The 72,089-nt window shown below is 38.7% G+C and overlaps 5 non-coding genes across 5 annotated transcripts; 4 read left to right on the top strand and 1 right to left on the bottom strand.

Annotated features, from left to right (window-relative positions):
• Positions 1-2,354: 2,354 nt before the first annotated feature.
• Positions 2,355-2,427, top strand: trnaa-cgc (transfer RNA alanine (anticodon CGC)). The gene has a single exon. It is a non-coding gene; the product is annotated as a tRNA-Ala (tRNA).
• A 644-nt stretch (positions 2,428-3,071) lies between these two features.
• Positions 3,072-3,144, bottom strand: trnaa-agc (transfer RNA alanine (anticodon AGC)). The gene has a single exon. It is a non-coding gene; the product is annotated as a tRNA-Ala (tRNA).
• Positions 3,145-3,972: 828 nt separating this feature from the next.
• On the top strand, positions 3,973-4,045 carry trnaa-cgc (transfer RNA alanine (anticodon CGC)). The gene has a single exon. It is a non-coding gene; the product is annotated as a tRNA-Ala (tRNA).
• Positions 4,046-14,998: 10,953 nt separating this feature from the next.
• On the top strand, positions 14,999-15,071 carry trnaa-agc (transfer RNA alanine (anticodon AGC)). Its single transcript has one exon. It is a non-coding gene; the product is annotated as a tRNA-Ala (tRNA).
• A 15,575-nt stretch (positions 15,072-30,646) lies between these two features.
• Positions 30,647-30,719, top strand: trnaa-agc (transfer RNA alanine (anticodon AGC)). Its single transcript has one exon. It is a non-coding gene; the product is annotated as a tRNA-Ala (tRNA).
• Positions 30,720-72,089: the final 41,370 nt, after the last annotated feature.

The following is a 72,089-nucleotide window of genomic DNA, read 5'->3' on the forward strand; positions in this document are numbered from 1 at the left end:
ATTAAGGAGGCGAACGAAGTAAGGAAGCGGCCCAAGGAAACTATCAATCGGGATGAGGGAGCATTCATGCCCTCGCATACCTGGGACTCCCTCCTCCATTAATGGGACTCCCTCCTCCATTAACCAGCAAGCGTTGGGGGGGTATATAGTCTGAAATAGTTTTAATTTCTCAAAGTCTCTAATAAAAACCCAAACCCTAACTTTGCATGCGGGAGGTAGTGGGATCGATACCCGCATTCCCGAAGTGTTGTGTTTTTGACCATGTTCTTCTTGAAAAAAATCATAGTCTGCTTTGGATTTAGTAAATCCTAACCTCAACTTGAAACTCAAATACAAATTAGCTTTTTATACTACATTGTTTAATTTGCATGTGAGAGGTAGCGCATCAATGCTTTCATTCTCTGTTGGTATGGTTCCTCACACTGTTCTTCTTGGAGAAAATACAAGTCTGAAATGGTTTTAATAAACCAAAGCCTTAAATTGAAACCCCAACCCGAGCTTGATCGTAACCCATCCATCCATTTTCTACCTGATTGTAACCCATGTGTGTAGAACACATTGACTATGGGTGAGATTGATGTCACAGAAAGCGTAACGGTGTACTACCTGAACAGGGGAATTAGCTCAAATGGTAGAGCGCTTGCTTAGCATGCGAGAGGTAGCGGGATCGATGCCCGCATTCTCCAAGTGTTATGTTCTTGACCATGTTCTTCTTGAAATAAATCATAGTCTGCATTGGATTTAGTAAATCCTAACATCAACTTGAAACTCAAATACAAATTTGCTTTAATACTACATTGTTTAATTTGTATATGAGAGGTAGCGCATTAATGCTTACCTTCTCTGTTGGTATGGTTCCTAACATGTGACCGCTAGGTAAAATAACAGGGGAATTAGCTCAAATGGTAGAGCGCTTGCTTCGCATGTGAGAGGTAGCGGGATCGATACCCGCATTCTCCAAATGTTATGTTGACCATGTTCTTCTTCAAAAAAATCATAGTCTGCATTGGATTTAGTAAATCCTAACCTAAACTTGAAACTCAAATACAAATTTGCTTTAGTACCACCTTGTTTGATTTGCATGTTTTAGGTAATGCATTAATGCTAACATTCTCTGTTGGTATGGTTCCTCACACTGTTCTTCTTGGAGAAAATACGTCTGAAATGGTTTTAATAAACCTAAGGCTCAAATTGAAACCCCAACCTGAGCTTGATCGTAACACATCCATCCATTTTCTACCTGATTGTAACCCATGTGTGTAGAACACATTGACTATGGGTGGGATTGATGTCACAGAAAGCATAACAGTGCATTACCTGGACAAGGGAATTAGCTCAAATGGTAGAGCGCTCGCTTAGCATTTGAGAGGCAGCGGGTCTATACCCGCATTCTCCGAATATTATGTTCTTAAACCCTGTTCCGCTTGAGAATAACCCAAGGATGAATTAGATTCAGTAAATCCTAACCTAAATCAAAAGCCCAACCCTAACTTTGCATGCGGGAGATAGTGGGATTGATACCTGCATTCTCCAAGTGTTATGTTCTTGACCGTGTTCTTCTTGAAATAAATCATAGTCTGGTCAAATGGTAGAGTGCTCGCTTAGCATGCGAGAAGTAGCGGGATAGATGCCCGCATTCTCCAAAACTTATGTTCTTAACCTGTTCCTCCAAAAAAAAAGCATAGTCTGAAAGTTTTGGAAAACCCCAACCTCATATCCACACCCTTATAAAATAAACCCTATCCTTAGCTTGAGTCAACGCATCTGTGTCGAACACGATGGGTTGGAAGTCCATCAATCTTTAATGAGAGGGTAAGAGGATGGACTTGTAATCCATTGTGTTCTACACACGTGGGTTGAAACAAGCTAAGGATAGGGTTTCTTATTAGTGTTCAATATAAGGTTGGGGTTTACTAAAACTATTTCAGAACACGATTTTTTTCAAGAAGTATATGATTAAGGACATACTTTGGAGAATGCTGGTATCCATCCCTCTACCTCCTACATGCAAAGCAAGGGCTCTGCCACTTGAGCTAACTCCCCTGTTGAAACAAATGACTGTCATGTTCTCAGATGTCGACCTCACCTATAAGACGTATCATTTTCAGCCAACTACATGTTGAAACATCATCAAATAGAATTAGGTAGCCAAGAGGGTCGGATGATGGACTTCATTGTGTTCTACACACATGGGCTTATTTAAAATAAAGTTAGGGTTTCTTATTGGCATATCAGTATGAAGTTGGGGTTTACTAAAAGTATTTTAAACAATGATTATTTCAAGAGGTACAGGTTCAAGAATAAGTTTTGAATATTGAATCTCACAGAAAAGGTAACGGCCTACTAATTAAACAGGGGAATTAGCTCAAATGGTAGAGCGCTTGCTTCGCATGCGAGAGGTAGCGGGATCGATACCCGCATTCTCCAAATGTTACTTTCTTAACACTGTTCTTATTGGGGAAAAAAAATCTTCGTCTGAATTAAATTCAATAAATCCTAACCCTTACTTGAAACTCAAATACAAATTGGGTCAAATGCTAGATTGTTTGTTAAGTGTTAAGAAAGTAACATTTGGAGAATGCGGGCATCGATCCCGCTACCTCTCACATGCTAAGCAAGCGCTCTACCATTTGAGCTAATTCCCCCGTAAAAAGAAATGACCACCGCATGCTTGAAGATATCGACCTCACCTACAGGAGGCGTTGTCTATGGATGTTGTCATTCACCCTGGTCATTGTATTCTCAGGGCATTCAACTGATCGCAACTGGACTGCTCGGTTTGTTCCATGTTCGCCTTAGATTGGTCAGATCTAGTTAGATTAGATCTGACCAATCTAAGGCGCAATACAAAAAAACCCCAGCGGAGTGTCCGGAGAATAGGGGTAATGTGTTCATATTTGCGGACCATCATCAGGATCCTGGCAGCACTGTTTTGACTGAGTTGGTGCTTTCGAAAGCCGCTACCTCTCACAGCCAATTTCTATTTGGGTTTCAAGTTAGGGTTAGGATTTACTAAATCCAATTCAGACTATGATTTTTTTCAAGAACAACACAATCAATGACATAACATTTGGAGAATGCGGGTATCGATCCCGCTACCTCTCACATGCTAAGCGAGCGCTCTACCATTTGAGCTAATTCCCCTATTGACCAACAAGTCCACTGCATGTTCTCGGATGCATTGATGTTGCTAACTCTCACATGCAAAACAAGCAATCTAGCATTTGACCCAATTTGTATTTGAGTAAGGGTTAGGATTTACTGAATTGAATTTGGATGAAGATTTTTTTCCCCCTATAAAAACAGTCTTAAGTAAGTAACATTTGGAGAATGCGGGCATCGATCCCGCTACCTCTCGCATGCGAAGCAAGCGCTCTACCATTTGAGCTAATTCCCCTGTCAAATTACGAGGCCGTTACCTTTTCTGTGACATCAACAACACCCAAGTCAACGTGTTCTACACACATGGGTTACGATCAAGTTAGGGTTGAGACTTTGGTTTATTAAAACTAATTCAGACTATTATTTTCTTCTAAAATAATAGCGTCATGAATAAGAACAAATGGTAGAGCGCTCGCTTAGCATGTGAGAGGTAGCGGGATCGATGCCCGCATTCTCCAAAAGTTACTTTCTTAACACTGTTCTTATTGAAATAAAAAATCTGAATTAAGTTCAATAAATCCTAACCCTTACTTGAAATTGTTCTTTTTCAAAATAAGCATTGTCTGGAATAGTTTTAGTAAACCCCAACCTCATATTGAACCCTAATCAGAAACCTTTATCGACATAAATGCTCATATTCTCTGTTGGTATTGTTCATGACGCTATTATTTTAGAAGAAAATAATAGTCTCAATTAGTTTTAATAAACCAAAGTCTCAACCCTAACCTGATCGTAACCCATGTGTGTAGAACACATTGACTATGGGTGTTGTTGATGTCACAGAAAAGGTAACGGCCTCTTAATTAAACAGGGGAATTAGCTCAAATGGTAGAGCGCTTGCTTCGCATGCGAGAGGTAGCGGGATCGATACCCGCATTCTCCAAATGTTACTTTCTTAACACTGTTCTTATTGGGGAAAAAAAATCTTCCTCTGAATTAAATTCAATAAATCCTAACCCTTACTTGAAACTCAAATACAAATTGGGTCAAATGCTAGATTGTTTGTTTTGCATGTGAGAGTTAGCGACATCAATGCATCCGAGAATATGTGGTGGACTTATAAGTCAACAGGGGAATTAGCTCAAATGATATTCTTCTTTAAAAAAGCATTGTTTCAAATAGTTTTAGTAAACCCCAACCTCATATTGAACCCTAATCAGAAACCCTAATCGACATCAATGCTTAGATTGGTCAGATCTAGTTAGATTAGATCTGACCAATCTAAGGCGCAATACAAAAAAACCCCAGTGGAGTGTCCGGAGAATAGGGGTAATGTGTTCATATTTGCGGACCATCATCAGGATCCTGGCAGCACTGTTTTGGCTGTGTTGGTGCTTTCGAAAGCCGCTACCTCTCACAGCCAATTTCTATTTGGGTTTCAAGTTAGGGTTAGGATTTACTAAATCCAATTCAGACTATGATTTTTTTCAAGAACAACACAATCAATGACATAACATTTGGAGAATGCTCATATTCTCTGTTGGTATTGTTCATGACGCTATTATTTTAGAAGAAAATAATGGTCTGAATTAGTTTTAATAAACCAAAGTCTCAACCCTAACTTCATCGTAACCCATGTGTGTAGAGCACGTTGACTATGGGTGTTGTTGATGTCACAGAAAAGGTAACGGCCTCGTAATTTAACAGGGGAATTAGCTCAAATGGTAGAGCGCTTGCTTCGCATGTGAGAGGTAGCGGGATCGATGCCCGCATTCTCCAAATGTTACTTTCTTAACACTGTTCTTATTGGGGAAAAAAATCTTCATCTGAATTAAATTCAATAAATCCAAACCCTTACTTGAAACTCAAATACAAATTGGGTCAAATGCTAGATTGCTTGTTTTGCATGTGAGAGTTAGCGACATCAATGCATCCGAGAATATGCGGTGGACTTGTTGGTCAACAGGGGAATTAGCTCAAATGGTAGAGCGCTCGCTTAGCATGTGAGAGGTAGCGGGATCGATGCCCGCATTCTCCAAATGTCATGTTTTTAACCCTGTTCCTCTTGAAAACAATCATAATCTGATATGAATACAGAAAATCCTAACCCAAATTTAAAATACAAATGGACTCAAATGCTAGATCATTTTCTCTGCATGTGAGAGGTAGCGGCTTTCGAAAGTTGTGATTGATTGAATACCCTGAGAATACAATGACCAGGATGAATGAGAACATTCGTAGGCAATACTTCCCGTAGGTGAGGTTGATATTGGGAAAACTCGGCCAAACAATTCAACAGGGAAATTAGCTTGAATGGTACAGTGTTTGCTTAGCAAGAAGGATCAATTCCTGTCTTCTCCAAAGCTTACTTTCTTGACCTTGTTCCTCTTGAAAAAATTATTTTTTTAAATAGTTTTAGTAAACCCTAACCTCATACTGATACCCTTAGAATAAACTTTAACCATTGATTCAACCCACATGTGGAGAACACTATGGATTAGAAGTCCATCATTTTACCCTCTCAGAAACCTCATATTTTTGTTGATGTTTCAACATAATCTAGTTGGCTGAAAATAATACTTCCCGTAAGTGGATTCGACACCGGAGAGCACGCCGCGGCCTGTTGTCTCAGTGGAGGAGTTAGCTGAAAAAGTAGAGTGCTCACTTAGCATACAAAAGGTATTTGGAATTGATACCTGCATTCTCCAAATGTTTTGTTCCCGAGACTGTTCCTCTTGAAAAAAAAAATGATTTGAAATAGTTTTAGTAAACACTAACCTTATATTGACATCCTAATAAGAAACCCTAACCTTAGCTTGATTCAACCCACGTGTGTAGAACACAATGGATTAGAATCTTACTCTCTCATTAATTTCATCTTTTTGATGATGTTTCAACATAATCTAGTGGACTCAAAACAATACTTACTGTAGTCTCAGGGCATTCCAACGATCGCTTATATGGTAGAGCGTTCGCTTGGCATTCCCAATTTGAACGTTCTTGACCATATTCGTCTTGAAAAAAAGCATTGTCTGAAATATTTTTAGTAAACCCCAACCTCATATTGAACCCTAATCAGAAACCTTTATCGCCATCAATGCTCATATTCTCTGTTGGTATTGTTCATGACGCTATTATTTTAGAAAAAAAATAATAGTCTCAATTAGTTTTACGTAATAAACCAAAGTCTCAACCCTAACTTGATCGTAACCCATGTGTGTAGAACACGTTGACTATGGGTGTTGTTGATGTCACAGAAAAGGTTACGGCCTCCTAATTAAACAGGGGAATTAGCTCAAATGGTAGAGCGCTTGCTTCGCATGCGAGAGGTAGCGGGATCGATGCCCGCATTCTCCAAATGTTGCTTTCTTAACACTGTTCTCATTGGGGAAAAAAGTCTTCGTCTGAATTAAATTCAATAAATCCTAACCCTTACTTGAAACTCAAATACAAAATTGGGTCAAATGCTAGATTGTTTGTTTTGCATGTGAGAGTTAGCGACATCAATGCATCCGAGAATATGTGGTGGACTTGGTGGTTAACAGGGGAATTAGCTCAAATGGTAGAGCGTTCGCTTAGCATGTGAGAGGTAGCGGGATTGATGCCCGTATCCTCCAAAAGTTACTTTCTTAACTTTTGGTGTCCACTGCATGTTCTCGGATGCATTGATGTCGCTAACTCTCACATGCAAAACAAGCGATCTAGCATTTGACCCAATTTGTATTTGAGTATCAAGTAAGGGTTTGGATTTATTGAATTTAATTCAGACGAAGATTTTTTTCCCCCAATAAGAACAGTGTTAAGAAAGTAACATTTGGAGAATGCGGGCATCGATCCCGCTACTTCTCGCATGCGAAGCAAGCGCTCTACCATTTGAGCTAATTCCCCTGTAAAATTACGAGGCGGTTACCTTTTCTGTGACATCAACAACACCCACGTCAACGTGTTCTACACACATGGGTTATGATGAAGTTAGGGTTGAGACTTTGGTTTATTAAAACTAATTCAGACCATTATTTTTTTCTAAAATAATAGCGTCATGAACAATACCAACAGAGAATATGAGCATTGATGTCGATAAAGGTTTCTGATTAGGGTTCAATATGAGGTTGGGGTTTACTAAAACTATTTCAGACAATGCTTTTTTTTAAGAATAATTTCAAGTAAGGGTTAGGATTTATTGAACTTAATTCAGATTTTTTATTTCAATAAGAACAGTGTTAAGAAAGTAACTTTTGGAGAATGCGGGCATCGATCCCGCTACCTCTCACATGCTAAGCGAGCGCTCTACCATTTGAGCTAATTCCCCCGTAAAAAGAAATGGCCACCGCATGCTTGAAGATATCGACCTCACCTACAGGAGGCGTTGTCTATGGATGATGTCATTCACCCTGGTCATCGTATTCTCAGGGCATTCAACTGATCACAACTGGACTGCTCGGTTTGTTCCATGTCCGCCTTAGATTGGTCAGATCTAGTTAGATTAGATCTGACCAATCTAAGGCTCAATACAAAAAACCCCCAGTGGAGTGTCCGGAGAATAGGGGTAATGTGTTCATATTTGCGGACCATCATCAGGATCCTGGCAGCACTGTTTTGGCTGTGTTGGTGCTTTCGAAAGCCGCTACCTCTCACAGCCAATTTCTATTTGGGTTTCAAGTTAGGGTTAGGATTTACTAAATCCAATTCAGACTATGATTTTTTTCAAGAACAACACAATCAATGACATAACATTTGGAGAATGCGGGTATCGATCCCGCTACCTCTCACATGCTAAGCGAGCACTCTACCATTTGAGCTAATTCCCCTATTGACCAACAAGTCCACCGCATGTTCTCGGATGCATTGATGTCGCTAACTCTCACATGCAAAACAAACAATCTAGCATTTGACCCAATTTGTATTTGAGTTTCAAGTAAGGGTTTGGATTTACTGAATTGAATTTGGATGAAGATTTTTTTCCCCCTATAAAAACAGTCTTAAGTAAGTAACATTTGGAGAATGCGGGCATCGATCCCGCTACCTCTCGCATGCGAAGCAAGCGCTCTACCATTTGAGCTAATTCCCCCGTTAAATTACGAGGCCGTTACCTTTTCTGTGACATCAACAACACCCAAGTCAACGTGTTCTACACACATGGGTTACGATCAAGTTAGGGTTGAGACTTTGGTTTATTAAAACTAATTCAGACTATTATTTTCTTCTAAAATAATAGCGTCATGAATAAGAACAAATGGTAGAGCGCTCGCTTAGCATGTGAGAGGTAGCGGGATCGATGCCCGCATTCTCCAAAAGTTACTTTCTTAACACTGTTCTTATTGAAATAAAAAATCTGAATTAAGTTCAATAAATCCTAACCCTTACTTGAAATTCTTCTTTTTCAAAATAAGCATTGTCTGGAATATTTTTAGTAAACCCCAACCTCATATTGAACCCTAATCAGAAACCAATGCTCATATTCTCTGTTGGTATTGTTCATGGCGCTATTATTTTAGAAAAAAATAATAGTCTGAATTAGTTTGAGTAAACCAAATTTTCAGCCCTAACTTGATCGTAACCCATGTGTGTAGAACACATTGACTTGGGTGTTGTTGATGTCACAGAAAGAGTAACGGCCTACTAATTAAACAGGGGAATTAGCTCAAATGGTAGAGCGCCCGCTTAGCATGTGAGAGATAGCGGGATCGATGCCCGCATTCTCCAAATATTATGTCGTTGGTTGTGTTCTTCTTGAAAAAAATCATAGTCTGAATTGGATTTAGTAAATCCTAACCCTAACTTGAAACCCAAATAGAAATTGGCTGTGAGAGGTAGCGGCTTTCGAAAGCACCAACACATCCAAAACAGTGCTGCCAGGATCCTGATGATGGTCCGCAAATATAAACACATTACCCCTATTCTCCGGACACTCCACTGGGGTTTTTTTGTATTGAGCCTTAGATTGGTCAGATCTAATCTAACTAGATCTGACCAATCTAAGGCGAACATGGAACAAACTGAGCAGTCCAGTTGCGATCAGTTGAATGCCCTGAGAATACGATGACCAGGGTGAATGAGAACATTGACGGATGCATATATCCACGTTTATCCATAATTAAAAGTTACTTCTTTCTATATTTCTATAGTCATATTTTAAATAGCTAATGTTCCATCTTGTACTCTTTTCATTGTTTTGATCGTCTCATGACAAAGTGCTTGCACTGTGGACGGCCTTGAAGTAGGAGGCAGAGAAGAGGAGTCCTCCCTGCTTCCCTTCCCGGGCCGACTTGAGATAACGGACACAATGGGCATCTGTGCGGCCGTGAGGGCGGGGGGGGGATATTGAAGAGGAGAGTGCATTCCGGGATGTTGTCAGATCAACTTGGGCTACGCATTCGTATGTGTTGTTCGAGGCTGGTCTCTATTCTCAAATATTTGACAATAAATTACAAAATACCTATCCTGTGCTTGGTGGTACATTTGAGTTCAGTTTATATGTCATCTAAGGAACTTGGGACTGACCAGCGTTTTACATCCCACTTGGAGGAACATCTGGTCAAACGCAACAACATCCATAGACAACGCCTCCTGTAGGTGAGGTTGATATCTTCAAGCATGCGGTGGCCAGTTCTTTTTACGGGGGAATTAGCTCAAATGGTAGAGCGCTTGCTTCGCATGTGAGAGGTAGCGGGATCGATGCCCGCATTCTCCAAATGTTATTGCAATAAATTGTAGTCTGGAATAGTTTTAATAAACCAAAGTCTCAAATTGAAAACACAACCCTAGTTTGATCTTAACCCATAAGTGAACAGTCCAGTTTTCATCAATTGAATGTCCTGAGAATACAATGATGTGTATGAATGACAACATCCATAGACAAAACTTCCTGTGGGTGAGGTCAATTCTGGAAAATACGCGGCGGCTTTTAGTTTCAATGGGGGATTTAGCTCAAGTGGTAGAGTGCTTGCTTTACATGCAAGTAGTTGCCGGAATGATGAATAATAGTCTGAAATAGTTTTAATAAACCAATGTTTTGAATGTCCTGAGAATACAATGACGTGTATGAATGTTCTTGACCATATTCTTCTTAAAAAAAGCATTGTTTGAAATAGTTTTAGTAAACCCCAACCTCATATTGAACCCTAATCAGAAACCCTAATCGACATCAATGCTCATATTCTCTGTTGGTATTGTTCATGGCGCTATTATTTTTGAAAAAAATAATAGTCTGAATTAGTTTTAATAAACCAAAGTCTCAACCCTAACTTGATCGTAACCCATGTGTTTAGAACACATTGACTATGGGTGTTGTTGATGTCACAGAAAGAATAACGGTCTACTAATTAAACAGGGGAATTAGCTCAAATGGTAGAGCGCTCGCTTAGCATGTGAGAGGTAGCGGGATCGATGCCCGCATTCTCCAAATATTATGTCGTTGATTGTGTTCTTCTTGAAAAAAATCATAGTCTGAATTGGATTTAGTCAATCCTAACCCTAACTTGAAACCCCAAATAGAGGTAGCGGCTTTCGAAAGCACCAACTCAGCCAAAACAGTACTGCCAGGATCCTAATGATGGATATGAACACATTACCCTTATTCTCCGGACACTCCACTGGGGTTTTTTTGTATTGAGCCTTAGATTGGTCAGATCTAATCTAACTAGATCTGACCAATTTAAGGCGAACATGGAACAAACCGAGCAGTCCAGTTGCGATCAGTTGAATGCCTGAGAATACGATGACCAGGGGTGAATGACAACATCCATAGACAACGCCTCCTGTAGGTGAGGTCGATATCTTCAAGCATGCGGTGGCCATATCTATTTACGGGGGAATTAGCTCAAATGGTAGAGCGCTCGCTTAGCATGTGAGAGGTAGCCGGATCGATGCCCGCATTCTCCAGTTGTTTTTGCAATAAATTATATTCTGAATAGTTTTAATAAACCAAAGTCTTAAATTGAAACCACAACCCTAGTTTGATCTTAACCCATAAGTGAACAGTTTTTGAATATTCTTGACCATATTCTTCTTTAAAAAAAGCATTGTCTGAAATAGTTTTAGTAAACCCCAACCTCATATTGAACCCTAATCAGAAACCTTTATCGACATCAATGCTCATATTCTCTGTTGGTATTGTTCATGACGCTATTATTTTAGAAAAAAATAATAGTCTGAATTAGTTTTAATAAACCAAAGTCTCAACCCTAACTTGATCGTAACCCATGTGTGTAGAGCACGTTGACTTGGGTGTTGTTGATGTCACAGAAAAGGTAACGGCCTCGTAATTTAACAGGGGAATTAGCTCAAATGGTAGAGCGCTTGCTTCGCATGTGAGAGGTAGCGGGATCAATGCCCGCATTCTCCAAATGTTACTTTCTTAACACTGTTCTTATTGGGGGAAAAAAATCTTCATCTGAATTAAATTCAGTAAATCCAAACCCTTACTTGATACTCAAATACAAATTGGGTCAAATGCTAGATTGCTTGTTTTGCATGTGAGAGTTAGCGACATCAATGCATCCGAGAATATGCGGTGGACTTATAGGTCAACAGGGGAATTAGCTCAAATGGTAGAGCGCTCGCTTAGCATGTGAGAGGTAGCGGGATCGATGCCCGCATTCTCCAAATGTCATGTTTTTACCCTGTTCCTCTTGAAAACAATCATAATCTGATATGAATACAGAAAATCCTAACCCAAATTTAAAATACAAATGGACTCAAATGCTAGATCATTTTCTCTGCATGTGAGAGGTAGCGGCTTTCGAAAGCACCAACACATCCAAAACAGTGCTGCCAGGATCCTGATGATGGTCCGCAAATATGAACACGTTACCCCTATTCTTCAGACACTCCACTGTTGTATTGCGCCTTAGATTGGTCGGATCTAATCTAACTAGATCTGACCAATCTAAGGCGAACATGGAACAAACCAAGCAATCCAGTTGCGATCAGTTGAATGCCCTGAGAATACGATGACCAGGGTGAATGACAACATCCATAGACAACGCCTCCTGTAGGTGAGGTCGATATCTTCAAGCATGCGGTGGTCATTTCTTTTTACGGGGGAATTAGCCTTACTCCTACCCTTACTTGAAACTCAAATACAAATTGGGTCAAATGCTAGATCGCTTGTTTTGCATGTGAGAATTAGCGACATCAATGCTTCTAGCATACGAGGTGTAGCCGGATTGATACCCGCATTCTCCAGAGGTTAGGTTCTTGACCCGGTTCCTCTTGAAAAGAAAATAATTTTTTAATAGTTTTAAGAAACATCAACTCCATATTGATACCCTTAGAAGAAACCCAACCTAATTAATCTAGTTGCCTGAAAATAATACTTACTGTAGGTGAGGTTGACGTCAGAGAACAGGCGGCAAAAAACCAAAGCCATGTGTGTAGAACACATTGACGCAGAAAGTGGAAACTTAAAGAGGGGAATTAGCTCAAATGGTAGAGCGCTCGCTTAGCATGTGAGAGGTAGCGGGATCGATATATGGTAGAGCGTTCGCTTGGCATTCCCAATTTGAACGTTCTTGACCATATTCGTCTTGAAAAAAAGCATTGTCTGAAATATTTTTAGTAAACCCCAACCTCTTTTTGAACCCTAATCAGAACCTTTATCGACATCAATGCTTATATTCTCTGTTGGTATTGTTCATGACGCTATTATTTTAGAAAAAAAAAAATAGTCTCAATTAGTTTTAATAAACCAAAGTCTCAACCCTAACTTGATCGTAACCCATGTGTGTAGAACACGTTGACTATGGGTGTTGTTGATGTCACAGAAAAGGTAACGGCCTCCCAATTAAACAGGGGAATTAGCTCAAATGGTAGAGCGCTTGCTTCGCATGTGAGAGGTAGCGGGATCGATGCCCGCATTCTCCAAATGTTACTTTCTTAACACTGTTCTTATTGGGAAAAAAAAATCTTCGTCTGAATTAAATTCAATAAATCCAAACCCTTACTTGAAACTCAAATACAAATTGGGTCAAATGCTAGATTGTTTGTTTTGCATGTGAGAGTTAGCGACATCAATGCATCCGAGAACATGCAGTGGACTTATAAGTCAACAGGGGAATTAGCCCAAATGGTAGAGCGCTCGCTTAGCATGTGAGAGGGTAGCGGGATCGATACCCGCATTCTCCAATTGTTATGTTCTTGATTGTGTTTTTTCTTGAAAAAAATCATAGTCTGAATTGGATTTAGTAAATTCTAACCCTAACTTGAAACCCAAATAGAAATTGGCTGTGAGAAGTAGCGGCTTTTTCGAAAGCACCAACACATCCAAAACAGTGCTGTCATGATCCTGATGATGGTCCACAAATATAAACACATTACCCCTATTCTCCGGACACTCCACTGGGGGTTTTTTGTATTGAGCCTTAGATTGGTCAGATCTAATCTAACTAGATCTGACCAATCTAAGACGAACATGGAACAAACCGAGCAGTCCAGTTGCAATCAGTTGAATGCCCTGAGAATACGATGACCAGGGTGAATGACAACATCCATAGACAACGCCTCCTGTAGGTGAGGTCGATATCTTCAAGAATGCGGTGGCCGTATCTTTTTACGGGGGAATTAGCTCAAATGGTAGAGCGCTTGCTTAGCATGTGAGAGGTAGCGGGATCGATGCCCGCATTCTCAAGTTGTTTTTGCAATAAATTATAGTCTGAAATAGTTTTAATAAACCAAAGTCTCAAATTGAAACCACAACCCTAGTTTGATCTTAACCCATCAGTGAACAGTTTTTGAATGTTCTTGACCATATTCTTCTTTAAAAAAAGCATTGTCTGAAATAGTTTTAGTGAACCCCAACCTCATATTGAACCCTAATCAGAAACCTTTATCGACATCAATGCTCATATTCTCTGTTGGTATTGTTCATGATGCTATTATTTTAGAAAAAAATAATAGTCTGAATTAGTTTTAATAAACCAAAGTCTCAACCCTAACTTGATCGTAACCCATGTGTGTAGAACACGTTGACTTGGGTGTTGTTGATGTCACAGAAAAGGTAACGGCCTCCTAATTAAACGGGGGAATTAGCTCAAATGGTAGAGCGCTTGCTTAGCATGTGAGAGGTAGCGGGATCGATGCCCGCATTCTCCAAATGTTACTTTCTTAACACTGTTCTTATTGGGGAAAAAAAATCTTCGTCTGAATTAAATTCAATAAATCCAAACCCTTACTTGAAACTCGAATACAAATTGGGTCAAATGCTAGATTGTTTGTTTTGCATGTGAGAGTTAGCGACATCAATGCATCCGAGAATATGCGGTGGACTTGTTAGTCAACAGGGGAATTGGCTCAAATGGTAGAGCGCTCGCTTAGCATGTGAGAGGTAGCGGGATCGATGCCCGCATTCTCCAAATGTCATGTTTTTACCCTGTTCTTCTTGAAAACAATCATAATCTGATATGAATACAGAAAATCCTAACCCAAATTCAAAATACAAATGGGCTCAAATGCTAGATCATTTCCTCTGCATGTGTGAGGTAGCGACATCGAGTCTGGAATAGTTTTAATAAACCAAAGTCTCAAATTGAAACCACAACCCTAGTTTGATCATAACCCATAAGTGAACAGTCCAGTTTTCATCAATTGAATGTCCTGAGAATACAATGACGTGTATGAATGACAACATCCATAGACAAAACTTCCTGTGGGTGAGGTCAATTCTGGAAAATACGCGGCGGCTTTTAGTTTCAATGGGGGATTTAGCTCAAGTGGTAGAGTGCTTGCTTTACATGCAAGTAGTTGCCGGAATGATGAATAATAGTCTGAAATAGTTTTAATAAACCAAAGTCTCAAATCAAAACCCCAACCCTAACTTGATCGTAACCCATGTGAGTACAACACATTGACTGTGGGTGTTGTTGATGTCACAGACAGCGTAACGGTCTCTAAATAAGTAGGGGAATTAGCTCAAATGGTAGAGCGCTCGCTTAGCATGTGAGAGGTAGCGGGATCGATACCCGCATTCTCCAATTGTTATGTTCTTGATTGTGTTTTTCTTGAAAAAAATCATAGTCTGAATTGGATTTAGTAAATTCTAACCCTAACTTGAAACCCAAATAGAAATTGGCTGTGAGAGGTAGCGGCTTTTTCGAAAGCACCAACACATCCAAAACAGTGCTGCCAGGATCCTGATGATGGTCCACAAATATAAACACATTACCCCTATTCTCCGGACACTCCACTGGGGGTTTTTTGTATTGAGCCTTAGATTGGTCAGATCTAATCTAACTAGATCTGACCAATCTAAGGCGAACATGGAACAAACTGAGCAGTCCAGTTGCGATCAGTTGAATGCCCTGAGAATACGATGACCAGGGTGAATGAGAACATTGACGGATGCATATATCCACGTTTATCCATAATTAAGAGTTACTTCTTTCTATATTTCTATAGTCATATTTTAAATAGCTAATGTTCCATCTTGTACTATTTTCATTGTTTTGATCGTCTCATGACAAAGTGCTTGCACTGTGGACGGCCTTGAAGTAGGAGGCAGAGAAGAGGAGTCCTCCCTGCTTCCCTTCCCGGGCCGACTTGAGATAACGGACACAATGGGCATCTGTGCGGCCGTGAGGGCGGGGGGGGGGGATATTGAAGAGGAGAGTGCATTCCGGGATGTTGTCAGATCAACTTGGGCTACGCATTCGTATGTGTTGTTCGAGGCTGGTCTCTATTCTCAAATATTTGACAATAAATTACAAAATACCTATCCTGTGCTTGGTGGTACATTTGAGTTCAGTTTATACGTCATCTAAGGAACTTGGGACTGACCAGCGTTTTACATCCCACTTGGAGGAACATCTGGTCAAACGCAACAACATCCATAGACAACGCCTCCTGTAGGTGAGGTTGATATCTTCAAGCATGCGGTGGCCAGTTCTTTTTACGGGGGAATTAGCTCAAATGGTAGAGCGCTTGCTTCGCATGTGAGAGGTAGCGGGATCGATGCCCGCATTCTCCAAATGTTATTGCAATAAATTATAGTCTGAAATAGTTTCAATAAACCAAACTTTTAAATTGAAACCACAACCCTAGTTTGATCTTAACCCATAAGTGAACAGTCCAGTTTTCATCAATTGAATGTCCTGAGAATACAATGACGTGTATGAATGACAACATCCATAGACAAAACTTCCTGTGGGTGAGGTCAATTCTGGAAAATACGCGGCGGCTTTTAGTTTCAATGGGGGATTTAGCTCAAGTGGTAGAGTGCTTGCTTTACATGCAAGTAGTTGCCGGAATGATGAATAATAGTCTGAAATAGTTTTAATAAACCAATGTTTTGAATGTCCTGAGAATACAATGACGTGTATGAATGTTCTTGACCATATTCTTCTTAAAAAAAGCATTGTTTGAAATAGTTTTAGTAAACCCCAACCTCATATTGAACCCTAATCAGAAACCCTAATCGACATCAATGCTCATATTCTCTGTTGGTATTGTTCATGGCGCTATTATTTTTGAAAAAAATAATAGTCTGAATTAGTTTTAATAAACCAAAGTCTCAACCCTAACTTGATCGTAACCCATGTGTTTAGAACACATTGACTATGGGTGTTGTTGATGTCACAGAAAGAATAACGGTCTACTAATTAAACAGGGGAATTAGCTCAAATGGTAGAGCGCTCGCTTAGCATGTGAGAGGTAGCGGGATCGATGCCCGCATTCTCCAAATGTTATGTCGTTGATTGTGTTCTTCTTGAAAAAAATCATAGTCTGAATTGTGTTTAGTAAATCCTAACCCTAACTTGAAACCCAAATAGAGGTAGCGGCTTTCGAAAGCACCAACTCAGCCAAAACAGTACTGCCAGGATCCTAATGATGGATATGAACACATTACCTTTATTCTCCGGACACTCCACTGGGGTTTTTTTGTATTGAGCCTTAGATTGGTCAGATCTAATCTAACTAGATCTGACTAATTTAAGGCGAACATGGAACAAACCGAGCAGTCCAGTTGCGATCAGTTGAATGCCCTGAGAATACGATGACCAGGGTGAATGACAACATCCATAGACAACGCCTCCTGTAGGTGAGGTCGATATCTTCAAGCATGCGGTGGCCATTTCTTTTTACGGGGGAATTAGCTCAAATGGTAGAGCGCTCGCTTCGCATGTGAGAGGTAGCGGGATCGATGCCCGCATTCTCCAAATGTTTGTGCAATAAATTATATTCTGAAATAGTTTTAATAAACCAAAGTCTCAAATTGAAACCACAACCCTAGTTTGATCTTAACCCATAAGTGAACAGTCCAGTTTTCATCAATTGAATGTCCTGAGAATACAATCAATCAGTCAATCAATGTTTATTTATATAGCCCTGAATCATAAAAGTCTCAAAGGGCTGTACAAGCCACAACGACATCCTCGGCACAGAGCCCACACAAGGGACGTCAATGTGAATGACTATGAGAAACCTTGGAGAGGACCGCATATGTGGGTAACCCCCCCTCTAAGTACAGTCCCTAGTGGATCCACATAACAGTGAGAGTCCAGTCCATAGTGGGGCGATGACGTGTATGAATGTTCTTGACCATATTCTTCTTAAAAAAAGCATTGTTTCAAATAGTTTTAGTAAACCCCTACCTCATATTGAACCCTAATCAGAAACCCTAATCGACACCAAAGCTCATATTCTTTGTTGGTATTGTTCATGGCGCTATTATTTTAGAAAAAAATAATAGTCTGAATTAGTTTTAATAAACCAAAGTCTCAACCCTAACTTGATCGTAACCCATGTGTGTAGAACACGTTGACTTGGGTGTTGTTGATGTCACAGAAAAGGTAACAGCCTCCTAATTAAACAGGGGAATTAGCTCAAATGGTAGAGTGCTTGCTTCGCATGCGAGAGGTAGCGGGATCGATGCCCGCATTCTCCAAAAGGTACTTTCTTAACACTGTTCTTATTGAAATAAAAAATTGGAATTAAGTTCAGTAAATCCTAACCCTTACTTGAAATTATTCTTAAAAAAAAGCATTGTCTGAAATAGTTTTAGTAAACCCCAACCTCATATTGAACCCTAATCAGAAACCTTTATCGACATCAATGCTCATATTCTCTGTTGGTATTGTTCATGACGCTATTATTTTAGAAGAAAAAATAGTCTCAATTAGTTTTAATAAACCAAAGTCTCAACCCTAACTTGATCGTTTCGAAAGCACCAACTCAGCCAAAACAGTACTGCCAGGATCCTAATGATGGATATGAACACATTACCCTTATTCTCCGGACACTCCACTGGGGTTTTTTTGTATTGAGCCTTACATTGGTCAGATCTAATCTAACTAGATCTGACCAATCTAAGTCAAACGTGGAACAAACCGAGCAGTCCAGTTGCAATCAAATGAATGCCCTGAGAATACGATGACCAGGGTGAATGACAACATCCATGGATGTTCTGTAGGTGAGGTCCATCATGGAAAACGTGCGGCTGCTCTCAATTGAAAGTCCTAAGAATACAATGACGTGTATGAATGTTCTTGACCATATTCTTCTTTAAAAAAAGCATTGTCTGAAATAGTTTTAGTAAACCCCAACCTCATATTGAACCCTATTCAGAAACCCTAATCGACACCAAAGCTCATATTCTCTGTTGGTATTGTTCATGGCGCTAAAAATAATAGTCTGAATTAGTTTTAATAAACCAAAGTCTCCACCCTAACTTGATCGTAACCCATGTGTGTAGAACACGTTGACTTGGGTGTTGTTGATGTCACAGAAAAGTGACAGGGGAATTAGCTCAAATGGTAGAGTGCTTGCTTAGCATGCGAGAGGTAGCGGGATCGATACCCGTATTCTCCAAATGTTATGTTGACCATGTTCTTCTTAAGAAAAAATCATAGTCTGCATTGTATTTAGTAAAAACTAACCTAAACTTGAAACTCAAATACAAAATTGCTTTAGTACCACCTTGTTTGAGGTAGCGCATTAATGCTAACATTCTCTGTTGGTAAGGTTCCTAACACTGTTCTTCTTGGAGAAAATACGTCTGAAATGGTTTTAATAAACCTAAGGCTCAAATTGAAACCCCAACCTGAGTTTGATCGTAACCCATCCATCCATTTTCTACCTGATTGTAACCCATGTGTGTAGAACACATTGACTATGGGTGAGATTGATGTCACAGAAAGCGTAACTGTGTACTACCTGAACAGGGGAATTAGCTCAAATGGTAGAGCGCTTGCTTAGCATGCGAGAGGTAGCGGGATCGATGCCCGCATTCTCCAAGTGTTATGTTCTTGACCGTGTTCTTCTTGAAATAAATCATAGTCTGCATTGGATTTAGTAAATCCTAACCTCAACTTGAAACTCAAATACAAATTTGCTTTAATACTACTTGTTTAATTTGCATGTGAGAGGTAGCGCATTAATGCTTACATTCTCTATCGGTATGGTTCCTAACATGTGACAGCTAAATAAAACAACAGGGGAATTAGCTCAAATGGTAGAGCGCTTGCTTCGCATGCGAGAGGTAGCGGGATCGATGCCCGTATTCTCCAAATGTTATGTTGACCATGTTCTTCTTCAAAAAAATCATAGTCTGCATTGGATTTAAATCCTAACCTAAAATTGAAACTCAAACACAAATTTACTTTAATACCACATTGTTTAATTTGCATGTTCCTGGCGCTATTATTTTTGAAAAAAATAATAGTCTGAATTAGTTTTAATAAACCAAAGTCTCCACCCTAACTTGATCGTAACCCATGTGTGTAGAACACGTTGACTTGGGTGTTGTTGATGTCACAGAAAAGTGACAGGGGAATTAGATCAAATGGTAGAGCGCTCGCTTAGCATGTGAGAGGTAGCGGGATCGATGCCCGCATTCTCCAAAGGTCATGTTTTTACCCTGTTCCTCTTGAAAACAATCATAATCTGATATGAATACAGAAAATCCTAACCCAAATTCAAAATACAAATGGGCTCAAATGCTAGATCATTTTCTCTGCATGTGTGAGGTAGCGACATCAATGCTTTCATTCTCTGTTGGTATTGTTCCTGACGCAGTAGTTTTTGCAGTTAATTATTGTCTGGAATAGTTTTAATAAACCAAAGTCTCAAATTGAAACCACAACCCTAGTTTGATCTTAACCCATAAGTGAACAGTCCAGTTTTCATCAATTGAATGTCCTGAGAATACAATCAATCAGTCAATCAATGTTTATTTATATAGCCCTAAATCACAAAAGTCTCAAAGGGCTGCACAAGCCACAACGACACAAGGGACGTCGATGTGAATTACTATGAGAAACCTTGGAGAGGACCCCATATGTGGGTAACCCCCCCCCCCTCTAAGTACAGTCCCTAGTGGATCCACATAACAGTGAGAGTCCAGTCCATAGTGGGGCGATGACGTGTATGAATGTTCTTGACCATATTCTTCTTAAAAAAAGCATTGTTTCAAATAGTTTTAGTAAACCCCAACCTCATATTGAACCCTGATCAGAAACCCTAATCGACATCAATGCTCATATTCTCTGTTGGTATTGTTCATGACGCTATTATTTTAGAAAAAAATAATAGTCTGAATTAGTTTGAGTAAACCAAATTCTCAGCCCTAACTTGATCGTAACCCATGTGTGTAGAACACATTGACTTGGGTGTTGTTGATGTCACAGAAAGAGTAACGGCCTACTAATTAAACAGGGGAATTAGCTCAAATGGTAGAGCGCTCGCTTAGCATGTGAGAGGTAGCGGGATCGATGCCCGCATTCTCCAAATGTTATGTCGTTGATTGTGTTCTTCTTGAAAAAAATCATAGTCTGAATTGGATTTAGTAAATCCTAACCCTAACTTGAAACCCAAATAGAAATTGGCTGTGAGAGGTAGCGGCTTTCGAAAGCACCAACACATCCAAAACAGTGCTGCCAGGATCCTGATGATGGTCCGCAAATATGAACACATTACCCCTATTCTCCGGACACTCCACTGGGGGTTTTTATTGAGCCTTAGATTGGTCAGATCTAATCTAACTAGATCTGACCAATCTAAGGCGAACATGGAACAAACCGAGCAGTCCAGTTGCGATCAGTTGAATGCCCTGAGAATACGATGACCAGGGTGAATGACAACATCCATAGACAACGCCTCCTGTAGGTGAGGTCGATATCTTCAAGCATGCGGTGGTCATTTCATTCTACGGGGGAATTAGCTCAAATGGTAGAGCGCTCGCTTAGCATGTGAGAGGTAACGGGATCGATGCCCGCATTCTCCAAATGTTATTTTCTTAACACTGTTCTTATTGAGATTCTCTGTTGGTATTGTTCATGGCGCTATTATTTTAGAAAAAAATAATAGTCTGAATTAGTTTTAATAACCAAAGTCTCAACCCTAACTTGATCGTTACCCATGTGTGTAGAACACGTTGACTATGGGTGTTGTTGATGTCACAGAAAAGGTAACGGCCGCCTAATTAAACAGGGGAATTAGCTCAAATGGTAGAGCGCTTGCTTCGCATGCGAGAGGTAGCGGGATCGATGCCCGCATTCTCCAAATGTTACTTACTTAAAACTGTTTTTATAGGGGGAAAAAAAATCTGCATCCGAATTAAATTCAGTAAATCCAAACCCTTACTTGAAACTCACATCAATCAATCAATCAATGTTTATTTATATAGCCCTAAATCACAAGTGTCTCAAAGGGCTGTACAAGCCACAACGACATCCTCGGTACAGAGCCCACATACGGGCAAGGAAAACTCACCCCAGTGGGACGTCAATGTGAATGACTATGAGAAACCTTGGAAATACAAATTGGGTCAAATGCTAGATTTTTTGTTTTGCATGTGAGAGTTAGCGACATCAATGCATCCCAGAACATGCGGTGGACTTGTTGGTCAACAGGGGAATTAGCTCAAATGGTAGAGCGCTTGCTTAGCATGTGAGAGGTAGTGGAATCGATACTCGCATTCTCCAAAAGTTACTTTCTTGACACTGTTCTTAATAAAAAATCTGAATTACGTTCAATAAATCCAAACCCTTACCTGAAATTATTCTTCTTTAAAAAAGCATTGTCTGGAATAGTTTTAGTAAACCCCAACCTCATATTGAACCCTAATCAGAAACCTTTATCGACATCAATGCTCATATTCTCTGTTGGTATTGTTCATGACGCTATTATTTTAGAAAAAAATAATAGTCTGAATTAGTTTTAGTAAACCAAAGTCTCAACCCTAACTTGATCGTAACCCATGTGTGTAGAACACATTGACTATGGGTGTTGTTGATGTCACAGAAAAGGTAACGGCCTCGTAATTTAACAGGGGAATTAGCTCAAATGGTAGAGAGGTAGCGGGATCGATGCCCGCATTCTCCAAATGTTACTTTCTTAACACTGTTCTTATTGGGGAAAAAAAAATTTCGTCTGTATTAAATTCAATAAATCCAAACCCTTACTTGAAACTCAAATACAAATTGGGTCAAATGCTAGATTGTTTGTTTTGCATGTGAGAGTTAGCGACATCAATGCATCCGAGAATATGCGGTGGACTTGTTAGTGAACAGGGGAATTGGCTCAAATGGTAGAGCGCTCGCTTAGCATGTGAGAGGTAGCGGGATCGATGCCCGCATTCTCCAAATGTCATGTTTTTACCCTGTTCCTCTTGAAAACAATCATAATCTGATATGAATACAGAAAATCCTAACCCAAATTCAAAATACAAATGGGCTCAAATGCTAGATCATTTTCAATCAATCAATCAATCAATGTTTATTTATATAGCCCTAAATCACTAGTGTCTCAAAGGGCTGTACAAGCCACAACGACATCCTCGGTGTCGAGTGGGTCTGATATAATATTGTGAAAGTCCAACACATCAGCGAAAGTCCAGTCCATGGTGGGGCCAGCGGGAACCATCCCGAGTGGAGACGGGTCAGCAGCGTAGAGATGTCCCCATCTGATGGACAGGCTAGCGGTCCACCCCGGAGCAGAGTAGAAAAGAAAAGAAAAGAAACGGCAGATCAACTGGTCTAAAAAGGGAGTCTATTTAAAGGCTAGAGTATACAAATGAGTTTTAAGATGAGACTTAAATGCTTCTACTGAGGTAGCATCTCTAACTTTTACCGGGAGGGCATTCCATAGTATTGGAGCCCGAATAGAAAACGCTCTATAGCCCGCAGACTTTTTTTGGGCTCTGGGAATCACTAATAAGCCGGAGTTCTTTGAACGCAGATTTCTTGCCGGGACATATGGTACAATACAATCGTCAAGATAGGCAGGAGCTTGACCGTGTAGTATTTTATACGTAAGTAGTAAAACCTTAAAGTCGCATCTTAGGTGCACAGGAAGCCAGTGCAAGTGAGCCAGTATAGGCGTAATATGATCAAACTTTCTTGTTTTTGTCAAAAGTCTAGCAGCCGCATTTTGTACCATCTGTAATCTTTTAATGCTAGACATAGGGAGGCCCGAAAATAATACGTTACAGTAATCGAGACGAGATGTAACGAACGCATGGATAATGATCTCAGCATCGCTTGTGGACAAAATGGAACGAATTTTAGCGATATTACGGAGATGAAAGAAGGCCGTTTTAGTAACACTCTTAATGTGTGACTCAAACGAGAGAGTTGGGTCGAAGATAATACCCAGATTCTTTACCGAGTCGCCTTGTTTAATTGTTTGGTTGTCAAATGTTAAGGTGGTATTATTAAATAGATGTTGGTGTTGAGCAGGACCGATAATCAGCATTTCCGTTTTCTTAGCGTTGAGTTGCAAAAAGTTAGCGGACATCCATTGTTTGATTTCATTAAGACACGCCTCCAGCTGACTACAATCCGGCGTGTTGGTCAGCTTTAGGGGCATGTAGAGTTGAGTGTCATCAGCATAACAGTGAAAGCTAACACCGTATTTGCGTATAATGTCACCTAGCGGCAGCATGTAAATACTAAAGAGTGCAGGGCCAAGAACCGAACCCTGGGGAACTCCGCACGTTACCTTAACATAGTCCGAGGTCACATTGTTATGGGAGACACACTGCATCCTGTCAGTAAGATAAGAGTTAAACCAAGACAAGGCTAAGTCTGACATCCCAATACGCGTTTTGATACGCTCTAATAAAATATTATGATCAACAGTATCGAAAGCGGCGCTAAGATCAAGAAGCAGCAACATAGATGAAGCATCAGAATCCATCGTCAGCAATAGATCATTAGTCATTTTTGCGAGGGCTGTCTCCGTAGAGTGATTTGCCCTGAAACCGGATTGAAAAGGTTCACAGAGATTGTTAGTCACTAAGTGTTCATTTAGCTGCTGTGCGCAATGCTTTCATTCTCTGTTGTTATTGTTCCTGACGCAGTAGTTTTTGCAATAAATTGTAGTCTGGAATAGTTTTAATAAACCAAAGTCTCAAATTGAAAACACAACCCTAGTTTGATCTTAACCCATAAGTGAACAGTCCAGTTTTCCTCAATTGAATGTTCTGAGAATACAATGACGTGTATGAATGACAACATCCATAGACAAAACTTCCTGTGGGTGAGGTCAATTCTGGAAAATACGCGGCGGCTTTTAGTTTCAATGGGGGATTTAGCTCAAGTGGTAGAGTGCTTGCTTTACATGCAAGTAGTTGCTGGAATGATGTCTGAATTAGTTTTAATAAACCAAAGTCTCAACCCTAACTTGATTGTAAGCCATGTGTGTAGAACACATTGACAATGGGTGTTGTTGATGTCACAGAAAGCGTAACAGCTTATTATAAAAAGGGGAATTAGCTCGAATGGTAGCGCGCTTGCTTCGCATGTGAGAGGTAGCGGGATCGATGCCCGCATTCTCCAAATGTTTTTGCAATAAATTATAGTCTGAAATAGCTTCAATGAACCAAAGTCTCAAATTGAAACCACTACCCTAGTTTGATCGTAACCCATAAGTGAACTGTCCAGTTTTCATCAATTGAATGTCCTGAGAATACAATGACGTGTATGAATGTTCTTGACCATATTCTTCTTAAAAAAAGCATTGTTTGAAATAGTTTTAGTAAACCCCAACCTCATATTGAACCCTAATCAGAAACCCTAATCGACATCAATGCTCATATTCTCTGTTGGTATTGTTCATGGCGCTATTATTTTTGAAAAAAATAATAGTCTGAGTTAGTTTTAATAAACCAAATTCTCAACCTTAACTTGATCGTAACCCATGTGTGTAGAACACATTGACTATGGGTGTTGTTGATGTCACAGAAAGAGTAACGGCCTGCTAATTAAACACGGGAATTAGCTCAAATGGTAGAGCGCTCGCTTAGCATGTGAGAGGTAGCGGGATCGATGCCCGCATTCTCCAAATGTTATATCGTTGATTGTGTTCTTCTTGAAAAAAATCATAGTCTGAATTGGATTTAGTAAATCCTAACCCTAACTTGAAACCCAAATAGAAATTGGCTGTGAGAGGTAGCGGCTTTCGAAAGCACCAACTCAGCCAAAACAGTGCTGCCAGGATCCTGATGATGGTCCACAAATATGAACACATTACCCCTATTCTCCGGACACTCCACTGGGGTTTTTTATTGAGCGTTATATTGGTCAGATCTAATCTAACTAGATCTGACCAATCTAAGGCGAACATGGAACAAACCGAGCAGTCCAGTTGCGATCAGTTGAATGCCCTGAGAATACGATGACCAGGGTGAATGAGAACATTCATAGACAACGCCTCCTGTAGGTGAGGTCGATATCTTCAAGCATGCGGTGGTCATTTCATTCTAGGGGGGAATTAGCTCAAATGGTAGAGCGCTCGCTTAGCATGTGAGAGGTAGCGGGATCGATGCCCGCATTCTCCAGTTGTTATTTTCTTAACACTGTTCTTATTGAAAAAAAAAATTTCAATTAAATTCAGTAAATCCAAACCCTTACTTGAAACTCAAATACAAATTGGGTCAAATACTAGATTGTTTGTTTTGCATGTGAGAGTGTGTGTAGAACACGTTGACTTGGGTGTTGTTGATGTCACAGAAAAGGTAACGGCCTGCTAATTAAACAGGGGGATTAGCTCAAATGGTAGAGCGCTTGCTTAGCATGTGAGAGGTAGCGGGATCGATGCCCGCATTCTCCAAATGTTACTTTCTTAACACTGTTCTTATCGGGGGAAAAAAATCTTTGTCTGAATTAAATTCAATAAATCCAAACCCTTACTTGAAACTCAAATACAAATTGGGTCAAATGCTAGATTGTTTGTTTTGCATGTGAGAGTTAGCGACATCAATGCATCCGAGAACATGCAGTGGACTTAGTGGTCAACAGGGGAATTAGCTCAAATGGTAGGGCGCTCGCTTAGCATGTGAGAGGTAGCGGGATCGATGCCCGCATTCTCCAAATGTCATGTTTTTACCCTGTTCCTCTTGAAAACAATCATAATCTGATATGAATACAGAAAATCCTAACCCAAATTCAAAATACAAGCATGTGAGAGGTAGCGGGATCAATGCCCGCATTCTCCAAAAGTTACTTTCTTAACACTGTTTTTATTGAAATAAAAAATCTGAATTGAATTCAATAAATCCTAACCCTTACCTGAAATTCTTCTTCTTTAAAAAAGCATTGTCTGAAATAGTTTTAGTAAACCCCAACCTCATATTGAACCCTAATCAGAAACCTTTATCGACATCAATGCTCATATTCTCTGTTGGTATTGTTCATGACGCTATTATTTTAGAAAAAAAAAAAGTCTCAATTAGTTTTAATAAACCAAAGTCTCAACCCTAACTTGATCGTAACCCATGTGTGTAGAACACATTGACTATGGGTGTTGTTGATGTCACAGAAAGAATAACGGTCTACTAATTAAACAGGGGAATTAGCTCAAATGGTAGAGCGCTCGCTTAGCATGTGAGAGGTAGCGGGACCGATGCCCGCATTCTCCAAATATTATGTCGTTGATTGTGTTCTTCTTGAAAAAAATCATAGTCTGAATTGGATTTAGTAAATCCTAACCCTAACTTGAAACCCAAATAGAGGTAGCGGCTTTCGAAAGCACCAACTCAGCCAAAACAGTGCTGCCAGGATCCTAATGATGGTCCACAAATATGAACACATTACCCCTATTCTCCGGACACTCCACTGGGGTTTTTTTGTATTGGGCCTTAGATTGGTCAGATCTAATCTAACTAGATCTGACCAATCTAAGGCGAACATGGAACAAACCGAGCAGTCCAGTTGCGATCAGTTGAATGCCCTGAGAATACGATGACCAGGGTGAATGACAACATCCATAGACAACGCCTCCTGTAGGTGAGGTCGATATCTTCAAGCATGCGGTGGTCATATGTTTTTACGGGGGAATTAGCTCAAATGTTAGAGCGCTTGCTTAGCATGCGAGAGGTAGTGGAATCGATGCCCGCATTCTCCAAATGTTATTGCAATAAATTATAGTCTGAAATAGTTTTAATAAACCAAAGTCTCAAATTGAAACCACAACCCTACTTTGATCTTAACCCATAAGTGAACAGTCCAGTTTTCATCAATTGAATGTCCTGAGAATACAATCAATCAATGTTTATTTATACAGCCCTAAATCACAAAAGTCTCAAAGGGCTGCACAAGCCACAACGACATCCTCGGCACAGAGCCCACACAAGGGACGTCGATGTGAATGACTATGAGAAACCTTGGAGAGGACCCCATATGTGGGTAACCCCCCCTCTAAGTACAGTCCCTAGTGGATCCACATAACAGTGAGAGTCCAGTCCATAGTGGGGCGATGACGTGTATGAATGTTCTTGACCATATTCTTCTTAAAAAAAGCATTGTTTCAAATAGTTTTAGTAAACCCCAACCTCATATTGAACCCTGATCAGAAACCCTAATCGACATCAATGCTCATATTCTCTGTTGGTATTGTTCATGACGCTATTATTTTTGAAAAAAATAATAGTCTGAATTAGTTTTAATAAACCAAATTCTCAACCCTAACTTGATCGTAACCCATGTGTGTAGAACACGTTGACTATGGGTGTTGTTGATGTCACAGAAAGAGTAACGGCCTGCTAATTAAACACGGGAATTAGCTCAAATGGTAGAGCGCTCGCTTAGCATGTGAGAGGTAGCGGGATCGATGTCCGCATTCTCCAAATGTTATATCGTTGATTGTGTTCTTCTTGAAAAAAATCATAGTCTGAATTGGATTTAGTAAATCCTAACCCTAACTTGAAACCCAAATAGAAATTGGCTGTGAGAGGTAGCGGCTTTCGAAAGCACCAACACAGCCAAAACAGTGCTGCCAGGATCCTGATGATGGTCCGCAAATATGAACACATTACCCCTATTCTCCGGACACTCCACTGGGGGTTTTTTGTATTGCGCCTTAGATTGGTCAGATCTAATCTAACTAGATCTGACCAATCTAAGGCGAACATGGAACAGACCGAGCAGTCCAGTTGTGATCAGTTGAATGCCCTGAGAATACAATGACCAGGGTGAATGACATCATCCATAGACAACGCCTCCTGTAGGTGAGGTCGATATCTTCAAGCATGCGGTGGTCATTTCATCCTACGGGGGAATTAGCTCAAATGGTAGAGCGCTTGCTTAGCATGCGAGAGGTAGCGGGATCGATGCCCGCATTCTCCAGTTGTTTTTGCAATAAATTATAGTCTGAAATAGTTTTAATAAACCAAAGTCTCAAATTGAAACCACAACCCTAGTTTGATCTTAACCCATAAGTGAACAGTTTTTGAATGTTCTTGACCATATTCTTCTTTAAAAAAAGCATTGTCTGAAATAGTTTTAGTGAACCCCAACCTCATATTGAACCCTAATCAGAAACCCTAATCGACATCAATGCTCATATTCTCTGTTGGTATTGTTCATGATGCTATTATTTTAGAAAAAAATAATAGTCTGAATTAGTTTTAATAAACCAAAGTCTCAACCCTAACTTGATCATAACCCATGTGTGTAGAACACGTTGACTTGGGTGTTGTTGATGTCACAGAAAAGGTAACGGCCTCCTACTTAAACGGGGGAATTAGCTCAAATGGTAGAGCGCTTGCTTCGCATGCGAGAGGTAGCGGGATCGATGCCCGCATTCTCCAAATGTTACTTTCTTAACACTGTTCTTATTGGGGAAAAAAAATCTTCATCTGAATTAAATTCAATAAATCCAAACCCTTACTTGATACTCAAATACAAATTGGGTCAAATGCTAGATTGTTAGTTTTGCATGTGAGAGTTAGCGACATCAATGCATCCGAGAACATGCAGTGGACTTGTTAGTGAACAGGGGAATTGGCTCAAATGGTAGAGCGCTCGCTTAGCATGTGAGAGGTAGCGGGATCGATGCCCGCATTCTCCAAATGTCATGTTTTTACCCTGTTCCTCTTGAAAACAATCATAATCTGATATGAATACAGAAAATCCTAACCCAAATTCAAAATACAAATGGGCTCAAATGCTAGATCATTTTCTCTGCATGTGAGAGGTAGCGACATCAATGCTTTCATTCTCTGTTGTTATTGTTCCTGACGCAGTAGTTTTTGCAATAAATTATAGTCTGGAATAGTTTTAATAAACCAAAGTCTCAAATTGAAACCACAACCCTAGTTTGATCTTAACCCATAAGTGAACAGTCCAGTTTTCATCAATTGAAAGTCCTAAGAATACAATGACGTGTATAAATGTTCTTGACCATATTCTTCTTTAAAATAAGCATTGTCTGAAATAGTTTTAGTAAACCCCAACCTCATATTGAACCCTAATCAGAAACCCTAATCGACACCAAAGCTCATATTCTCTGTTGGTATTGTTCCTGGCGCTATTATTTTTGAAAAAAATAATAGTCTGAATTAGTTTTAATAAACCAAAGTCTCCACCCTAACTTGATCGTAACCCATGTGTGTAGAACACGTTGACTTGGGTGTTGTTGATGTCACAGAAAAGTGACAGGGGAATTAGCTCAAATGGTAGAGCGCTTGCTTAGCATGTGAGAGGTAGCGGGATCGATGCCCGCATTCTCCAAATGTCATGTTTTTACCCTGTTCCTCTTGAAAACAATCATAATCTGATATGAATACAGAAAATCCTAACCCAAATTCAAAATACAAATGGGCTCAAATGCTAGATCATTTTCTCTGCATGTGTGAGGTAGCGACATCAATGCTTTCATTCTCTGTTGTTATTGTTCCTGACGCAGTAGTTTTTGCAATAAATTGTAGTCTGGAATAGTTTTAATAAACCAAAGTCTCAAATTGAAAACACAACCCTAGTTTGATCTTAACCCATAAGTGAACAGTCCAGTTTTCATCAATTGAATGTTCTGAGAATACAATGACGTGTATGAATGACAACATCCATAGACAAAACTTCCTGTGGGTGAGATCAATTCTGGAAAATACGCGGCGGCTTTTAGTTTCAATGGGGGATTTAGCTCAAGTGGTAGAGTGCTTGCTTTACATGCAAGTAGTTGCCGGAATGATGAATAATAGTCTGAAATAGTTTTAATAAACCAAAGTCTCAAATCAAAACCCCAACCCTAACTTGATCGTAACCCATGTGAGTACAACACATTGACTGTGGGTGTTGTTGATGTCACAGACAGCGTAACGGTCTCTAAATAAGTAGGGGAATTAGCTCAAATGGTAGAGCGCTCGCTTAGCATGTGAGAGGTAGCGGGATCGATACCCGCATTCTCCAATTGTTATGTTCTTGATTGTGCTTTTCTTGAAAAAAATCATAGTCTGAATTGGATTTAGTAAATTCTAACCCTAACTTGAAACCCAAATAGAAATTGGCTGTGAGAGGTAGCGGCTTTTTCGAAAGCACCAACACATCCAAAACAGTGCTGCCAGGATCCTGATGATGGTCCACAAATATAAACACATTACCTTGAAGTAGGAGGCAGAGAAGAGGAGTCCTCCCTGCTTCCCTTCCCGGGCCGACTTGAGATAACGGACACAATGGGCATCTGTGCGGCCGTGAGGGCGGGGGGGGGGATATTGAAGAGGAGAGTGCATTCCGGGATGTTGTCAGATCAACTTGGGCTACGCATTCGTATGTGTTGTTCGAGGCTGGTCTCTATTCTCAAATATTTGACAATAAATTACAAAATACCTATCCTGTGCTTGGTGGTACATTTGAGTTCAGTTTATATGTCATCTAAGGAACTTGGGACTGACCAGCGTTTTACATCCCACTTGGAGGAACATCTGGTCAAACGCAACAACATCCATAGACAACGCCTCCTGTAGGTGAGGTTGATATCTTCAAGCATGCGGTGGCCAGTTCTTTTTACGGGGGAATTAGCTCAAATGGTAGAGCGCTTGCTTCGCATGTGAGAGGTAGCGGGATCGATGCCCGCATTCTCCAAATGTTATTGCAATAAATTGTAGTCTGGAATAGTTTTAATAAACCAAAGTCTAAAATTAAAAACACAACCCTAGTTTGATCTTAACCCATAAGTGAACAGTCCAGTTTTCATCAATTGAATGTCCTGAGAATACAATGACGTGTATGAATGACAACATCCATAGACAAAACTTCCTGTGGGTGAGGTCAATTCTGGAAAATACGCGGCGGCTTTTAGTTTCAATGGGGGATTTAGCTCAAGTGGTAGAGTGCTTGCTTTACATGCAAGTAGTTGCCGGAATGATGAATAATAGTCTGAAATAGTTTTAATAAACCAATGTTTTGAATGTCCTGAGAATACAATGACGTGTATGAATGTTCTTGACCATATTCTTCTTAAAAAAAGCATTGTTTGAAATAGTTTTAGTAAACCCCAACCTCATATTGAACCCTAATCAGAAACCCTAATCGACATCAATGCTCATATTCTCTGTTGGTATTGTTCATGGCGCTATTATTTTTGAAAAAAATAATAGTCTGAATTAGTTTTAATAAACCAAAGTCTCAACCCTAACTTGATCGTAACCCATGTGTTTAGAACACATTGACTATGGGTGTTGTTGATGTCACAGAAAGAATAACGGTCTACTAATTAGAAAGGGGAATTAGCTCAAATGGTAGAGCGCTCGGTTAGCATGTGAGAGGTAGCGGGATCGATGCCCGCATTGTCCAAATGTTATGTTGTTGATTGTGTTCTTCTTGAAAAAAATCATAGTCTGAATTGGATTTAGTAAATCCTAACCCTAACATGAAACCCAAATAGAGGTAGCGGCTTTCGAAAGCACCAACTCAGCCAAAACAGTACTGCCAGGATCCTAATGATGGATATGAACACATTACCCTTATTCTCCGGACACTCCACTGGGGTTTTTTTGTATTGAGCCTTAGATTGGTCAGATCTAATCTAACTAGATCTGACCAATCTAAGGCGAACATGGAACAAACCGAGCAGTCCAGTTGCAATCAGTTGAATGCCCTGAGAATACGATGACCAGGGTGAATGAGAACATCCATAGACAACGCCTCCTGTAGGTGAGGTCGATATCTTCAAGCATGCGGTGGCCATTTCTTTTTACGGGGGAATTAGCTCAAATGGTAGAGCGCTCGCTTCGCATGTGAGAGGTAGCGGGATCGATGCCCGCATTCTCCAAATGTTTTTGCAATAAATTATATTCTGAAATAGTTTTCATAAACCAAAGTCTCAAATTGAAACCACAACCCTAGTTTGATCTTAACCCATAAGTGAACAGTTTTTGAATGTTCTTGACCATATTCTTCTTTAAAAAAAGCATTGTCTGAAATAGTTTTAGTGAACCCCAACCTCATATTGAACCCTAATCAGAAACCCTAATCGACATCAATGCTCATATTCTCTGTTGGTATTGTTCATGATGCTATTATTTTAGAAAAAAATAATTGTCTGAATTAGTTTTAATAAACCAAAGTCTCAACCCTAACTTGATCGTAACCCATGTGTGTAGAACACGTTGACTTGGGTGTTGTTGATGTCACAGAAAAGGTAACGGCCTCCTAATTAAACAGGGGAATTAGCTCAAATGGTAGAGCGCTCGCTTAGCATGTGAGAGGTAGCGGGATCGATGCCCGCATTCTCCAAATATTATGTCGTTGATTGTGTTCTTCTTGAAAAAAATCATAGTCTGAATTGGATTTAGTAAATCCTAACCCTAACTTGAAACCCAAATAGAGGTAGCGGCTTTCGAAAGCACCAACACATCCAAAACAGTGCTGCCAGGATCCTGATGATGGTCCGCAAATATGAACACATTACCCCTATTCTCCGGACACTCCACTGGGGGTTTTTATTGAGCCTTAGATTGGTCAGATCTAATCTAACTAGATCTGACCAGTCTAAGGCGAACATGGAACAAACCGAGCAGTCCAGTTGCGATCAGTTGAATGCCCTGAGAATACGATGACCAGGGTGAATGACAACATCCATAGACAACGCCTCCTGTAGGTGAGGTCGATATCTTCAAGCATGCGGTGGCCGTATCTTTTTACGGGGGAATTAGCTCAAATGGTAGAGCGCTCGCTTAGCATGTGAGAGGTAGCGGGATCGATGCCCGCATTCTCCAAGTGTTATTGCAATAAATTATAGTCTGAAATAGTTTTAATAAACCAAAGTCTCAAATTGAAACCACAACCCTAGTTTGATCTTAACCCATAAGTGAACAGTCCAGTTTTCATCAATTGAATGTCCTGAGAATACAATCAATCAATGTTTATTTATATAGCCCTAAATCACAAAAGTCTCAAAGGGCTGCACAAGCCACAACGACATCCTCGGCACAGAGCCCACACAAGGGACGTCGATGTGAATGACTATGAGAAACCTTGGAGAGGACCCCATATGTGGGTAACCCCCCCTCTAAGTACAGTCCCTAGTGGATCCACATAACAGTGAGAGTCCAGTCCATAGTGGGGCGATGACGTGTATGAATGTTCTTGACCATATTCTTCTTAAAAAAAGCATTGTTTCAAATAGTTTTAGTAAACCCCAACCTCATATTGAACCCTAATCAGAAACCCTAATCGACATCAATGCTCATATTCTCTGTTGGTATTGTTCATGACGCTATTATTTTTGAAAAAAATAATTATTTTTGAAAAAAATAATAGTCTGAATTAGTTTTAATAAACCAAAGTCTCAACCCTAACTTGATCGTTACCCATGTGTGTAGAACACGTTGACTATGGGTGTTGTTGATGTCACAGAAAAGGTAACGGCCGCTTAATTAAACAGGGGAATTAGCTCAAATGGTAGAGCGCTTGCTTCGCATGCGAGAGGTAGCGGGATCGATGCCCGCATTCTCCAAATGTTACTTACTTAAAACTGTTTTTATAGGGGGAAAAAAATCTTCATCCGAATTAAATTCAGTAAATCCAAACCCTTACTTGAAACTCACATCAATCAATCAATCAATGTTTATTTATATAGCCCTAAATCACAAGTGTCTCAAAGGGCTGTACAAGCCACAACGACATCCTCGGTACAGAGCCCACATACGGGCAAGGAAAACTCACCCCAGTGGGACGTCAATGTGAATGACTATGAGAAACCTTGGAAATACAAATTGGGTCAAATGCTAGATTTTCTGTTTTGCATGTGAGAGTTGGCGACATCAATGCATCCCAGAACATGCGGTGGGCTTGTTGGTCAACAGGGGAATTAGCTCAAATGGTAGAGCGCTTGCTTAGCATGCGAGAGGTAGTGGGATCGATGCCCGCATTCTCCAAAAGTTACTTTCTTGACACTGTTCTTAATAAAAAATCTGAATTACGTTCAATAAATCCTAACCCTTACTTGAAATTCTTCTTCTTTAAAAAAGCATTGTCTGGAATAGTTTTAGTAAACCCCAACCTCATATTGAACCCTAATCAGAAACCTTTATCGACATCAATGCTCATATTCTCTGTTGGTATTGTTCATGACGCTATTATTTTAGAAAAAAAATAATAGTCTGAATTAGTTTTAGTAAACCAAAGTCTCAACCCTAACTTGATCGTAACCCATGTGTGTAGAACACATTGACTATGGGTGTTGTTGATGTCACAGAAAAGATAACGGCCTCGTAATTTAACAGGGGAATTAGCTCAAATGGAAGAGAGGTAGCGGGATCGATGCCCGCATTCTCCAAATGTTACTTTCTTAACACTGTTCTTATTGGGGAAAAAAAATCTTCATCTAAATTAAATTCAATAAATCCAAACCCTTACTTGAAACTCAAATACAAATTGGGTCAAATGCTAGATTGTTAGTTTTGCATGTGAGAGTTAGCGACATCAATGCATCCGAGAATATGCGGTGGACTTGTTAGTGAACAGGGGAATTGGCTCAAATGGTAGAGCGCTCGCTTAGCATGTGAGAGGTAGCGGGATCGATGCCCGCATTCTCCAAATGTCATGTTTTTACCCTGTTCCTCTTGAAAACAATCATAATCTGATATGAATACAGAAAATCCTAACCCAAATTCAAAATACAAATGGGCTCAAATGCTAGATCATTTTCTCTGCATGTGTGAGGTAGCGACATCAATGCTTTCATTCTCTGTTGGTATTGTTCCTGACGCAGTAGTTTTTACAATAAATTGTAGTCTGGAATAGTTTTAATAAACCAAAGTCTCAAATTGAAACCACAACCCCAGTTTGATCTTAACCCATAAGTGAACAGTCCAGTTTTCCTCAATTGAAAGTCCTAAGAATACAATGACGTGTATGAATGTTCTTGACCATATTCTTCTTTAAAATAAGCATTGTCTGAAATAGTTTTATTAAACCCCAACCTCATTTTGAACCCTAATCAGAAACCCTAATCGACACCAAAGCTCATATTCTCTGTTGGTATTGTTCATGGCGCTATTATTTTTGAAAAAAATAATAGTCTGAATTAGTTTTAATAAACCAAAGTCTCCACCCTAACTTGATCGTAACCCATGTGTGTAGAACACGTTGACTTGGGTGTTGTTGATGTCACGGAAAAGTGACAGGGGAATTAGCTCAAATGGTAGAGCGCTTGCTTAGCATGTGAGAGGTAGCGGGATCGATGCCCGCATTCTCCAAATGTCATGTTTTTACCCTGTTCCTCTTGAAAACAATCATAATCTGATATGAATACAGAAAATCCTAACCCAAATTCAAAATACAAATGGGCTCAAATGCTAGATCATTTTCTCTGCATGTGTGAGGTAGCGACATCAATGCTTTCATTCTCTGTTGGTATTGTTCCTGACGCAGTAGTTTTTGCAATAAATTATAGTCTGGAATAGTTTTAATAAACCAAAGTCTCAAATTGAAACCACAACCCTAGTTTGATCTTAACCCATAAGTGAACAGTCCAGTTTTCATCAATTGAATGTCCTGAGAATACAATGACGTGTATGAATGACAACATCCATAGACAAAACTTCCTGTGGGTGAGGTCAATTCTGGAAAATATGCGGCGGCTTTTAGTTTCAATGGGGGATTTAGCTCAAGTGGTAGAGTGCTTGCTTTACATGCAAGTAGTTGCCGGAATGATGAATAATAGTCTGAAATAGTTTTAATAAACCAAAGTCTCAAATCAAAACCCCAACCCTAACTTGATCGTAACCCATGTGAGTACAACACATTGATTGTGGGTGTTGTTGATGTCACAGACAGCGTAACGGTCTCTAAATAAGTAGGGGAATTAGCTCAAATGGTAGAGCGCTCGCTTAGCATGTGAGAGGTAGCGGGATCGATACCCGCATTGTCCAATTGTTATGTTCTTGATTGTGTTTTTCTTGAAAAAAATCATAGTCTGAATTGGATTTAGTAAATTCTAACCCTAACTTGAAACCCAAATAGAAATTGGCTGTGAGAGGTAGCGACTTTTTCAAAAGCACCAACACATCCAAAACAGTGCTGCCAGGATCCTGATGATGGTCCACAAATATAAACACATTACCCCTATTCTCCGGACACTCCACTGGGGGTTTTTTGTATTGCGCCTTAGATTGGTCAGATCTAATCTAACTAGATCTGACCAATCTAAGGCGAACATGGAACAAACTGAGTAGTCCAGTTGCGATCAGTTGAATGCCCTGAGAATACGATGACCAGGGTGAATGAGAACATTGACGGATGCATATATCCACGTTTTTCCATAATTAAGAGTTACTTCTTTCTATATTTCTATAGTCATATTTTAAACAGCTAATGTTCCATCTTGTACTCTTTTCATTGTTTTGATCGTCTCATGACAAAGTGCTTGCACTGTGGACGGCCTTGAAGTAGGAGGCAGAGAAGAGGAGTCCTCCCTGCTTCCCTTCCCGGGCCGACTTGAGATAACGGACACAATGGGCATCTGTGCGGCCGTGAGGGCGGGGGGGGGGGGGGATATTGAAGAGGAGAGTGCATTCGGGATGTTGTCAGATCAACTTGGGCTACGCATTCGTATGTGTTGTTCGAGGCTGGTCTCTATTCTCAAATATTTGACAATAAATTACAAAATACCTATCCTGTGCTTGGTGGTACATTTGAGTTCAGTTTATATGTCATCTAAGGAACTTGGGACTGACCAGCGTTTTACATCCCACTTGGAGGAACATCTGGTCAAACGCAACAACATCCATAGACAACGCCTCCTGTAGGTGAGGTTGATATCTTCAAGCATGCGGTGGCCAGTTTTTTTTACGGGGGAATTAGCTCAAATGGTAGAGCGCTTGCTTCGCATGTGAGAGGTAGCGGGATCGATGCCCGCATTCTCCAAATGCTATTGCAATAAATTGTAGTCTGGAATAGTTTTAATAAACCAAAGTCTCAAATTGAAAACACAACCCTAGTTTGATCTTAACCCATAAGTGAACAGTCCAGTTTTCATCAATTGAATGTCCTGAGAATACAATGACGTGTATGAATGACAACATCCATAGACAAAACTTCCTGTGGGTGAGGTCAATTCTGGAAAATACGCGGCGGCTTTTAGTTTCAATGGGGGATTTAGCTCAAGTGGTAGAGTGCTTGCTTTACATGCAAGTAGTTGCCGGAATGATGAATAATAGTCTGAAATAGTTTTAATAAACCAATGTTTTGAATGTCCTGAGAATACAATGACGTGTATGAATGTTCTTGACCATATTCTTCTTAAAAAAAGCATTGTTTGAAATAGTTTTAGTAAACCCCAACCTCATATTGAACCCTAATCAGAAACCCTAATCGACATCAATGCTCATATTCTCTGTTGGTATTGTTCATGGCGCTATTATTTTTGAAAAAAATAATAGTCTGAATTAGTTTTAATAAACCAAAGTCTCAACCCTAACTTGATCGTAACCCATGTGTGTAGAACACATTGACTATGGGTGTTGTTGATGTCACAGAAAGAATAACGGTCTACTATTCAAACAGGGGAATTAGCTCAAATGGTAGAGCGCTCGCTTAGCATGTGAGAGGTAGCGGGATCGATGCCCGCATTCTCCAAATGTTATGTCGTTGATTGTGTTCTTCTTGAAAAAAATCATAGTCTGAATTGGATTTAGTAAATCCTAACCCTAACTTGAAACCCAAATAGAGGTAGCGGCTTTCGAAAGCACCAACTCAGTCAAAACAGTACTGCCAGGATCCTAATGATGGATATGAACACATTACCTTTATTCTCCGGACACTCCACTGGGGTTTTTTTGTATTGAGCCTTAGATTGGTCAGATCTAATCTAACTAGATCTGACCAATTTAAGGCGAACATGGAACAAACCGAGCAGTCCAGTTGCGATCAGTTGAATGCCCTGAGAATACGATGACCAGGGTGAATGACAACATCCATAGACAACGCCTCCCGTAGGTGAGGTCGATATCTTCAAGCATGCGGTGGCCATTTCTTTTTACGGGGGAATTAGCTCAAGTGGTAGAGCGCTCGCTTCGCATGTGAGAGGTAGTGGGATCGATGCCCGCATTCTCCAAATGTTTGTGCAATAAATTATGTTCTGAAATAGTTTTAATAAACCAAAGTCTCAAATTGAAACCACAACCCTAGTTTGATCTTAACCCATAAGTGAACAGTCCAGTTTTCATCAATTGAATGTCCTGAGAATACGATCAATCAGTCAATCAATGTTTATTTATATAGCCCTGAATCATAAAATTCTCAAAGGGCTGCACAAGCCACAACGACATCCTCGGCACAGAGCCCACACAAGGGACGTCGATGTGAATGACTATGAGAAACCTTGGAGAGGACCGCATATGTGGGTAACCCCCCCTCTAAGTACAGTCCCTAGTGGATCCACATAACAGTGAGAGTCCAGTCCATAGTGGGGCGATGACGTGTATGAATGTTCTTGACCATATTCTTCTTAAAAAAAGCATTGTCTGAAATACTTTTAGTAAACCCCAACCTCATATTGAACCCTGATCAGAAACCCTAATCGACATCAATGCTCATATTCTCTGTTGGTATTGTTCATGACGCTATTATTTTGGAAAAAAATTAATAGTCTGAATTAGTTTTAAGAAACCAAAGTCTCAACCCTAACTTGATCGTAACCCATGTGTTTAGAACACATTGACTATGGGTGTTGTTGATGTCACAGAAAGAATAACGGTCTACTAATTAAACAGGGGAATTAGCTCAAATGGTAGAGCGCTCGCTTAGCATGTGAGAGGTAGCGGGATCAATGCCTGCATTCTCCAAAATGTATTTTCTTAACACTGTTCTTATTGAGAAAAAAAAATCTTCATCTGAATTAAATTCAATAAATCCTAACCCTTACTTGAAACTCAAATACAACCCCAGGTTATAAGGCACACTGATAGGATTTTAAGTGTGCCTTATAGTCCAAAAAATACGGTACTAAAATAGTCATTGTGCCATTCGTGCTGGTATACTATCAGATTCAAGGCGCCAATCCTGGTGTCGTACTGGAAGTGAAAAATGCGCATCGGGACACACCTACCTGTTATAGAATGAATCAAATCGTGGGATTAGCTCGATTAGCTGAAACGGTAGAGCGCTCCGCTTAGCCTGTGAGAGGTAGCAGGATCAATACCTGCATTTACCAGAAGTTATGTTCCTCATGGGCTACAATAATTATACCACACCCGAGCTGTAGTTTGAAACGCTAATAGGAAACCTGAGTCAAAAAAAACCAAACAGCCAAAGACAACGAAGTGCTAGCATTCAGGAAGCCTGGAGCAGAATAAAAACATGTCAACCAAGGGAACAAAATACCAAACCTCTGCTGTTTTCTGGGTGTGTCTCGCTCTTTCTGATGCGAGGCCCCATCTGGCTCACGATCGCAAGGAAAAAAATAATCCACCAACGGGCTTGCTGCAGTCAGTTTGGATTTGTTATTTATAACCTGATGAAAACACTGTGGTGGTGACACTTACAGTACACCCCAGGGCAGCAGGTGGCATGTTGAGGGTACTAGACTTTATTAATGAGTACGGTAGAAGTTGGTGCCTTTCTGAAGGACTGTCCACTTACCAGCAACAAGTCCCGGTTCTCCCCAACTATCAGTAGTGGGGACTATAGGCGCCGATCTACATTTCTGCCAGTCGGTGCTCGGACGGGCGGTAAATCTGACGCTATTTTTCTGAGGCTATGTCTACACTAAGCCGGATAACCCCTTAAACGAATAATTATTTTGCCTAAGCCCTGTTTTAGTCACACTAAACCAGGGGTCACCAACGCGGTAGCCCGTAAGGACCAGATGAGTAGCCCGTTGGCCTGTTCTAAAAATAGCTCAAATAGCAGCACTTACCAGTGAGCTGCCTCTATTTTTTTAATTGTATTTATTTACTAGCAAGCTGGTCTCGCTTTGCCCGACATTTTTAATTCTAAGAGAGACAAAACTCAAATAGAATTTGAAAATCCAAGAAAATATTTTAAAGACTTGGTCTTCACTTGTTTAAATAAATTCATAATTTTTTTTACTTTGCTTCTTATAACTTTCAGAAAGGCAATTTTAGAGAGAAAATACAACCTTAAAAATTATTTTAGGATTTTTAAACACATATACCTTTTTACCTTTTTAAATTCCTTCCTCTTCTTTCCTGACAATTTAAATCAATGTTCAAGTAAATGTATTTGTTTTATTGTAAAGAATAATAAATACATTTTAATTTAATTCTTCATTTTAGCTTCTGTTTTTTCGACTAAGAATATTTGTGAAATACTTCTTCAAACTTATTATGATTAAAATTCCAAAAAATTATTCTGGCAAATCTAGAAAATCTGTAGAATCAAATTTAAATCTTATTTCAAAGTCTTTTGAATTTCTTTTAAAAATTTTGTTCTGGAAAATCTAGAAGAAATAATGATTTGTCTTTGTTAGAAATATAGCTTGGTCCAAATTGTTATATATTCTAACAAAGTGTAAATTGGATTTTAACCTATTTAAAACATGTCATCAAAATTCTAAAATTAATCTTAATCAGGAAAAATTACTAATGATGTTCCATAAATTATTTTTTTTATTTTTTCAAAAAGATTCGAATTAGCTAGTTTTTCTCTTCTTTTTTTCGGTTGAATTTTGAATTTTAAAGAGTCGAAATTGAAGATAAACTATGTTTCAAAATTTAATTGTCATTTTTTTTCGTGTTTTCTCCTCTTTTAAACCGTTCAATTAAGTGTAAATATTATTAATTATTAATAATAACATAGAGTTAAAGGTAAATTGAGCAAATTGGCTATTTCTGGCAATTTATTTAAGTGTGTATCAAACTGGTAGCCCTTCGCATTAATCACTACCCAAGAAGTAGCTCTTGATTTCAAAAAGGTTGGTGACCCCTGCTCTAAACTATCGTTCAAGGTCCCCCTCCTCGAAATTTTTTTACACGGGTAAGTGGACCGTGTATTTCTTGAATCTCCGGTTTTTAGCTTTGCATGGACTCATCGATCGTTTACAAACTGAGTTCGGAGAGGAAGTGAAGTCAGAAAGACCACGCCCCACACTGGAAGTGACGTCAGACAGACGGTTTTGAAACTCGGAGCTAACCACTGGAAATATGGCGGCGAGTCATCCAGACATGCCCGTGTTTCTCCTTGCGTCTGCACTTGTGGAAATTACACATGAATACCTTAAAGGCCTACTGAAAGCCACTACTAGCGACCACGCAGTCTGATAGTTTATATATCAATGATGAAATGTTAACATTGAAACACATGCCAATACGGCCGGGTTAACTTATAAAGTGACATTTTAAATTTCCCGCCACACTTCCGGTTAAAAACGTTTTATTATGCTGACGTATGCGTGCGACGTCACGAGGGCAAGGGAAGTATTCGGAGCCCGTAGAAAAAGCTCTGTTTTCATTTCATAATTCCACAGTATTCTGGACATCTTTTGCAATTTGTTTAATGAACAATGGAGGCTGCAAAGAAGAACGTTGTAGGTGGGATCGGTGTATTAGCGGCTGGCTGTAGCAACACAACAAGGACTACTTACCCTGATAGCTGACGCCTAGCCGATGCTAGCCGCCAAACCCACAGATGAAGTCCTTCGTCGCGCCGTAGATCGCTGGAACGCAGGTGAGCACGGGTGTTGAGGAGCAGATGAGGGCTGGCTGGCGTAGGTGGAGCGCTAATGTTTTTATCATAGCTCTGTGAGGTCCGGTTGCTAAGTTAGCTTTAGCGTCGTTAGCAACAGCACTGTTAAGCTTTACCAGGCTGAGAATTATTAACCGTGTAGTTACATGTACATGGTTTAATAGTATTGTTGATCTTCTGTCTATCCTTCCAGTCAGGGATTTATGTATTTTGTTTCTATCTGCATTTGAGAACGATGCTATCACGTTAGCTCAGTAGCTAAGTGTGTCACCGATGTATTGTCGTGGGGATAAAAGTCACTGTGAATGTCCATTTCGCGTGCTCGACTCTCATTTTCAAGAGGATATAGTATCCGAGGTGGTTTAAAATACTATACTATTACAATACTATTAAACCATGGACATGTAACTACACGGTTAATAATTCTCAGCCTGGCAAAGCTTAACAATGCTGTTGCTAATGACGCTACGGCTAACTTAGCAACCGGACCTCACAGAGCTATGATAAAAACATTAGCGCTCCACCTACGCCAGCCAGCCCTCATCTGCTCATCAACACCCGTGCTCACCTGCGTTCCAGCGATCGACGGCGCGACGAAGGACTTCACCCGATCACAGATGCGGTTGGCGGCTAGCATCGGTTGGTGGCTAGCATCGGCTAGCGCGTCTGCCATCCAAGTAAGTCCTCTTGTTGTGTTGCTACAGCCAGCCGCTAATACACCGATCCCACCTACAACGTTCTTCTTTGCAATCTCCATTGTTCATTAAACAAATTGCAAAAGATTCACCAACACAGATGTCCAGAATACTGTGGAATTATGAAATGAAAACAGAGCTTTTTTGTATTGGCCTCAATGGGGGAGCCATACCTCTGTTCTACTGGCTACGTCACGCGCATACGTCATATCCAAAGGAGTTTTTCAACCGGAAGTTTAGCGGGAAATTTAAAATCGCACTTTATAAGTTAACCCGGCCGTATTGGCATGTGTTGCAATGTTAAGATTTCATCATTGATATATAAACTATCAGACTGCGTGGTCGCTAGTAGTGGCTTTCAGTAGGCCTTTAAAGCTGCGGAAATCAATAATACAAAAATGCGGAAATAACAAAAAGAAACTGGCCAGAATGGGTGTGGGATTGCGGAGTGCTGCATGAGGATGGCTCAAAGAAAGGAAGAACAGGAAGAAAGGGCTAAGAGAGCGTAGGGCGAGACTGTGACTAAGTGTGCAGCTCCATGCGTTCTCCTCATGAGCTAAATTGAACTCTGTCTCTGCATGGTTCCTTGCTTCTTGACTGATTAATAGATGTTATCAGTGTTTGAACCTGTCACTGTGTCTCCCGGCTGGCCTGGGAACGCCAGGACGAAGTGGCTGGGGAGAGGGAAGTCTGGGCTTCTCTGTTTAGGCTGCTACCCCCGCGATCCGACCTCGGATAAGCGGAAGAAGATGGACGGATGTCCAATACACCTTGATGAACCCTGTGAGTCACTGAAACTGACTATGTTCTCCACATGTGATTGTTCACGGGTACATTCATCGCCTAAGGAGCTGCCACCTGTAGAGTCGTGCTAATGATGGCGTTAGCACGTAGGTCACCTCTGGAAAGCAAAACTATTGACAAAAAAATAAAAGAGTCCAAGCCGGATAAATGATTATATATTCAATTATGCAAGCTGAGAAAAGAGCGCAGAGCCCGGCAGGTATTTTTAGAGCGCCTTTGCTCTCGACCAGCAGACGTCTCCTCCTCCCGCCTCGTAACTCGCCCGGCAGACAGGCGGTAGCGACAATAAGGATGATAAAGTTGGACGATTACGCAACTCTATTGTCGGCCGCGGGTTGCGCTCGGGCGAGCAGCGGGGAGGAGAGCGCCTGTGTGCAGAGCGAGGGGCATAAAGGCAAACACAGCCACCCACCCGGCGAGGGCGAGGAAGACTTCCGTGCATGCAAATGAGGAAGCACTCAAGACTGCTGACCTTTTCAAAGCAAATGTTACCACAGAAATGCTGCGGATTAACTCTTTATGGAGCACACTTGTATCAAGTACCACATGCTGTCAGCTCCTGAAGCCCATAACTCAAATTATTCTATTCTATTAGCAATGATGAATACATATAGTTACATTTATTATGATGATTTTAGTCAGTTGGACTACCACTTTTACTGTATGTTACCAAATATAGTTCCTTTGCACATTTAAAGGGGAACTTTTCTTTTTATGTTGCCTATCCATCACAATCTTTATATACGACAAGAACACAAATGTTTTTCTTTTTTCTGCATTCTAAATGGTAAATAAACATTAGCAAAAGTCAGCTAACAATGGAGTTGATCATTTTCGCGCTGGTCCGCCTATAAAGCGCTCTAAAACACCTGCATCAAGGTTTTATATACACGCTTTAAGTATATATGTAATGTAGCAACATTCATAATAACATGTAATATATACATGATGTAAGTATATATGTCATGTAGTAACATTCATAATAACATGTAATATATACATGATGTAAGTATATAAGACATTCATAATAACATGTAATATATACATGATGTAAGTATATATGTCATGTAGTAACATTCATAATAACATGTAATATATACATGATGTAAGTATATATGTCAAGTAGTAACATTCATAATAACATGTAATATATACATGATGTAAGTATATATGTCATGTAGTAACATTCATAATAACATGTAATATATACATGATGTAAGTATATATGTCATGTAATAACATTCATAATAACATGTAATATATACATGATGTAAGTATATATGTCATGTAGTAACATTCATAATAACATGTCATATATACATGATGTAAGTATATATGTCATGTAGTAACATTCATAATAATATGTAATATATACATGATGTAAGTTTATATGTCATGTAGTAACATTCATAATAACATGTAATATATACATGATGTAAGTATATATGTAATGTAGTAACATTCATAATAACATGTAATATACACATGATGTAAGTATATATGAAATGTAACATTCATAATAACATGTCATATATACATGATGTAAGTATATATGTCATGTAGTAACATTCATAATAACATGTAATATATACATGATGTAAGTATACATGTAATGTAGTAACATTCATAATAACATGTAATATATACATGATGTAAGTATATATGTAATGTAGTAACATTCATAATAACATGTAATATACACATGATGTAAGTATATATGAAATGTAACATTCATAATAACATGTCATATATACATGATGTAAGTATATATGTCATGTAGTAACATTCATAATAACATGTAATATATACATGATGTAAGTATACATGTAATGTAGTAACATTCATAATAACATGTAATATATACATGATGTAAGTATATATGTCATGTAGTAACATTCATAATAACATGTAATATATACATGATGTAAGTATACATGTAATGTAGTAACATTCATAATAACATGTAATATATACATGATGTAAGTATATATGTCATGTAGTAACATTCATAATAACATGTAATATATACATGATGTAAGTATACATGTAATGTAGTAACATTCATAATAACATGTAATATATACATGATGTAAGTATATATGTCATGTAGTAACATTCATAATAACATGTAACATATACATGATGTAAGTATACATGTAATGTAGTAACATTCATAATAACATGTAATATATACATGATGTAAGTATATATGTCATGTAGTAACATTCATAATAACATGTAATATATACATGATGTAAGTATATATGTCATGTAGTAACATTCATAATAACATATAATATATACATGATGTAAGTATACATGTAATGTAGTAACATTCATTTGTAGTAACAACATTCTTTTGTCAAAAATGCGTTTGTCAAAAATGTGTTTGTCGACAATACTATTATGTCGACAACACGTTTATGTCGACAGCAGTATTATGTCAACAACACTTTCATGTCCACAACACATTTATGTTGACATCGTGTCTATGTCGCACAGTGTCTCTACAATGACAACGTCTATGCTGACAACATGTTTGACAACAATGCGTTTGTCGACAAGACTATCATGTCGACAACACTTTCATGTCAACAACAGGTTTATGTTGACAACTTGTCTATGTCGAACAGTGTATCCTGACAACATCTATGACATTGACGCGTTTGTCAAAAATGCGTTTGTCAAAAATGTGTTTGTTGACAACACGTGTATGCCGACAACACTTTAATGTCAACAACAGGTTTATGTTGACAACTTGTCTATTTCGGACAGTGTCTCCATCCTGACAACATCTATGACATTGACGCGTTTGTCAAAAATGTGTTTGTTGACAATGCTATTATGTCGACAACACGTGTATGTCGACAACACGTGTATGTCGACAACACTTTAATGTCAACAACAGGTTTATGTTGACAACTTGTCTATTTCGTACAGTGTCTCCATCCTGACAACATCTATGACATTGACGCGTTTGTCAAAAATGTGTTTGTTGACAATACTATTATGTCGACAACATGTGTATGTCGACAACACGTGTATGTCGACAACACTTTAATGTCAACAACAGGTTTATGTTGAAAACTTGTCTATTTCGTACAGTGTCTCCATCCTGACAACATCTATGACATTGACGCGTTTGTCAAAAATGTGTTTGTTGACAATGCTATTATGTCGACAACACGTGTATGTCGACAACACGTGTATGTCGACAACACTTTAATGTCAACAACAGGTTTATGTTGACAACTTGTCTATTTCGTACAGTGTCTCCATCCTGACAACATCTATGACATTGACGTGTTTGTCAAAAATGTGTTTGTTGACAATGCTATTATGTCGACAACACGTGTATGTCGACAACACGTGTATGTCAACAACAGGTTTATGTTGACAACTTGTCTATGTCGAACAGTGTATCCTGACAACATCTATGACATTGACGCGTTTGTCAAAAATGTGTTTGTTGACAATACTATTATGTCGACAACATGTGTATGTCGACAACACGTGTATGTCGACAACACTTTAATGTCAACAACAGGTTTATGTTGAAAACTTGTCTATTTCGTACAGTGTCTCCATCCTGACAACATCTATGACATTGACGCGTTTGTCAAAAATGTGTTTGTTGACAATGCTATTATGTCGACAACACGTGTATGTGGACAACACGTGTATGTCGACAACACTTTAATGTCAACAACAGGTTTATGTTGACAACTTGTCTGTTTCGTACAGTGTCTCCATCCTGACAACATCTATGACATTGACGTGTTTGTCAAAAATGTGTTTGTTGACAATGCTATTATGTCGACAACACGTGTATGTCGACAACACGTGTATGTCAACAACAGGTTTATGTTGACAACTTGTCTATGTCGAACAGTGTATCCTGACAACATCTATGACATTGACGCGTTTGTCAAAAATGCGTTTGTCAAAAATGTGTTTGTTGACAATGCTATTATGTCGACAACACGTGTATGTCGACAACACGTGTATGTTGACAACACTTTAATGTCAACAACAGGTTTATGTTGACAACTTGTCTATTTCGTACAGTGTCTCCATCCTGACAACATCTATGACATTGACGAGTTTGTCAAAAATGTGTTTGTTGACAATGCTATTATGTCGACAACACGTGTATGTCGACAACACTTTAATGTCAACAACAGGTTTATGTTGACAACTTGTCTATTTCGTACAGTGTCTCCATCCTGACAACATCTATGACATTGACGCGTTTGTCAAAAATGTGTTTGTTGACAATGCTATTATGTCGACAACACGTGTATGTCGACAACACGTGTATGTCGACAACACTTTAATGTCAACAACAGGTTTATGTTGACAACTTGTCTATTTCGTACAGTGTCTCCATCCTGACAACATCTATGACATTGACGTGTTTGTCAAAAATGTGTTTGTTGACAATGCTTTTAAGTCGACAACACGTGTATGTCGACAACACGTGTATGTCAACAACAGGTTTATGTTGACAACTTGTCTATTTCGTACGGTGTCTCCATCCTGACAACATCTATGACATTGACGCGTTTTTCAAAAATTTGTTTGTTGACAATGCTATTATGTCGACAACACGTGTATGTCGACAACACTTTAATGTCAACAACAGGTTTATGTTGACAACTTGTCTATTTTGTACAGTGTGTCCATCCTGACAACATCTATGACATTGACGCGTTTGTCAAAAATGTGTTTGTTGGCAATGCTATTATGTCGACAACACGTGTATGTCGACAACACGTGTATGTCGACAACACGTGTATGTCAACAACAGGTTTATGTTGACAACTTGTCTATTTCGTACAGTGTGTCCATCCTGACAACATCTATGACATTGACGCGTTTGTCAAAAATGTGTTTGTTGGCAATGCTATTATGTCGACAACACGTGTATGTCGACAACACGTGTATGTCAACAACAGGTTTATGTTGACAACTTGTCTATTTCGTACAGTGTCTCCATCCTGACAACATCTATGACATTGAAGCGTTTGTCAAAAATGTGTTTGTCGGCAATGCTATTATGTCGACAACACGTGTATGTCGACAACACGTGTATGTCAACAACAGGTTTATGTTGACAACTTGTCTATTTCGTACAGTGTCTCCATCCTGACAACATCTATGACATTGACGCGTTTGTCAAAAATGTGTTTGTTGGCAATGCTATTATGTCGACAACACGTGTATGTCGACAACACGTGTATGTCAACAACAGGTTTATGTTGACAACTTGTCTATTTCGTACAGTGTCTCCATCCTGACAACATCTATGACATTGACGCGTTTGTCAAAAATGTGTTTGTTGACAATGCTATTATGTCGACAACACGTTTATGTCGACAACACTTTAATGTCAACAACAGGTTTATGTTGACAACTTGTCTATTTCGTACAGTGTCTCCATCCTGACAACATCTATGACATTGACGCGTTTGTCAAAAATGTGTTTGTTGACAATGCTATTATGTCGACAACACGTGTATGTCGACAACACGTGTATGTTGACAACACTTTAATGTCAACAACAGGTTTATGTTGACAACTTGTCTATTTCGTACAGTGTCTCCATCCTGACAACATCTATGACATTGACGCGTTTGTCAAAAATGTGTTTGTTGACAATGCTATTATGTCGACAACACGTGTATGTCGACAACACTCTAATGTCAACAACAGGTTTATGTTGACAACTTGTCTATTTCGTACAGTGTCTCCATCCTGACAACATCTATGACATTGACGCGTTTGTCAAAAATGTGTTTGTTGACAATGCTATTATGTCGACAACACGTGTATGTTGACAACACGTGTATGTCGACAACACTTTAATGTCAACAACAGGTTTATGTTGACAACTTGTCTATTTCGTACAGTGTCTCCATCCTGACAACATCTATGACATTGACGCGTTTGTCAAAAATGTGTTTGTTGACAATGCTATTATGTCGACAACACGTGTATGTCGACAACACTCTAATGTCAACAACGGGTTTATGTTGACAACTTGTCTATTTCGTACAGTGTCTCCATCCTGACAACATCTATGACATTGACGCGTTTGTCAAAAATGTGTTTGTTGACAATGCTATTATGTCGACAACACGTGTATGTCGACAACACTTTAATGTCAACAACAGGTTTACGTTGACAACTTGTCTATGTCGTACAGTGTCTCCATCCTGACAACATCTATGACATTGACGCGTTTGTCAAAAATGTGTTTGTTGACAATGCTATTATGTCGACAACACGTGTATGTCGACAACACGTGTATTTCAACAACAGGTTTATGTTGACAACTTGTCTATTTCGTACGGTGTCTCCATCCTGACAACATCTATGACATTGACGCGTTTGTCAAAAATGTGTTTGTTGACAATGCTATTATGTCGACAACACGTGTATGTCGACAACACTTTAATGTCAACAACAGCTTTATGTTGACAACTTGTCTATTTTGTACAGTGTGTCCATCCTGACAACATCTATGACATTGACGCGTTTGTCAAAAATGTGTTTGTTGGCAATGCTATTATGTCGACAACACGTGTATGTCGACAACACGTGTATGTCAACAACAGGTTTATGTTGACAACTTGTCTATTTCGTACAGTGTCTCCATCCTGACAACATCTATGACATTGAAGCGTTTGTCAAAAATGTGTTTGTCGGCAATGCTATTATGTCGACAACACGTGTATGTCGACAACACGTGTATGTCAACAACAGGTTTATGTTGACAACTTGTCTATTTCGTACAGTGTCTCCATCCTGACAACATCTATGACATTGACGCGTTTGTCAAAAATGTGTTTGTTGGCAATGCTATTATGTCGACAACACGTGTATGTCGACAACACGTGTATGTCAACAACAGGTTTATGTTGACAACTTGTCTATTTCGTACAGTGTCTCCATCCTGACAACATCTATGACATTGACGCGTTTGTCAAAAATGTGTTTGTTGACAATGCTATTATGTCGACAACACGTGTATGTCGACAACACTTTAATGTCAACAACAGGTTTATGTTGACAACTTGTCTATTTCGTACAGTGTCTCCATCCTGACAACATCTATGACATTGACGCGTTTGTCAAAAATGTGTTTGTTGACAATGCTATTATGTCGACAACACGTGTATGTCGACAACACGTGTATGTTGACAACACTTTAATGTCAACAACAGGTTTATGTTGACAACTTGTCTATTTCGTACAGTGTCTCCATCCTGACAACATCTATGACATTGACGCGTTTGTCAAAAATGTGTTTGTTGACAATGCTATTATGTCGACAACACGTGTATGTCGACAACACTCTAATGTCAACAACAGGTTTATGTTGACAACTTGTCTATTTCGTACAGTGTCTCCATCCTGACAACATCTATGACATTGACGCGTTTGTCAAAAATGTGTTTGTTGACAATGCTATTATGTCGACAACACGTGTATGTTGACAACACGTGTATGTCGACAACACTTTAATGTCAACAACAGGTTTATGTTGACAACTTGTCTATTTCGTACAGTGTCTCCATCCTGACAACATCTATGACATTGACGCGTTTGTCAAAAATGTGTTTGTTGACAATGCTATTATGTCGACAACACGTGTATGTCGACAACACTCTAATGTCAACAACGGGTTTATGTTGACAACTTGTCTATTTCGTACAGTGTCTCCATCCTGACAACATCTATGACATTGACGCGTTTGTCAAAAATGTGTTTGTTGACAATGCTATTATGTCGACAACACGTGTATGTCGACAACACTTTAATGTCAACAACAGGTTTACGTTGACAACTTGTCTATGTCGTACAGTGTCTCCATCCTGACAACATCTATGACATTGACGCGTTCGTCAAAAATGTGTTTGTTGACAATGCTATTATGTCGACAACACGTGTATGTCGACAACACGTGTATTTCAACAACAGGTTTATGTTGACAACTTGTCTATTTCGTGCGGTGTCTCCATCCTGACAACATCTATGACATTGACGCGTTTGTCAAAAATGTGTTTGTTGACAATGCTATTATGTCGACAACACGTGTATGTCGACAACACTTTAATGTCAACAACAGCTTTATGTTGACAACTTGTCTATTTTGTACAGTGTGTCCATCCTGACAACATCTATGACATTGACGCGTTTGTCAAAAATGTGTTTGTTGGCAATGCTATTATGTCGACAACACGTGTATGTCGACAACACGTGTATGTCAACAACAGGTTTATGTTGACAACTTGTCTATTTCGTACAGTGTCTCCATCCTGACAACATCTATGACATTGACGCGTTTGTCAAAAATTCGTTTGTTGGCAATGCTATTATGTCGACAACACGTGTATGTCGACAACACGTGTATGTCAACAACAGGTTTATGTTGACAACTTGTCTATTTCGTACAGTGTCTCCATCCTGACAACATCTATGACATTGACGCGTTTGTCAAAAATGTGTTTGTTGACAATGCTATTATGTCGACAACACGTGTATGTCGACAACACTTTAATGTCAACAACAGGTTTATGTTGACAACTTGTCTATTTCGTACAGTGTCTCCATCCTGACAACATCTATGACATTGACGCGTTTGTCAAAAATGTGTTTGTTGACAATGCTATTATGTCGACAACACGTGTATGTCGACAACACGTGTATGTCGACAACACTTTAATGTCAACAACAGGTTTATGTTGACAACTTGTCTATTTCGTACAGTGTCTCCATCCTGACAACATCTATGACATTGACGTGTTTGTCAAAAATGTGTTTGTTGACAATGCTTTTAAGTCGACAACACGTGTATGTCGACAACACGTGTATGTCAACAACAGGTTTATGTTGACAACTTGTCTATTTCGTACAGTGTCTCCATCCTGACAACATCTATGACTTTGACGTGTTTGTCAAAAATGTGTTTGTTGACAATGCTTTTAAGTCGACAACACGTGTATGTCGACAACACTTTAATGTCAACAACAGGTTTATGTTGACAACTTGTCTATTTCGTACAGTGTCTCCATCCTGACAACATCTATGACATTGACGCGTTTGTCAAAAATGTGTTTGTTGACAATGCTATTATGTCGACAACACGTGTATGTCGACAACACGTGTATGTCGACAACACTTTAATGTCAACAACAGGTTTATGTTGACAACTTGTCTATTTCGTACAGTGTCTCCATCCTGACAATATCTATGACATTGACGTGTTTGTCAAAAATGTGTTTGTTGACAATGCTTTTAAGTCGACAACACGTGTATGTCGACAACACGTGTATGTCGACAACACTTTAATGTCAACAACAGGTTTATGTTGACAACTTGTCTATTTCGTACAGTGTCTCCATCCTGACAACATCTATGACATTGACGTTTGTCAAAAACGCATTTCTTGACAATACTATTATGTCAACAACACCTGTATGTCGACAACACTATTATGTCGACAACACTTTCATGTCAACAACAGGTTTGTGTCGACAACTTGTCTGTGTCGCACAGTGTCTCTATCCTGACAACGTCTATGACATTGACGCGTTTGTCAAAAATGTGTTTGTCGACAATACTATTATGTCGACAACACGTTTATGTCGACAACAGTATTATGTCGACAACACTTTCATGACAACAACACGTTTATGTTGACGTCGTGTCTATGTCACACGGCGTCTCTACCCTGACAACGTCTATGCTGACAACACGATCGTCAACAATGCGTTTGTCGACAACACTATCATGTCGACAACACTTTCATGTCAACAACACGTTTATGTTGACATCGTGTCTATGTCGCACGGCGTCTCTACCCTGACAACGTCTATGCTGACAACACGTTTGTCAACAATGCGTTTGTCGAAAACACTATCATGTCGACAACACTTTCATGTCAACAACAGGTTTATGTTGACAACTTGGAACGGATTGTTTCCTCTATTATTTCCTCTGAGTAGACCCCGTCTGGATGCCTGGTCATAAACACCTTCCCTCGCCACTCGTCAGCGTGATGGATGCAACTTGGAGAAGTCGCCCCCCCCCCCCGCTGGAAAGTGTTCCAGTCCCTGAGAAAGTGACATTGTGGCAAAGGAGTGCGGGGGTACGGAGGGAAAGATGAATGGAGGAGTACAGAACAAGCTCTTTGTGATTCTCCACAGAGAGCGAGCAGCAATTCCATCTGGGGACGCGGCCCGCCATTTATCATTTTATCGCGGCCTGGACGCACATCAACTCCATTTCCTCTATCAGCAACTAAAGAGGCGCCGCTCAAAGTCAACTTTAGTGTTTTCAAGATTCCTTCTTTTTTTTTTTTTTTCACATTTCACACATATTGTACTTTAATAAGGCTGATTCAAGTCAGTGTGTGTGTGCGTGTGTGTGTGTGTGTGTGTGTGTGTGTGTGTGTGTGTTCTGGCAATGCTTACTTAATGGGGACATGGCTCTGTTTACACAGTCACCTTTAGGGGACTGTAGTGTAATTTCTGACCAATTTAGAAAGTCGGTCCGACCAACTTTCTTTCTGACCTCTGTGCCATTTCTGTTTTGTTTGTTGAGCGAGGTCGGAGTGTATTAGGGAGGACATGACATGGCAGAGCGGGTCGCCCTGACATTGCACATGTCATCTTGGTTGTTTGTTATGATGGCCAGGAAGCGTACAACTAACCACGTTTGACCAAGTCTGGCGTGTGTGCGCTCGTTCACCAGAGCGCATCACCCAACATCTCCAGGGACGTTGTCTGTAATCATGGCAACCCAATCCAACCTTGTACCATCTGATTATGATGAAATTGTAGTCAGCAGGAGGCGTGTCTTAATGAAATTAAACAATGGATGTCCGCTAACTTTTTGCAACTCAACGCTAAGAAAACGGAAATGCTGATTATCGGTCCTGCTCAACACCGACATCTATTTAATAATACCACTTTAACATTTTTTTTTTTTTTTTATTTTATTTTATTTTTTTAAATTTTTTTTTATAATGTCCTGCCCAGCTTCTCGGGCAAATCATATAGCAGATGTAGATGCCCATATCGGCTGTTCAGATTTACTTTACAAAAGAGAAGTGTAGGATACTTCTCTTGTTGCCTTACTTGTATTTTGACTTTATTTAATGTATTTATATTATCATTTGGTGCAGCCGGGCCGGAGCAGGAGGGGATAGAAAGAGAGAAAAAGGAAGACAGAGGGGGGAATTGTGGGGACAAGAGGGGGATTAGACAGAGAGACAAAAACAACAACAGCAAACACAACAACAACAACAACAACAACAACAACAACAACAGAGCAACATCAGCAAATACGACATGTACAAATATGATGATAAAAGTAACAGCAAATAAGCAGTTAGCGAAAATTTTTAAAAAATATATACAGAAATGACAATGAGCATTATTACACTAAAAATGGAGCAATATGAATACCAATAGAAATAGTGCTATTGATAATAAACAATACCAGTACTTTACCTTTATTATCAACAATACAATTGTTCAAATGCAACAAAACATATACGTAATGACAACTTGAGATACGAAAGAATGCAGAAAAATGGAGGGGAAGAAAGAGAAGCAACCTTAACCTTGTAGATTGTTATAGTAACAATAGGTTAAGCTTTGTCAGTGTGCCATGTGTTATACCCAGTTTACCCTAGGGCAACAACGTTAATATATGTTTGATGAAACGTGATTATGTGCATGAGTGCATATGTACTTGTATATGTACAGTATGTGTATGTGTGCTTGTACAGTGAATGTATCTTTCCACTTTAACATTTGACAACCAAACAATTACACAAGGCGACTCGGTAAAGAATCTGGGTATTATCTTCCACCCAACTCTCTCGTTTGAGTCACACATTAAGAGTGTTACTAAAACGGCCTTCTTTCATCTCCGTAATATCGCAAAAATTCGTTCCATTTTGTCCACTAGCGACGCTGAGATCATTATTTATGCGTTCGTTACGTCTCGTCTCGATTACTGTAACGTATTATTTTCGGGTCTCCCTATGTCTAGCATTAAAAGATTACAGTTGGTACAAAATGCGGCTGCTAGACTTTTGACAAGAACAAGAAAGTTTGATCATATTACGCCAGTGGCGTGCCGTCACTAGAGGCAGGGGAGGCGGGGCCTCACCTGCCTTCATGGAAAGAAAAAAAATGTAAAAAGAAAAAAAAAAATTTAATTGTTATATGTATCCAGTGATTATACTAAAGTTATTTTCCATTTAACTTCACCAGTTTTAGATTATTTTAATTTTTATTTTCACATTTGCCGTTCAAATACTGAGAAGAAACTGTTGAGGCACGTCACTGATTTGTCCCTCAACATGGATTGTGCACAATGACTCGGCTAACTGCTGAGCTGCTGTGCAGTGAGACCGTATTGCTATATGAATTATATCAGCTAACTAAACTACGGCATAGTTTAGTTAGCTGAGGTATATGATGTACAGTGTATTTTGTCAAAAACTGTATGTGTGTAACGTATTTCTAGTGCTGAGCATTCATAAATCTGCTGCAAAAGACGTACTGGTTGAGGCTCGCAGTAATCCGGCCTCCTGGTGGTAGAGGGCGGTAGTGATCCCAGAGATCATTCCTCGGCCGCAGAAGAAAAAAAAAAAAAGAGAAAAAAGTTTGCAAGCGATTGTTTATTTCCTCTAGCCTGGACTTTTATTAAAAACATGGAGGATTACATATGTAAAATAAAACAGTTTTCTAAACTGGACTTTCAATCGAAGCAGGAGGTAATAATTAAAGGTATACCAACGCCGGAGCTAAAAGGTTTGCTTTTGACTTCGGGACAGAAGACCCGTTCTTTTCAAACGGCGTGGTACACACGTAAAGGCTGTCCAGCAAGAAAGGTAAGACCATAATAATGTTTTTTTTTATTAAATGTGCTTTTTTGTGTGCTACAGTTGTGTAAAGAATGCTGGTATGAGCTTTTAAACATAACCCGTTAACTGCTGCCAATCACATGGTGAATAAGATACTATTTAGGGTTCATATGTTTGTAAATCTGACTGTGATGATGCAGTGCCTCACCAGACATTAACCTCACCGCACGCCACTGTATTACGCCTATACTGGCTCACCTGCACTGGCTTCCTGTGCACTTAAGATGCGACTTTAAGGTTTTACTACTTAGGTATAAAATACTACACGGTCTAGCTCCATCCTATCTTGCTGACTGTATTGTACCATATGTCCCGGCAAGAAATCTGCGTTCAAAGAACTCCGGCTTATTAGTGATTCCCAGAGCCCAAAAAAAGTCAGTGGGCTATAGAGCGTTTTCTGTTCGGGCTCCAGTACTCTGGAATGCCCTCCCGGTAACAGTTAGAGATGCTACCTCAGTAGAAGCATTTAAGTCCCATCTTAAAACTCATTTGTACACTCTAGCCTTTAAATAGACCCCCCTTTTTTAGACCAGTTGATCTGCTGTTTTATTTTCTCCTTTGCCCCCTCGCTGGATTATTCCGGTTCCGGTGACCATGGATGAGATGCTGGCTGTCCAGAGTTGGGACCCGGGGTGGACCGCTCGCCTGTGCATCGGTTGGGGACGTCTCTGCGCTACTGACCTGTCTCCGCTCGAGATGGTCTCCTGCTGGCCCCACTATGGACTGGACTCTCACTGTTATGTGGATCCACTAGGGACTGTACTTAGAGGGGGGGTTACCCACATATGCGCTCCCCTCCAAGGTTTCTCATAGTCATTCACATCGACGTCCCTTGTGTGGGCTCTGTGCCGAGGATGTCGTTGTGGCTTGTGCAGCCCTTTGAGACTTTTGTGATTTAGGGCTATATAAATAAACATTGATTGATTGATTGATTGAAATAAATCTCTTGTAACAAATTCTCTTTTGTTCCTGTTTAAGATTTGGAAATTACCACCACAGGACGTCTGCCGGTATGGGGACAAAAAAACAGGTCCCCTAAAGGGAAACCTTTTTGAATGATAGTCAGATCCATTCTGAAGATGCCTAAGTGATTTTTAAGCTTTGGCCCATAAGACATGTTTACTGGTTAGTTTGAGTGTGAAGTTTAGTTCTGGTTTAGTGTTCCTTAGGATGACATTTTCATACAGCATGATTACAAAAAATTATTACCTTAAAGTATGATTCAAATTCAGAATTGTCCATCCTTCTATATATGCTAGTTGGACTTGCAGACAACTTCATTACTGCTAAATAGCAGTTTTCAGTAGAAGATGCAGGATTTGCTTTAACATTTAAGTGGTGAAACTTCCTATAATAGGACAGCTGTAGTGCTGTATTCTGACCATCTTGTCATATTTACTTTCAACTTTTTTTTTTTTTAAATGGTCCTCAGTAGTCACGTACAAATTTGTGTGAATTATGCAAAATTATTTAAACTCGGTCCCCAATCCAAATGATAACCAGTATGTGTGTGTGTGTGTGTGTGTGTTCTTGTATTTATGTACTTCTTGAGACACGAAGAAGGAAAAGTAGCCTCCATATGAGGAGGTGTGAACAAGTGATGACATCAATCATGGTCGCAAAAACATTGCATCTATTAGAGAGCCAAATACTAGAGTCCGTGAACATTGCTCCAAAGTCAGGATTTTTTTTTGTTGATTTAATGTGCATACAAAAGTAAACATTGACAGGTGCAAAGGCAGCAATATATGATAAAACAAGCTAAAGAAGGACTTCCCTATTCAACCCCGAAAAAACCCGGTGAACAGCTGATTTGACCATTTCCGGTGCTGACGTAAGACAACACATATGTGACCATAGGATGAACAAATACACTACGCTACTAAGACTATGGTGGCCATTAACAGTTAGCTTCTACAGCTGGGTTGCCCAAAGTGCGGCACAGGGGCCGTCTGTGGTCCCTGACTCCTTTGTCATCGGCCTTAAGCACATTACAAAGAACAAAAAATAGAGAATGTCTCATTTGCACCCCCTGGTGGTGACATCCATCAAAATGAGGGTGGTCCCAAAACGGAGGGATTTTTTTAAAATTGACTGTGTGTCACTTTTAAAAGTGCTCCCCCTCTGGTCAACATATGAAATAACAGGTGTGTGTAAGAAAGTGAAATGCGCCCCCTTTGGCCAAAATGTATTAAAAAAATCAAATAAATATGTATATAGAGACATACTGTAATAACGTGAAGTAAATAATGAAGATTAAAAACAAACTAAAAATAAAAAATAAAAAAAAATAAAAAGTGCTCCCCCTCTGGTCAACGTATTAAATAACAAGTGTGTGTATAAATTCGAAATGCTCCCCCTCTGGTCAACATATGAAATAACAAGTGTGTGTAAGAAATTGAAATGCGCCCTCTTTGGCCAAAATGTATTAAAAAAATAAAATAAATATGTATATAGAGACATACTGTAATAACGTGAAGTAAACAATGAAGATTAAAAACCAACTAAAAAAAAATAAAAATAAAAAGTGCTCCCCCTCTGGTCAACATATTAAATAACAAGTGTGTGTATAAATTCAAAATGCTCCCCCTCTGGTCAACATATGAAATAACAAGTGTGTGTAAGAAATTGAAATGCGCCCCCTTTGGCCAACATTAATAAAATAAATATGTATATAGAGACATACTGTAATAACTTGAAGTAAATAATGAAGATTAAAAACCAATTGCAAACAAAAAATCCCCCCAAAAATAAAATAACTAAAAGCCGTCTTTTTCTCACAATGTGTCAACTTTTTTCTTATAAAATTGGGAACAATTTCTCCTACTCTTTCTGTTTATGTAATATTGCAATATTTTCTTGTTAAATGATTACTTTTTTTAATGTAAGATTATTACTTTATAATGCAAAATGGTGACATTTGTTGTACGAAGTTCTGGCTTTTGTCACAACATTGCCCATTTTTTTGTTGTTCTTGTAAAAGTGAAATTTTTGAGTAAAATTATGATTTTTGTCATCGTTTTGCCAAGTAAATTTTAGATTATTATTATAACATTGCCAAAATTTTTAAGTTTTCTTCTAAAATTGTGACTTTTGGCGAGTAAAATTACGACTCTTTTCATAAAATGGCCAACACTTTAAGCTTTTCTTGTAAAATTGCGACTGTTATTAAATGTGAAATTCCAACTTTTATCATAATATTGCACAAATGTTCAGTTTTTCTTGTAACATTTTGACTTCCATCTAGTAAAATGATTAGTTTTATTATAATACTGCCAAAATTCTATGTTTTTCTTGTGAAATTGTGACCTTTTTCTTGTGAAATTCCAACTCATTTTTCACAACAAACTTTTTTATATGTGCATAGTATGTATATATTTTTAATGTTGTAAATACACTTCTTTATATATCTAGAAAGGATGGTCCTAAAGAGGGAGGCATTTTTCTCAGGTCTCAAGAAGGTCACAAATACAAAAGTGTGTGTGTGTGTGTGTGTGTGTGTGTGTGTGTGTGTGTGTGTGTGTGTGTGTGTGTGTGTGTGTGTGTGTGTGTGTGTGTGTGTGTGTGTGTGTGTGTGTGTGTGTGTGTGTGTGCACCTTTCTCCGACGACTTGACGCTGGATGAGATTAGCAGACATGGCTGTGTGGGCTCCTCTGGTTGTTTGCGTCACTCTCCCTGACAGCAGGGGGCCACATCAGCAGGGGGCCACATCAGCAGGGGGCCACATCAGCAGGGGGCCACATCAGCAGGGGGCCACATCAGCAGGGGGCCACATCGGCGCTCTGTCATCTGATCAATCATAGGGTCACAACATTAGGAACACACTCAAACCTGCACACTTACAACTACACTACACGTTAAAGGTCATTAATGTTGAATTATTAAGGCAATTAATGACATCATTTAGACTGCCTAAGGGGCGTGTCTAATAGAGGAAGTCAAACTAGTATTGTTGTCAACAGTTGAAGTCACGTCATACATTTAAAGTGATACACATTTTGTGAAGTGAATACATGAGTCTATTCCCGATATATTGTTATTGTATGACTTTTTAAATACACAGTATGTAGGTGGATTCCATGGCGGAACCAATGTTCCAACATAACCGACATAAACGTGTTGTTGACATGAACGTGTTGTCGACATAATTGTGTTGTGGACATAATAGTGTTGTCAACAGACGCATTGTTGACAAACGTCTTGTCAGCATAGACGTTGTCAGGATAGAGACACTGTGCGACATAGACCAGTTGTCAACATAAACGTGTTGTCGACATGAATGTGTTATCGACATAATAGTGTTGTCGACAGACGCATTGTTGACAAACGTGTTGTCAGCATAGACGTCAGGATAAAGACACTGTGCGACATAGACAAGTTGTCAACATAAAGGTGTTGTTGACTTGAACGTGTTGTCGACATAAATGTGTTGTCGACAAACGTATTGTTGACAAACGTGTTGTCAGGATAGACGTTGTCAGTATAGAGACAATGTGCGACATAGACAAGTTGTCAACATAAACGTGTTGTTGACGTGAACGTGTTGTCGACATAAACGTGTTGTTGACATGAACATGTTGGCGACATAATACTGTTGTCGACAAACGCATTGTTGACAAAACATGTTGTCAGCATAGACGTCGTCAGGATAGAGACATTGTGCAACATAGACAAGTTGTCAACATAAACGTGTTGTTGACACGAACATGTTGTCAACATAATAGTGTTGTCGACAAACGCATTGTTGACAAACGCGTTGTCAGCATAGACGTTGTCAGGATAGAGACACTGTACGACATACACAAGTTGTCAGCATAAACGTGTTGTCGACATAAACATGTTGTTGATATAAATGTGTTGTCAACATAAATGTGTTGTCGACAAACGCATTGTTGACAAACGTGTTGTCAGCATAGACGTTGACAGGATAGAGACGCTGTGCGACATAGACCAGTTGTCAACATAAACGTGTTGTTGACATGAACGTGTTGTGGACATAAGTGTGTTGTCGACATAATAGTGTTGTTGACAAACGCGTTGTGTCCAAACGTGTTATCAGCATAAACGTCAGGATAAAGACACTGTGCAATGTAGAAAAGTTGTCAACATAAACGTGTTGTTGACTTGAACGTGTTGTCGACATAAATGTGTTGTCGACATAATAGTGTTGTCGACAAACGTACTGTTGACAAACGTGTTGTCAGGATAGACGTTGTCAGTATAGAAACAATATGCGACATAGACAAGTTGTCAACATGAACATGTTGTCAACATAAACGTGTTGTTGACATAAACGTGTTGTTGACATGAACGTGTTGGCGACATATTAGTGTTGTCGACAAACGCATTGTTGACAAACGCGTTGTCAGCATAGACGTTGTCAGGATAGAGACACTGTACGACATACACAAGTTGTCAGCATAAACGTGTTGTCGACATAAATGTGTTTTCGATACAAACGTGTTGTTGACATAACTGTGTTGTCAACATAAATGTGTTGTCGACAAACGCATTGTTGACAAACGTGTTGTCAGCATAGACGTTGACAGGATAGAGACGCTGTGCGACATAGACTAGTTGTCAACATAAACGTGTTGTTGACATGAACGTGTTGTGGACATAAATGTGTTGTCGACGTAGTAGTGTTGTCGACAAACGCGTTGTGTCCAAACGTGTTATCAGCATAAACGTCAGGATAAAGACACTGTGCCACATAGACAAGTTGTCAACATAAACGTGTTGTTGACTTGAACCTGTTGTCGACATAAATGTGTTGTTGACATAATAGTGTTGTCGACAAAAGCATTGTTGAAAAACGTATTGTCAGCATAGACGTCAGGATAGAGACACCGCGACATAGACAAGTTGTCGACATGAACGTGTTGTTGACATTAAACGCGTTGTCGACAAAAACGTGTTGTCGACATAACAGTGTTGTCGACAAACGCATTGTTGACAAACGTGTTGTCAGCATAGACGTTGACAGGATAGAGACGCTGTGCGACATAGACCAGTTGTCAACATAAACGTGTTGTCGACATGAACGTGTTGTGGACATAAATGTGTTGTCGACATAATAGTGTTGTCGACAAACGCATTGTGTCCAAACGTGTTATCAGCATAAACGTCAGGATAAAGACACTGTGCCACATAGACAAGTTGTCAACATAAACGTGTTGTTGACTTGAACCTGTTGTCGACATAAATGTGTTGTTGACATAATAGTGTTGTCGACAAAAGCATTGTTGAAAAACGTATTGTCAGCATAGACGTCAGGATAGAGACACCGCGACATAGACAAGTTGTCGACATGAACGTGTTGTTGACATTAAACGCGTTGTCGACAAAAACGTGTTGTCGACATAACAGTGTTGTCGACAAAGGCATTGTTGACAAACGTGTTGTCAGCATAGACGTTGTCAGGATAGAGACACTGTGCGACATAGACAAGTTGTCAGCATAAACGTGCTGTTGACATGAACGTGTTGTCAACATTATAGTGTTGTCAACAAACGCATTGTTGTTGTTTTTTAAATGAATTTATTAATCAATCGACAAAACAATACACAACAATACCACAACAATGCAATCCAATTCCAAAACCAAACCCGTCCCAGCAACACTCAGAACAACAATAAACAGAGCAATTGAGAGCAATTGAGGACACACAAACATGACACGGAACAATCCAAATGTAGTGAAACAAAAATGAACATTATCGACAACAGCATCAATATTAATAACAATTTCAAAATAGCAGTGATTAAAAATCCCTCATTGACATTGTCATTAAAAACATTAATGCAAAAATAATACAAATGAGAAATGAACAATAGTGTCACAGTGGCTTACACCTGCATCACATCTCACAAGCTTGACAACACACTGTGTCCAATATTTTCCACATAGATATAATAAGTCATATTTTGGTTAATTTAATAGTTGAAACAAATTTAAATAATGGATCCCATATTCCAATATATGACTCATTATCATCTAAACTAAATGCAGTTTTTTCTACTGATATCATCTCCATAGCTTGTGTGTACCAGTCAGTATGAGTTGGACTATCAACATCTATCCAGTTTTTTAATATTACCCTTTATGTTATTATGCATATTGAAAAAAATGCATTTTTACTCTTTGATGACACGTTACTAAATTGATGGAGATCCCCAAGAATACAAGTTTGCAGTGTCATTGGGATGTTTATATTAAGGACTGTGATTGCTTCTTTTGTTGTTTTCAACCATAACTCTTTTCTTCTCTGACATTCCCACAATAAAAGAACAAGAGTTCCCTCAGCTGACCGACACTTCATACGTAACTTGCTATCTACTACACCAATTTTAAACAGCTGAGAAAATGTAAAATATAATCTATTCAATATCTTAAATTGAGTCAGCTTATCTTTAATGCTTCTAAAGGGCTTATTGACATTTTTCCAAATATCATTCCATGATATGTCTCTTTCATCTACAATGTTTAAGTCCATCATCCATTTCCGAACACATGCATCATTTGCATTTCTAGTGTGGTGTTCATTTATTATTCCATAAAATAGTTTAATTAATGTCTTAATTGTATCTTGATTAAAAAGTGCATCTTCCAGTTCATGGCTATTTAAGGACATACTTTCAAACGTGTTGTCATATTAGTATTACATGTTGGCCAGAGGGGGAGCACTTCAAATTTCTTACACACACTTGTTATTTCATATGTTGACCAGAGGGGGAGCACTTTTAAAAGTGACACACAGTCAATGTGAAAAATCCCTCCTTTTTGGGAGCACCCTCATTTTGATAGATGTCACCACCAATGAGACATTGTCTATTAGATGCAATGTTATTCATCACTTGTTCACACCTCCTCATATGGAAGATACTTTTCATTCTTCATGTCTCAAGAAGGATAGAAATACAAGAACACACGCACACACACACCTCTCCCATCCAGCGGCAGCACCTTAATCAGGTGTGTCATGTTCAAGCGTCACTGGCTAAAACGGCCCTCATCAGCCTGTCAGCGCCACGTCTCCTGACCCCCCCAACACCCCCCCCCCCCCCCCCCCCCCGTCACCGTCCTCCTCCCCTCCCTGCAGTCACAGTTAATAAACGTCAGCCCAATCATCCCCACCTACATCCTATATTTAATTCACCAATCCTGCACATGAACTATTCATGCGGCCACCAGCGGGACGAGTCCACAAGTGGCACCCGAACAGGTCGGCAGAGAAAAGAACGGCCACGCTAACGTCGGAGAGTTTGAAAGAAACGACACGCAAACGTGTAGAAATGTTAGTCGTCAGTCCACATGAACACAAAATATCACTAAAAAAAACTAAAAAAAAAAATGTTTTCCTATCCAGACTCCGGATATGAAAAATAAATAAATAAAGACATGCTGTTTGATTAAAAATGTCAAAAAAAAATAAAAAATGTATATATATATATATATATATATATATATATATATATATATATATATATATATATATATATATATATATATATATATATATATATATATATATATATATATGTATATATATATATATATATAAATTTGTTTTTGTGTTTTTGCCTGCAATTAGACATTGAAAAAATAGTTAGTTTTGTAATTTGTCTTGTTCTAATTTCTAAGTTCTAAATTGACTTCTTTTTTAAAGAACGTATTCTAAAAATGTCGCACAGCGTCTCTATCCTGACAACGCGTTGTCAAAAATGCGTCTGTCGACAACACTATTATGTCGACAACACATTTATGTCGACAACATGTCCATGTCAACAACACGTTCGTGTTGACAACGTGTCTATGTCGCACAGTGCCTCCATCCTGCCGTCTACGCTGACAACACGTTTGTCGACAACACTATTATGTTGAAAACACTATTATGTCGACGACACTACTATGTCGACAACATGTTTATGTCGACAACATGTCCATGTCAACAACACGTTTATGTTGACGTGTCTATGTCGCACAGTGCCTCCATCCTGCCGTCTACGCTGACAACACGTTTGTCGACAACACTATTATGTCGACAACATTATTATGTCGACGACACTATTATGTCGACAACATGTTTATGTCGACAACATGTCCATGCCAACAACAAGTTCATGTTGACAATGTGTCTATGTCGCACAGTGCCTCCATCCTGCCGTCTACGCTGACAACACGTTTGTCGACAACACTATTATGTCGACAACACTATTATGTCGACGACACTACTATGTCGACAACATGTTTATGTCGACAACATGTCCATGTCAACAACACGTTTATGTTGACGTGTCTGTGTCGCACAGTGCCTCCATCCTGCCGTCTACGCTGACAACACGTTTGTCGACAACACTATTATGTCGACAACACTATTATGTCGACGACACTATTATGTCGACAACACGTTTATGTCGACAACATGTCCATGTCAACAACAAGTTCATGTTGACAATGTGTCTATGTCGCACAGTGCCTCCATCCTGCCGTCTACGCTGACAACACGTTTGTCGACAACACTATTATGTCGACAACACTATTATGTCGACGACACTATTATGTCGACAACACGTTTATGTCGACAACATGTCCATGTCAACAACACGTTTATGTTGACAACGTGTCCATGTCGCACAGTGCCTCCATCCTGCCTTCTACGCTGACAACACGTTTGTCAACAACACTATTATGTCGACAACACTATTATGTCGACGACACTATTATGTCGACAACACGTTTATGTCGACAACATGTCCATGTCAACAACACGTTTATGTTGACAACGTGTCTATGTCGCACAGTGCCTCCATCCTGCCGTCTACGCTGACAACACGTTTGTCGACAACACTATTATGTCGACAACACTATTATGTCGACGACACTATTATGTCGACAACACGTTTATGTCGACAACATGTCCATGTCAACAACACGTTTATGTTGACAACGTGTCTATGTCGCACAGTGCCTCCATCCTGCCGTCTACGCAGACAACACGTTTGTCGACAACACTATTATGTCGACAACACTATTATGTCGACAACACGTTTATGTCGACAACACGTCCATGTCAACAACACATTTGCGTGGACAACTTGTCTGTGTCGCACAGCGTCTCTATCCTGACAACGTCTATGCAGACAACACGTTTGTCAACAATGCGTTTGTTGACAACACTGTTATGTCGACAACACAATTATGTCGACATGTTCATGTCAATAATACGTTTATTTTGACAACTTGTCTATGTCGCACAGTGTCTCCATCCTGACGTCTATGCTGACAACACGTTTGTCGACAACACTATTATGTCGACAACACGTTCATGTCAACAACATGTTTGTGTGGACAACTTGTCTATGTCGCTCAGCTTCTCTATCCTGACAACGTACTGTATATGCTGACAACACATTTGTCAACAATGCGTTTGTCGACAACACTAATATGTCGACAACACATTCATGTCGACATGTTTATGTCAACAACACGTTTATGTTGATAACTTGTCTATGTCGCAGTGTCTCCATCCTGCCGTCTACCCTGACAACACCTTTGTCGACAACACTATTATGTCGACAACACGTTCATGTCAACAACACATTTATGTGGACAACTTGTCCATGTCGCACAGCGTCTCTATCCTGACTACGTCTATGCTGACAACACGTTTGTCAACAATGCGTTTGTTGACAACACTATTATGTCGACAACACGTTTATGTGGACAACTTGTCTATGTCGCACAGCGTCTCTATCCTGACTACGTATATGCTGACAACACATTTGTCAACAATGCGTTTGTTGACAACACTATTATGTCAACAACACCATTATGTCGACAACACATCCATGTCAACAACACGTTTATGTTGACAACTTGTCAATGTCGCACAGCGTCTCTATCCTGACAACGTCTATGCTGACAAGTTTGTCAACAATGCGTTTGTGGACAACACTATTATGTCTACAACATGTCATGTCAACAACACGTTGACATGACATATATATATATACATATATACATATATATAAATATATATATAGATATATATTTATATATACATATATATATATATATATATATATATATATATATATATATATATATATATATATATATATATATATATATATATATATATATATATATATACAGTGTATATATACACACACACATATATACATACATGTATAAATAAATAAATAAAATAAATAAAAATATATATATGTATATATATTTTTATTTTTTTATATAAATGCATATATATATATATATATATATATATATATATATATATATATATATATATATATATATATATATATATATATATATATGTATGTATGTTGATGACAGATGACAAAGAGTTGGTTTATACGGCAGAAAATGACCAGTATTGCTAGATGGACATTTTTTATTAATGTTTTTTGTGTTGTTACGGCTGACAATAAACAATTTTTCTTAATTAAGTGATCGAGGGAATTCCTGTCCTCCTTCACGAGTCTCCACGGACGTCACAATAACACGTGAGCAGTGTGCAATTGTGCATTAGAGGGAATGTTGTACCTGAGTACGTCAAAATTAAATGCAACCTAATCCTACAGTCTTCATATTAATATACACAGCATTTTGCAAACAGTCTTCATATTATACACACAGACTATCAACCCAGTATATTATATAGAGCAGTGGTCCCCAACCGTAACCGGTACCGGTCCGCAGACCGATTGGTACTGGGCCGCACAAGTAAAAAAAAAAAAAAAAAAAACCAAGAAATTTAAAAAAAAAAAAAAAAAATGATTTTTTTTTTTTTTATTATTTTTTTTTAATTAAATCAACATAAAAAACACAATATATACATTATATATCAATATAGATCAATACAGTCTGCAGGGATACAGTCCGTAAGCACACATGATTGTATTTCTTTATGGAAAAAAAAAAAAAAAGAAAGAAAAAAAAAAAAAATCTTCCCCCCCGGTCCGTGGGACAAATGTTCAAGCGTTGACCGGTCCGCAGCTACAAAAAGGTTGGGGACCACTGATATAGAGTATTCATAGTATATACAGCATAACATATACAGTATGTTATATATTTATATACAGTAAATCCTGTTGGAGGTTGTGACTGCTGGGACGCATGATGACAAAATGGCAGTAGTTGGACTCCAAAAAGGCACAAAGTGGTCACCTTGCTTAAAGTGAAGGCCGACTGATTCCATTATGGAGCTTACATAAAGCAGAGCACATGAAGCAAACACATCTGAGGTGGGGGAAAAAAAAGGAAAGATTATCTGCACACTTGACTTTGTGCACCATCGGCACTTTTCTTTGACATATGTCCTGAGCGCTCCTGCAGGTAATAGACTCGCCCAGCAAGCGTCTTTAGACTGGTTCTTTACCACCTGGCTGCCACATTACACACCTTCAAATTCCATCACGCTCCCTGCCACGTCGCTGTCATGCCTGTCAAGTATAAATGTTGCAGATTCACGCGGGTTTTCCCCTCACAAAGTCATTTTGGAAGTGAAGCGTGTTACAAAAGACAATTTGCTGCTTTAAGCGAGCTCTGACAGCGTCGTAAAGATGCACTGTGCAGTGCAAGGACAGTACGTGGCAGCAAGATATGTCATATAATAATAATAATAATAATAATAACACACACACACACACACAGTGTGTGTCCCGCTTCGATAATGTCCTCCTGAGAGGCTGCGTCCTCTGCACTGTATATATATATATATATATATATATATATATATATATATATATATATATATATATATATATATTTATGCTTCTGGTTGAATTTTTGACCACTCCTCTTGACAAAATTGGTGCAGTTCAGCTAAATGTGTTGGTTTTCTGACATGGACTTGTTTCTTCAGCATTGTCCACACGTTTAATCAAGGACTTTGGGAAGGCCATTCTAAAACTTTAATTCTAGCCTGATTTAGCCATTCCTTTACCACACTGTATATCCACAATATATATATATATATATATATATATATATATATATATATATATATATATATATATATATATATATATATATATATATATATATATTGAAAAAAAATAATAAGAAAAAAAATACACAGTATATATATATATATATATATATATATATATATATATATATATATATATATATATATATATATATATATATATATATATATATATATATATATATATATATATATATATATATATATATATATATATATATATATATATTGAAAAAAAATAATAAGAAAAAAAATACACAGTATATGTATATATATATTCATACATACATACAGTTTCTACCGCGTGTCCCTTTTGGGGGAGAAATATATATATATATATATATATATATATATATATATATATATATATATATATATATATATATATATATATATATATATATATATATATATATATATATATATATATATATATATACCTGTATGTATATATATATATATATATATATATATATATATATATATATATATATATATATATATATATATATGTATGTATTATACATATATATATATATATATATATATATATGTATATATATACATATATATATATATATATATATATATATATATATATATATATATATATATATATATATATATATATATATATATATATATATATATATATATATATATATATATATATATATATATATATATATATATATATATATATATATACCCTTTAGAGATCCCCTTAAGTTTGGTCCTAGGGACTCAGAAGTGTCTCAATTATATTATATTATTTTTTTTAAATAGGTCATATATATATATTTTTTTTAAATTAAATCTCTAGATCAGTTCTTCTCAAAAAATGTTCACAAGGTACCACCATTAAGACCAACATTGATATACAGTAGCGTAGTAGGCCCAAGTAGTCATTAAAAACAAGGCAGCTGTTTATGTATATTTAATATTTTCGGCCGGTGTAACATAACAGAGTTTGAACAGCAACACAGGGTTTGAAAATGTAATTAAGTGATTCTTTGGCGTAGTACCACTAGAAGGAGCCCGCGTACGAATACAGTTTTAGAATCACTGCTCTAGCTTCAGGTCCATCTGTCGGTAGAAAGTTCAAAACAGTTGTTTATGTATCGTGCTTTTCTTGTCAAAGAAACCTTTGTTTATTATGGCAAAAACACAAAATATGCAATATCTTCCCTCAAAAAAATGGTCAAAGTCGTCTATCTGATGTGAAGTTATTGAAACAATAAATATGTCATTAATTTAAAACAACATTGTTTTTCATTCTTTTTTTCTTTTTTTGACTCAATGACAGTTTTTTTTTTTTTTTTTTAAATCACATCAAAATTAATGGGGACCCAAAAGGGTCCCACTCATGAAAGTACATACATCATACTTTTAATTTTTATTTTTTAATTAAGTCTCTGGATCAACTTCAGTTCTATACGTGGACTATATGTTTTTATTGTATGTTTTATTTTTGGGTTTTATTTCATTTGTTTTTTTATGCCGTTTTTGTCAAAACATTTGTTTTAGTTATTTATGGCAGAAACACAAAAGCATCCCACTAAAATGATTGGGGAACTAAAAGGGCCCCACTGATTAAATTGTTAAAAATAAGTCATACAATTTTTTGGTTTTTTTGTTTATACTTTTAACATTTAAGTCTCTTGATCAACTTCAGATCTATCCGTCGTTTATACGTTTTTATTTATTTGTTTCATGTTTTTCTTGTTTGTTTGCTTTATGCCTTTTTGTCATAGAAAACTTTGTTTTAATAGCAAAAACAAAACATTTGCAATATTTCCCCCCCACGCCTTCCCCCAAAAAGATTGTTCAACGTGTAATATTTGATGTGAAGTAATTGGAGCCCTAAATATGTCAACATTTCATAACATTGATTTTAATTCATTATTATTTTTTGAGCAATGGCGGTTTAAAAAAAAAAAAATCCCACAAAAATTATTGGGGATCCAAAAGGGTCCTACTGATAAATTTGTTAAAAATAAGTCATCAAATTTTAATTTTTTAATTTTTTTTACTTTCAACATCAACTTTAGATCTATCCGCCATTATTATTTTTTCATGGGGTTTTATTGGTTTGTTTTTGTGCCCTTTTTGTCAAAGAAAATTTAGTTATTTATGGCAAACACACAAAAATATGCAATATTTTCCCA

This window comes from Entelurus aequoreus, linkage group LG19 (genome assembly GCF_033978785.1).
Source record: "Entelurus aequoreus isolate RoL-2023_Sb linkage group LG19, RoL_Eaeq_v1.1, whole genome shotgun sequence".
Lineage (NCBI taxonomy): Eukaryota > Metazoa > Chordata > Actinopteri > Syngnathiformes > Syngnathidae > Entelurus > Entelurus aequoreus.